This window comes from Molossus molossus, unplaced genomic scaffold, assembly GCF_014108415.1.
Source record: "Molossus molossus isolate mMolMol1 unplaced genomic scaffold, mMolMol1.p scaffold_m16_p_10, whole genome shotgun sequence".
NCBI classification, from domain to species: Eukaryota; Metazoa; Chordata; class Mammalia; order Chiroptera; family Molossidae; genus Molossus; species Molossus molossus.
Window position 1 is genome coordinate 7,693,505 of NW_023425345.1, and position 71,279 is coordinate 7,764,783.

The window sequence follows — 71,279 nt, forward strand, 5'->3', positions numbered from 1 at the left end:
GTGGCGGAGGTGAGGCTTAGGCGGCCTCCGGTCACAGAGGGCATGGAGGTGCTCCATAAACATCTGCGTGATAAAGGAGTGTGTCTGCAAAGCAAGAGGGTGGTCCTCGCTCTCCCAGGACAGCTGAGGATCTCGGGGGGCTCTCCACGAGGACCTCAGGAAATTCGAGCCTGCGGGAGCCCGGGATGCTCTGCTCGGTCCCCGGAGCTCACCCCTCCCCGCGGTGACAGTGCCTCTTCACAAGCCCTGCGGGTGCTTTCCAGCGGAGCTACGCCCCAGGCACAGGTTTTATTCCACAGCCATAAAGTGGGATCAGGGAAGAATTTACAATCAAGGCTGTAAAGTAATAACAGTGAAGAGGCTGTTTCGTTGGGTTCAGGTGGAGGTGAGCGAGGAGTTCAGAAGTTCAAGACCTCCAGGCATTTACTGGCAGCTGATAACCCTCCCTGGGTGCTGAAACCAACTGGTGTGTCAGGCATAGAGGCTCGTCAAGGTCTGAACAAGGGGAGCCATTGTCGATGGTTCTCTGACTGTACTGGTGAAAACCTGCGGGCTTGGGTGGTGCCCTCAGACTCACCTGTACGCTACCTGAGGACGATGGCTTTTGCCCTATTTGGAACATGTAGAGGGTGGGCAGAGTGTGGCCAGAGAAGCCAACCAGGTCAATCTAGGTTGTCCGACAAGCCTAGGTTCACGTCCTGATCCCCACTTACTGCCTGTGTGACCTTGGGCAAATCCCTCCACCTCTCCGGGCCCGATTCCTCATCTGTCCACAGGAGGACAATGCCTCCTGGAACAGAGATCACAGCCTGGCACAAAGCGAGCAATGAATGCCACTCCCTGGTCTTCCCTTTGCTGTCACGCTCTCCTCTCTTACGGGGCTCTCTGCCTTCCCGGGACTCAGAGAAGTCGGCCTGACAGGGGCCTTGGGGTCGTTCTGGGGAAGATGTGAGTGGCGGAGGCAGGCCCCTGGAGAACGAGGGTCTAGTTCTGGCCTGGACACTTCCTAGCTCTGTGATCTCAGGCAGGTTTCTTAAGTCCTCTGGTCCCAGATTCTACCTTCAGAGGAGGCAGATTCTGGTACCAGTGTTCTGAGGCTGTTCAGCTGGCCGCCCCGCTGGCCGCGGTCCCATCCGAGAGGCGGCCGTCAATAAGTACATTTACAAGTGGGACAGAGAGGCCCGGACAGCGGGGGGATTTCCCAGGGTCTGAAGAAGGCAGGTGCTTCTTGCATGTCCTCGTTGTGGCTACTCAAATTTTAAAAGGCAGGATCAGTGTCACTGACAGTACAGATTTGGTGGACTGGTTGGAAACAGTGACCAGCTGCAGAAACCTCAGTGTTCAAACCTTACTTTTCACCATAACAGCCCAGCAGTAATTTGGGACCCTTCAGGGAAGGGGGCAGGGAAAGATGTCCTTCTCGATTGATGGACTCCGGTCCAGATGGCAGCATAGGTGAACGCGGTCTCGCCTCCTCCCACAACCACATCAAAGTTACAACTAAACTACAGAACAAGCATCCTGTAGAACTGCTTGACATCGAGCTGAATGGAAGTCCTACAACTATGGAATTAAAGCAGCAGCCACATCGAGACTGGTAGGAGGGGCGGAGGCACGAATGGGCTGGTCCCACACCCACATGTGGTGGATAAAAATCAGGAGGACACCTCGGCTGGGAAGGTCCTCTCTGAGGACTGAGGGGTCCCCGTCCCACACCAGGTGCCCCGCTCAGGGTTCCAGTGCCAGGAAGAGAATCCCCATCACTTCTGGTTGGAAAAACCAGCAGGAACTGAGGCTGCCAGAGCCCCAGGCAGCTCCTTTTAAAGGGGCCGTGCCCGGACTTACTCGGACTCGCACCTTCCAGGCTCCAGACTGGGGGAGGCAGCTTGAAAGGCACCAGAGACATAAGGGGAAGAACTGAGCTATTTGGCATCATGGCGAGGACTGGAGAGGCAGCTTTCTCCTGGACAGACGTGCTGGTGGAGGCCATTGTTCCTTTGGTGAGCCCTTCCCCCACAGGGCCTCCGTATCCCTGGCTCATACTGTTGGCCCCACCCTGGTGATTCCCTGAGGCCCCGCCCCACCCAATTTTCGGGCCCACCCAAGCTGTTTCCAGTAGCTTCACCATAGAATTGGCCTGTTTTGGCTCCTGATTCAGATTTTCTAAAATCTCTCAAACAAGCAGCATCTGACTACAGCGAGCCCCATACCTCTCGTTAAGTGGCCCCAGGCCTGGCACGAGAAGCAGTCAGCCTTGGTTCACAGCTTGGCTTCGCTGGGCACCTCCAAGCCCAGCACAAGAAGCAGCCATCGGCAGATCTCTTTGTAGCTTATGCCTGGTGGCTCTGGGTATAACAGAGGCAGTGGCTGACCTGGCCCCAGAGCCAGCACACCCAGTGGACAGCTTCAGACCACATGGAAGCACCACCACCCAACCACCTTCACAAGTGACACACTCAAGGAGTGGACTCAGTGGGTACCAGAGCCCTGCTGAAGTAACTCTTGCTCTGTGTGGTGGGCCCCTGCACAGCTGATCATCCAAGGAGTCAGAGGTCGGTGGATAGTGGGTACAGCCAGTTCTTACAGCTGATCAGCCTGAGTAAAACCTTTCCATTGATGTGCCAACAGCAATCAAGACTCAATTACAACAGAAGGGTGTAAAGTCCACACGAGAGGTGTACCTTGAGGGCCCAGCTGGGTGATCAGGGAGGCTGTGCCACTGGACCCTACAGGACACCTACGACAATAGGCCACCCTACAAAGCCTAGGAGACATAGTAACTCTACCTAATATGTAGAAACACACAGGAAGGCAGCCAAAATGAGGAGACAAAGAAGCATGTCCCAAATGAAAGAACAAAACTCCAGGAAAAGAACTAAATGGAGATAAGCAATCTAACAGATGCAGAGTTCAAAACACTGCTTATAAGGACACATAATAAATTTAGTGAGGGCCTCAAGAGCATAAAAAAGGAGCAGTCAGAAATGAAGGATGCACTACCTGAAATAAAGAATAATTTATAGGGAATCAATAGTAGAGTAGGTGAAGCCAAGAAGGAAACCACCGATTTGGAATATAAGGAAGCACCTAATCAGAACAGTAAAAAGAAAAAAGAACCCCAAAAAATGAGGATAGTATAAGGAGCCCGTGGGAAAACTTTAAGCGTGCCAACATTCACATCATGGGAGTGCCAGAAGGAGAAGAGAGAGAGCAAGAAATTGAAAACCTATTTGAAAAATAATGACAGAAAACTTCCCTAACTTGATGAAGGAAACAGACATTCAAGTCCAGGTAGCACAGAGAGTCCCAAACAAGATGAACCCAAAGAAGTTCACACCAAGACACATCATCATCAAAATGCAAAAAATTAAAGACAAAGCGAGAATCTTAAAAGCAGCAAGAGAGAAGCAGTCAGTTACCTACAGTGGAGCTCCCATAAGGTTGTCAGCTGATTTTTCAAAAGAAATTTTTCAGGCCAGGAGGAAGTGGCAAGAACTATTTAAAGTGATGAAAAGCAAGGACCTACAACCAAGATTACTCTATCCTGCAAAGCTATCATTTAGAATCGATGGCCATATAAAGAGTTTCCCAGCCAAGGAAAAGCTAAAGGAGTTCATCACCACCATACTAGTATTATATGAAATGTTGACAGGTTTTCTTGAAGAAAATAAAAATATGAACAATAAAATGGCAATAAATACATATCTATCAACAATTGAATCTACAAACAAAGTGAGCAAGCAGAACAGAAAGAGACTCATAAATACAGAGAACTTTTTGTTGGTTGCCAGATGAGAGAGGAGTTGGGTGAAAAAGGTGAAGGGATTAAGAATTACAAATTGGTTGTTAGACTGATGAACCTCAAAGGGAAGGGGCGAGGAGGGGCAGGGAGAGAGAAACCAAAAAACCGATATGCATATGTGCATAACCAATAGACACAGACAATGGTGTGGGGAAAGCAAGAGGAGGGTGGGATTGGGGAGAAGGGGGTCAAGCAGGGAAAAGAGGGACATCTGTAATACATTCAACAATAAAGATAAGTTAAAAAAAGAAAGAAAGATGTCCTTCTCCCTTGTGTAAAGGCTCCCCAACTCTCTTGGCTTCCTTCCTCTGGCAGATAGCAAGAATCTCTGGGCCTGGGGATTGGCAGCGCTACACCCCTTAACAGCTGGAAGAAGCTACAGAAGATGAGACCTCCATCCATTTATCTTTGTAAGATTACAAGGGCTCAGAGTTCTTGAGGGAGGGAAGTTTGAGTAGGCAGTTAGATAATTAACAAAAGAGGAGGGAGTAAACGGAACAGGCACCTCCAGGGTGGGGGTGTAACTGGCATTGTTCTGGATTAATGGGGAGGAGAGAGAAAACAGTGAGGGGGAATTACTTTTACCGAGTGCATGCATGATAGAAGCAAAGATGGTGCAGGGGAATTTCTCTTTCCACCACATGATGACGCAGAACTAGGAGGCGTGCGAAGAAGGAACCACAATGGTGACCATAAAAGGGGGAGGGCAATGCCTGGGGAAATCTGGGAAAAAGATCAGATAGGGAAAATGCACAAGCCCTGGAGAATCCAGAAAAGAGACTGATAGTTTGAAAGAAAGCCTCCTCTTTCCTGAACCCAAGGAACTGTATGGAAGCCAGACAAAGAATTCAGCGCTCACCTCCTCGGAGCATGCCTGTGCCCCTCCTTCCTGCGGGCACGTGCTTCTTGCCTTCTTGTTTCCCTAAATTCTAAGGGTTCATGGGAGAAATCTGGCCCACTGCCTGTGTTTGTAAATAAAGTTTTATTGAAACACAGCCACGGCCATTCATTTTCATAATGTCTCTGGCTACTTTTGAGCTACAATGACAGAGTTAAGTAGCTGCTACAGGGACCATTAGGCCTGTAAAGGCTAAAATATTTGTTACCTGGCCCTTTATAGAAAATATTCACAACCCTGCCCTGGCAGCTGGGGGGATCTGAGGCTGGGATCTGTGCTGGAATCCACTGCCCACCCTTCATTTCACAGGCAAGGAAGCTGAGGGTCAGTGACTTGCCCACACCACACGGCCACAGGGGGCTCCGGGGGTCACACCAGAGAGGGGGGATGACTGCGGTGGTGGAATGGCTCCACCAGGCCCAACAGCTGCCCCACCATGTGTGAAACCCCCTGCAGATGGTGAAGCAGGTTCGGATCTCGTTTGTTTCCTCAGTCCTCACAGCAACTCCCGCAGGCAGATGCTCACGGCAATAACGCTGAGTGAACGAACGCAGAAGGGAATCACCCTGTCTATTCAGAGAGATCGCCGACGTTCCCAAGGCCAGCGCCGGCAGATTTGGAACTCAGATCCCGGCCTGCTGGCTGCCTCCTGGCTTCTCCATCAGGTCGGAGCCCTCAGTAACCCTCTGCACTGGAGACACAGGCCAGGACCCGCTGAGGATGATCTGGACCCCAGACTGTAACCGAACCCCTCACCCCAAGCTCTGTGCCTGAGATTCTGCCCTGTTTGTGTGGTAGGCCCACCAGCCCCACACTGGCGTCCTCCACTCATCATGTCCCGACACTCAGTTTTACAGAACTCTTTACAGACACCTCCTGGAGTGAGTCATTTGAGAGAGTGTTTTCCTGTCGTGAAAGAAGTTGTGCTGGCGGCATGTCCACGCGGGCTGCCGCATCTGGAGCACCAGCTGCTGAATTCTCTCACTCCTTCCTCCCACACCCACCAGACTCGGGGGGCTCGCCCGCAGGCCCTTGGAGACCTCCCAGATGCCCTGCGCAGAGCTGGCCCGAGGCCAGCACAGGGCTCCGAGACACACAGGACTGAGGGGCCATTTCTGTGGGGCTCACAGTGTGGGGTGCAAGAGAGGGCGAGTGCCGTTGAGCCAGATGGGCCCGGGCTTGAATTCTGAACTAGGCACTAGCTGCTTGCTTTGAGCCTGTTCTAAGACCTCTGGGGATCCCTTTCTTCATCTGTAAATAAGGACAAGGAGGAGTCTCCCATTGATCCAGCTCACGTGTACTGGAGTTTCCTCCAGGTGCCAGCAACTTCCATGTGGATTCGAGGCCCAGCAAGCCCCGACTTGACAGCTCTTTGTGTTCTTGTTTTTGTTCTTGTTCTCAGTCCTGGCTTGGTGACCTTTCCCTTCCCTGGGGCCATAGAAACGGCCTGGCTTTTTGCACAGAATCCCCGGATTGTCCCACAGGAGAATGGCAAGTAAACAGGAGTCTAGAGACCTTGCCCTGAGAGGAAACACAAGGGGACCAGGGGACCATTGAGCTGGGAAGGCAGAGGCTCATGGAGACACAGCCCTTCAGCCCGTGCAGGAGAGGTGTGGGAAGGGGCAGACACAGGGGCACGCTGAGTGGTGGCCAATGCAATGGGCTCTGAAACCAAATGGCTTGGGTTCTAACCTCCCGTCTGCTCCCTAGTATCCGTGCAGCGCTGGGCAGGTGATTGTTGTGTCTCACCTGTGCCCTGAGGGTAATCGCAGACCCTTCCTCACAGGCTGCTGTCAGGATTAGATGCAGGTGTACATCAGGATGGAGCCTGGCATGTGGAAAGGGCCCACAGATGTGGGGAATAGCACTGTGGGGGGCCCCGAGGGCCAAGCTTTGAGAGTAGCGCTGGGCAGAGCATGGTTGGATATGTTGCAATCCTTGGCCTTTGGGTCAGACCATCAGGGTTTGTCTTTGATCTGCTTCTTGCCAGCTGGGTGAACCCAGAAAAGTCATGCAATTTCTCCCAAACCATCTTCCTCAGCTGTAGACGAGGCACATGCTGACCTCATGGAGTGCTTGAGAGGGTTGGTTGAGCTCACATATAGACAACACTTAGCACAGAGGCTGGCACATTTATAGTTGGTGTTCAATAAATGGTAGCCATTATTATTACTCTTATCAATAGATGAATGGGTCAGGGAGATAAATTTCAGCTCAGTCTAAACAGAGGCTCTGGGTAGGATTCAACAGTGGGGATGGGTTACTCTCCAGGTAATGAGTGCCTTGTGAACAGAGGCAGTCAAGCAGGGGCTGAGGGATCACTTGTCAGGCATGAAGTGGAGGAAATCCATTAGTGAGGGAGGCTGTACCTTGAGAAAAAGCCTTTTTGTCAAGGCTCATTGGCTTGTCCAGCCAGAGAGGTTAACCCTGGGGTGGGGGCAGATGTTTTCCTAACTGTGTGGGGAATATATTAACGAGTCTCTAGAAAAGAAACATGCTTGTCACATAAGGCTGGGGACACTGCATCCCATGGCCCATCTTAGAAAGTTACATGTACATCAGCAAATTCAAGGCTCTGAGAATTCCTGCAAATAAAAAATATAACCAAAGAACGTTTGTTTTCAAATAGAGTCCCTGTTCAGACATTGCAGGGCAATGGTGTTCAACAGAACATGCTCTAAAACATGGATGTAGGAGAATTCCCACCTCTTGGGCAGGCCCCACATTTCTAAGCTGTGGTTAGATGACTTGCTCAAGTTGGTGGCCCCCCTCACACTGAAACCCAGACCCTCTCAGTAGCTCTTGGGCCAGTGAGTGCCCCTCTCCAACACCCAAGAGGTTCTGCATTTGTCACCTGTATAATACTCCCTGATGTGGCTTCTGTTGAAAGTTCCCATGGGAGATGGTGACTCAGGAATGTGGGAGTGTCCTACAGGCCTCTCCTTGCCCCTGAAGAAAGCATTCAGCAACTTGGGGATGGAGGTGAACTCCCTCTCTGACTTCACCCTGGTTTTGTCAGAAGCTGCCCCGAGCCCCAGGGCGGAGTGTGTCCTGCAGTCCATATTCACCTTGGTGCACACAGCTCAGAGACAATTACGGAATTAATAGAGCTGTAGAGGAAAGTTGTTTATTATCTATCCTCCAGAAAAGCAAGCTCTGAGAGCACAGTGGCCACGTCCCTGTCATTTGCTGCTGAACCCCTAGCACTAGTGTTGCTTCTGGCCTATAGTAGGTGCTCGGTGAGCACCCCCACTGCTGAATGAGTGTGTCATTCCTGGGGGCCATCTGAAATCTGAACCTGAACTTTGCTTTAGGGCCTTACATGCAGTTTCAGAGATCACATGCTGGATAAGAAAACAACTTTGTCCTGGGCTTGACTGCATTGTTAGGACATTTCCAAGGATGGACCCAAGCCCTGAGAATCAGAGTTCTTGGGATTTCACACCCTACTGCCGCCTGACTCTGTTCCATCAAGGTCAGCTGCTACTTTCCCACCAGCCTTTCCCTCCGTGCCTTGGGAAATTTTGTTCATGCTGTTCCCCTCCTGGAAAGCCAGACCTCCATTTTTCTCTCATTCTCTCTCTCTCTCTCTCCCTCGCTCCCTCCTCATCTCCCCCCTCTTTCCTCCTTCTTCTCTCCTCTTCTCTCCTTCTCCCTCTCCCCCTCCCCCCTCTCCTCCTCCTCCTCCACCTCCTCCTCCTTCTTCTTGCTCTCTCTCTCTCTCTCTCTCTCTCTCTCTCTCTGCAGTTAGGAATCTGCCTTACCTTTGTGAAAACTTTTCAGACCCCTTAAAGCATTCACTCAACTCTCATCCTTTGGCAGAATTAATTTTGCCACACTTTTAGGCCCTTACCTTGGAATTTAACTGTTTCATTGACTGTTTCCCCAGTGAGATGTCACATTTCCTGAAGGCCATGTGTCACGCCTTCTAAGCTGAGAGTGTGGCACAGTACTGGGCACACTGGAGCTGAGCATGATGGCTGTCAGGATCATTGACTGAACACTTCCCTCTGCCCAGGATATGCCACATTGTCTCTACATTGCTTTTTCAAGCCAACATTTTATAGATGAGAACATTGAGGCTTGTAGAAGCTTGCATAGCCAGGAAGTGGTGGTAGATCTAGGACACAAGGCCAAGACTTTGAGTCTGGGCACTTAACACATCACACTTGCTGTGTTCAAATGTACAGCAGCTGTCAGGATGAGACCTGTCCCCTACTTTCTTCATTTCTTGGACTAAGGCCACTTTCACGATGGGAAAACGTGTATATTGGAAAGAGCCAGGGCTTTGGAGACAGGTGGTCCTGGGCTCCAGACCTGGCTTCACTGTTTGCTGGTCTTTGGCCTCAAGCATGCTGTTTCTCCTCTGAGAACACGGCTCCTCCTCTGTGGAGTGAAGACAACAGTAGCAACTCCATAGGGCCATGGAGCGGACAGTGGGAGATGCTCTGTGCAAGGCGGTGCAGGCAGAGCTGGGCTCACTAGGAACTTCTGACATGTGTTGTTTTCTTCCCACCCCCTATTTCATGCTTTACACCTCTAAAATCTTACCTGATTTTGATTGTGATCTTGATAAAGTTTGGGATTTAAACAGATCTCCAACACTTAGCATATGGTCAGCATTCCATAGTGGTTTGTGAATTGACTCAAGTTATGTTTAGGAGAAGTGTCATGTGAAATTTCACCTGAACATGGGTGATGGAGGCAGAGACATTGACTCTGAGTCATAACTCAGGGAGCCTTGGCCCAGTACACGTGCAATGAAGATAATAGAATTCACCTCACCAGGTTATTTTTTCCTTTATTCCACCGCTCCCCCCCAGCTTTATAATTGATCTATAACATTGTGTAAGCTTAAGGTGTACACGTGATGATTTGACACGTGTCTATTTTGCAAAATGATTTCCACAATAGGGTTTGTTACCACCTTAATCACCTCACACGATTACTGTTTTTGTTTGTGTGAAAACACTTAAGATCTACTCTCTTAGCAACTTTCAAGTATAGAATATGTTATTAACTATAGTCATCATGCTGTACATTAGATCTCCATAACTTATTCAACTTTTAATTAGAAGTTTATGTTCTTTGACCAACATCTCCCCACTTCTACCAACTCCCAGCCAACCGCCATCCTACTTCCTGTTTCTCTGAGTTTGGCTTTGTAAATATTCCACATAAATATTGAGTAACTTGAAGAATTAAATGAGATAGTGAAGATAGAGCAATTTGCACAGTGCTCAGCATATATCAAGTGCTAAAAATCATTAGTTTTGATAATACTAGTTTTTCCCATTTTGATGCTACTTAGTCGACATGGAAGAAACTGATGTCAGTGATGAGATATATAGAGCAAACAATGAAACAGTTACACAGAGGCACACTAAAAAACACTATGGTAAAATAAAAATGGAATTCTAAAATGTGTTTAAGTAACCCGTATATGATAGGAAAAAGAAAGAGAAACAAAACGCCGAGAACAACAGAAAAAATTAAATGACAAACTCATGCCCTAATATATTAATAATTATATCAACTGTGATGCCCTAAACATACCAACTAAAAGACAAAGGTTGGTAGAGTAAATGAAAAAGACATTAGAAGAAAGTAAACTACAAATCAAGTTTTCTCATGAATGTAGATACAAAAATCCTTAATGAAATATGAGCAAATAGAATTCAGTGATATATAAAAAATTATACACCATGACTAAGTAGAATTTATTCTAGGGATGCAAAGCTGGCACTGACCAGTTTGGCTCAGCTGTTGCAAAAGTAGATTAATATTTGAAAATCAGTCAATGTAATCTGCTGTATTTAAAGCCTAAAAATGAAAAATCATATGATCATATTAATCATTGCAGAAAAACAAGCATTTAATAAAAACTCTCAGAAAACAGAGATGGGGAGAACTTCCTCAATATGGTGAAGAGCATCTATAAAATTTCTACAGGTAACCTTACACTTACTGGTGAAAGAATGAATGCTTTTACCCAAAGATCAGGAACAAGGCGAAATGTCCATTCTCACTGCTCTTATTCAATCTACTGCTAGAAAATCTACAAAAATCTACACAAAACTCCTAGAACCAATGAGTTCAGCAAATTCACAGGATACAAGGTGAACATACAAAAATCAACTGTTTTTCTATATACTAGCAATGAACATATGGATACCAAAATTATAAATACAATATAATTGAAACCTCTCAAAAAAAGAGAGAAATACTGGGGTATAGATCTGACAAAATTTGTAGGCTAAAAACTATACAATGTTGATGAAAGAACTCAAAGGAGATCTAAATAATTTGAGTCATATTGTGTTCATGGATTGGAAGACTCAACACAGTAAAATATCAACTCTTCCCAAATTCAGGTTTAACAGAATTCCAATAAAAATATCTGTAAGCTTTTTTTTTTTTTTTTTGGTAGCTATGGACAAAATTTTTAAATTTAAAATTTATATGGAAAGGAAAAGAAACTAGGAGAGATAAAGCAGTTTTAAAAAAGAAGAAAAGAGAGGAAGGAATCAGTCTACTCAACTTCAAGACTTGCGTTATAGCTTCAGTAATGAAGACTATGTAGAATTGGTGGAGAAATAGACACATGGATCAGTGGAATGAAATGTAGAGTCAAGCCCTGGCCAGTTTGGCTCAGCGGTTGAGTGTCGGCCTGCGGACCAGAGAGTCCGGCTCCGGAGCCGGACTGGGGCTACCTGTCTGGTGGAGCAGAGGCAGAAATGAGACCAGATTTGTTTGTGGGCAGTACCCTCCCAGGGAGTCGCTCACTGAGGGGTTTTGATCTCTCTTGAATCTAAGGCCTCAAGAGAGAGGTTACCCAATCTTTCCTTCCCATTCTATGGGTGGAAACACTGAGGCCCAGGGGTGTGGGAGCAGGCGAGGAAAGCTCCCAGCCTGAGTCCAGAATCTTCCACTGCTAGCCAGGACCCTCCTTTTCTGCCCTGGACTGCATCTTCCCAGAGAGCTTGGAAACACCCCGGAGAAGGAACTGCGGGACGTGACACGAGAGCAAACCGTTACCTGGTTGCCCCTCATACGACCTGAAACGTGGGACTCTCCAGCCCCCTGTGAGCCTCAAGGTCCTAAGGCATCACACCAGACTTCCCCGTGGACTTGAGGATCTGCGTCAGGTGATGCAGGAGGAAGGCTTCATTGCATGTGAATACCTTTGATTCTGGTTTCAAACTCCCCAGAGGTGTTCTTGGGCGGCATTTTCCGCTGCCACGGAAGAGACGCTGAACCTGTCTAAACAGTGCTGTCTGCATCTGCGGGGTTTGTGAGCTGTGCTCACTGCTGCCCAGGGGCTCTGCAGGTGTAGCCTGGGGCTCTGCAGGTGTAGCCTGATCGTCCCTTTGGGTGTAAAATTCCAACCTATCAGCACCTGAACCACAGAAAGCTTCTCTTCACCAGGGTAAAGGGGCAGAGCAAGTCTGATTGGGGAAAATTGGTTCCAGAGGGAAAAGCCTCAGGCACTATGCAAACAGAGCACTGGCAATTGCTTTGGGCATAAATGCTGCAAGCAGAGGGGCTGGGCAGAGGAGCGGGGAGATGCCTCCAGGTAGCCCCAAGGGTTAAAAAAGGACGGCTTCTGTGGTCTCCGGAGGTGGAAGCCCCTGGAAGAGGAGTACGGCACCTGTGGGGTGGGGCCCTGACCTTTTTCGAACCATGGAATCATCTGGCAGCATAGCATGGTGACACTATGGGTCCTGTTTCTGAATAATGCTTTTTATTTTCTTATTTTTTTGGTACGTGTCCCTAGCCACTAGGGCCCAGCGGGAACCGAACCTGGGACTCTCTGGTCTGCAAGCCGACGCTCCAACTGCTGAGCCAAACCGGCCATGGCTGAATAATGCTTTTTAAATTGATGAAATAAAATACAGAAGATTATAGCCCTGGCCAGTTTTGCTCAGTGGTTAGAGCGTCGACCTGTGGTCCAGAGAGACCCAGGTTTGGTTCCCGCTAAGGGCATGTACCTCGGTTGCAGTTTGTCCCTGGTCCTGGTTGGGTTGTGCGGGCGGCAGCCACTCGATGTGTCCCTTTCACGTCAATGTTTCTCTCTCTCTCTCTTCCTCTCTCTCCCTCCCGCTCTTTCTGAATAAAAAAATGGAAAAATGTTCTCTGGTGAAGATTAAAAAAAAAAAAGAAATAGAGAAGATTATAAAGGAAACCAATTATACTGAAATCCAGCTCCAAATAGTGAAACATTTGTGTTACTGCACAACATACCTGTGCTTCTTTATTAACACAGTCACTATTCCGAGACCTGTGCAGTAACCGCAGAGGAACAAAGGTGTCTGGGGATGAGTCGTAGGTGCGGTGAGTATGTGGCTGTGTAATTCGTTATCTGCAGTCTCAGCAGAAGTAAATGCTACTTCTTTGAGGTCTGAAAATACAGTTGCATGTGTTTTTGGGGTGTAAGCATATGATAAGGAAACTGTGAGCTTATTTTTATTTTTATTATTTTATTTTTTTAATCCTCACCTTAGGACATTTTCCCATATTTTGTTCAGATAGAGTAGGAGGGGGAGAGAGAGAGAGAGAGAGAGAGAGAGAGAGAGAGAGAGAGAGAGAGAGAGCAAAACATTGACTTGAAAGGGACACATCGAGTGGCTGCCACCCACACAACCCAACCAGAGCCGGGGGCAGACTGCAACCGAGGTACATGCCCTTAGTGGGAACTGAACCCGAGTCTCTCTGGACCGCAGGTCGACGCTCTAACCGCTGAGCCAAACCGGCCAGGGCGGAAACTGTGAGCTTAAAAGAGGTTAGGACTTGGAATAAATTGATAGCAGTTAAGGTTAACTATGAAGGTATTAAATAATATCCTTATTTGCTTTATGAGATAATTTTTCTGGATTAAAACAACTTTTTAACACGGTAACATGTGTTTTATGTATTTTGTTATAAAAATCACTTTTTTCAACATAGGAGGGAACGTATCCTGATTTCTCCCTCTGGTGAGCCACAGTTAAGGTGTAAGTGTACTCTGTGGTTCTCACGATCTGGACGTGTTATATCCCGGGTCAAGAACGCTCCCCCTAAGGCATGATCTCTTGAATGTTAGATGCTTCCCCAGCCTGAGCCCCGAGAGGGTCCGTGTGGTGCGGAGTCAGAGGAAAGCCCTTCGGAGTAGGAAGCTCTACTGCTAACCACGGGTGACCGCAGACTTTCACTTGAGCCTCATATTTTATAATCTCTACAGTACGGATTGTAATCTGAACCCCCCGAGATGTGATGAGGATGAGCTGGGTAGGGACTAAATAAATATGAGCTCCGTCAAGGTCCCATAGTGTGTGCACACCTGTGTAACTATATGCAATGCCCTCGGATCCTCTCCTTTGACCGAAAGACCCCCACCCAGTTTTATTGAGGTATAATTAACAAACAAAAATTGTATGTATGTATTTAAGGTGTGCAACATGATGGTTTGATCTATTTTGTGATTATCAGTCAAACTAATGAACTCATTTATCCCCTCATAGTTATATTACTATTATATCAATATAGTGAGAATATAGGATTTACCTCTTAGCAAATTTTAAGAGTATAATAGAGTATTATATGGTCACCATGCTGTATATCAGATCCCCAGAACTTATTAATTTTATAATTGAAATCATTATGATTGTATCTTTGGACCAACCTCTCCCCATTTCCATCCCTCCTCCACCCCAGCCTCTGGTAATCCCTATTCTACGAGGTCAATTTTCTAAGATTCCACATGTAAGTGAGATCAGACAGTATTTATTTTTCTCTGTCTGGCTAATTTCACTTATCACAATGTCCTCTAGGTTCATCCATGTTTTTGCAAGTGGCAGGATTTTCTTCCTTTTTTATGGCTGAATAATATTCCATTATATCTATCTATCTATCTATCTATCTATCTATCTATCTATCTCATATCTTCTTTATCCATTCTTCTATAAATGGACATTTAGGTTGTTTCCATTTCTTGGCTATTGTGAATAATGCTGTAATGAACATGGGGGTGCAGACATCTCTTTGAGATGCTGATTTTATTTCAGTTGAATATATACCCAGAAGTAGGATTGCTGGAGCACATGGTAGTTCTATTTTTAATTTTTTGAGGAAACTCCACAATGTTTTTCATAATGGTTATATCAGTTTACATTCCTACCACCCATGCATAAGGGTTCATTTTCTTCACACCCTCGCCAATACTTGTTATATGTTGTCATTGTGATAATAATTATTTTAAGGTGATAGCTCATTGTGGTTTTGATCAGCATTTCCCTGATTTTAGTGATGTTGAGCACTTTTTCATGTACCTGTTAGCCATTGGTATGTCCTCTTTGGAAAAAATGTCTATTGAGGTCCTTTGCTCATTTTAAAATTATTATTTTTTGTCATTGAGTTGTAAGAGTTCCTTATATAGTTTGGATATTAACCCTTTATTGGCTGTATCATTTGCAAATTTTTTTTCCTATTCTATAAGTTGCCTTTTTATTTTGTTGATGGTTAGCTTTGCTGTGCTGAAGCTTTTGAGCTTGATGAGTCCCACTTGTTTCTTTTTGTTCTGTTGCCCGTGCTTTAGGTGTTATATCCAGAGAATTATTGCCAAGACCAATGTTAAGAAACCTTCCCCCTGTGTTTTCTTCTAGGAGTTTTATAATTTCATGTCTTACATTTAAGTCTTTAATCCATTTTGAGTTGATTTTGGTGAGGGTGTAAGAGAAGGGTTCAGTTGCATTCTTTTACATTGGATATCTAATTTTCCCAACATCATGTACTGAAGAGGCTATCCTTCCCCCACTGTGTATTCTTGGAACCCTTGTCATAGATTAGTTGACCATATATGTGTGGTTTTATTTCAGGGCTCTCTATTTTGTTCCACTGGTCTACATGTCTCTCTCTCTTTTGTTTTTATTTATTTTTCCCTTTATTGATTTTAGAGAGAGAGGAAGTGAGAGAGAGAGAGAGAGAATAAATGAGAGAGAACATCGATTGGCCGCCTCCTGCATGCCCCACTGGGGATTTGGCCTACAACCTGGGCATGTGCCCTGGCCGGGAATTGAACCAGTAACCTCTTAGGGCATGGGTCGATGCTCAACCACTGAGCCATATTGGCTGGGCTACGTGTCTCTTTTTATGCCAGTGCCATACTGTTCTGATTACTATAGATTTGTGGTATAGCTTGAAATCACCCTCCAGGTTTGTTCTTTCTCAGGATTGCTTTGGCTATTTGGATTATTCTGTACACTTTTTTTTTTCTATTTCTGTGAAACATGTCATTGGAATTTTGATAGAGATGACTGCAAGACTTGATCATCCGCATGCTCTGGAGGTGGGCTGTCTTCATCAGCGCCACCTGGTTCAACTATTGAGAAGAGGCTCCTGATTTGGAGTTCTGAAAGTGGGGGTGAGGGGCCACAAAGACCACAGAGAATATTTTATTGACGTCTCCCAGGAACTTTTTAATCTAAGCATACAGTAGCTATGATGTACTTAGTATCTACTATGTATTAGACATGGTAGGAGACTCTCTGTGCCTGTTTCCCATTAATAAAATAAGAATATGAATAATGTCTACCTCCTGGGGCTGTTAGGAGGTTCACTGAGTGAATAGCACATAGTATTGCATCTGTGCTTACTAAATAGGAACGTAGTCATTTGTCCATGCAGCATCTTTGCAAACTAGGCACATGGCTTCCAGGCATCAGATGAGGAAACTGAGGACTGAGCCTAAGACCCTTGACATGATTTGTCATGGGGGTGGGGTGGGGAGGACTCTGCAACCTCATTCTGCTCGTGGAAGCTGCCATGGACTCCCAGAACTGCAAGGGTGCATGGGATGGATGCTAGAATAGGCTGTACCTCTCTGCCCTCATCCGCAGTGTTCTTCGCCTCCCGCCCACCGCGCTCCGCCCTCTGGCCTTCCTATCAGCTATTCCCGCTCCAGAGCACTTGCACTTGCTGAGCTGCATGCGTGGGGCACTGCCCTTAGATCTCAGGGCTGACTTCCTCCTATTGTTCAGGTCTTGGCTCAAGTATCTTGATCCCCTAGGGGCTTTTCTCGGCCACCCTAATTTAATTAGCCCCTTCCCATCTGATCACGTCACCCATTTGAGATCTGCACAGTTCTCTGAAATTATCATAATTATTTTTGTTTACTCTGCTCTTATGTGTTTCTCTTCCCTCCCCATCAGAATATAAACTCTAATACAGAAGGACAATTATCTACCTTGCTGGTCATTGTCTTTCTGTCTTCAAATGGTGCTACGAGCAATATAGATTTTCAAATATTTACTAATTGACCGGATACGACACTCCTAAGGAGCTGTTCGGCTTCGGCTCATACACAGGTGCCACCAGGAAGCCCATTCCTTCCCGAAGCCATCTGTTCTGCTCTCTGTGGCTTTGACTGTTAGAAAGTCCCTTCTCTAACTGGATCCCTTCTTCCCCTTAGGTACCTACGGAGTAAGTCTCTTCCTATCACCTTTGGAGGGGAGCTTTAGTTGGTGGCCCCATCTTTGGTTTGTCAAAAGATTGTTTGTCCTTCCTTCTCCCCCTTCACATGGTGAGACAGAAGAGTGGAGATTGCCCCCTCTGCGCCCCCCACCTTGTCTTTCAAAGGTATCCACAGATGGTTGAGCGCTCACTGTCAAGTACCATGGGACAGAAACCCAGTCTGTCTTTCAGCCCCAGAATGAGGAGGAAATGGATGAATAGAGCCATATTTCTAGAAGTTTGTGGTGCTATTAATAGGTTTCCTGTGGGGGTGAAAAGGCTCAGTGGTCAAAGCCTGAGACACACTGGGTTTCATTGAGTTAAACACCCTTGTAGGTCCTTCCGCTTTTCCTGTAGATCTTCCCGGAAACCTTGAGACTCAAGGGGCTTTGGTTCCTCAGCAGGGGGCTGCGGTGTACACATTTCCCAAACGGACGCACCCCGGGGATACTATCCATCCAAGGATACTGTCCATCCAACACCTGCGGACAGCTCATGAACCGCAGGTGTCCAGGGCTTCCGATCTGGGAAGTGCTTCACTAGATATTTCTTAGCCTTTCTAGCGCTAGGATCGCATCTTTCTGGAGAGGAACCTCCAAGGGGCAGAGTATTTTCCTCTTGCGAAGTCCACGAGGCAGGCCTGCCTTGTGCAGCCGATGTGGAGCCTGACCGGCTTCTCCCCATGGCCCGCAGCCTTCGTTCTTCCTTGTCTTGTCTCTTCATTCCCAGCCCCCGCCAGGCTCCCAGTTTATGACCCCCTTCAAATAACATCTCAGGATTCTTGGGGAGATAAGAATCACCAGGTAATTGTTTGGGAGCTGTAAATGACTTAAATAGGTTAGGAGTCTAATTACCACTAAATGACTTTATTGCCTCCTGGAGATAACAGGGCTGTAACCCTCCCCCCTGGGGAGCACTGTCTCCACCCCCAGGGGTCACACAGCGGTCAGGGCCCTGGCTGCGGGGGAAGAGGAGAGAGGCTGTCTCCTAAACCCCCACCCTGGGCCCTCAGTGGCTCCTCCTTGTTTCTGCCACTCCTCTTCCTGGGGACCTTGGCAAGTCCCCGAGTCTTTGTACTTATCTGCAAGGACTGTTTTTGCATCCTGTCTGCAATCCTGGAGCCTAGTCCTGTTTATTCATGCTAGTTGTTCAGAAGTTTACCGTGGTAGGGGTACTGGGGGGAAGCATATGCGTAACTAGTCATACTGCAGGATTTAGTCATTCATCTACCCACCCATTCTTAATATTTATTGAGCATTTACTATATGCTAGACAGATACAATTAATGTGGAAAGGAATACTTACCATACACCATTTATGCAATCATATTATAAATTTTATAGATAGGGGTTAAGAGCTTTGGCATCAGGGAAATCTATGTTCCATTTAGACCTTTACTGTGTGACACCTGGTAGTTTGATCCCCTCTGACTCTTATGATCCCTATGCTGTAGGATTGGTGTGAGAATTAAAGCATGTGACACCTAGTAGGCCCTCAATACATGGGGGCCACTATGATCATAATAAAGGCATACAGTGTTGTGGGAGTGAAAAGGAAGAATCATTATAAAAGATAATATATCTTTGAGATGTTATCTGTAAAGATAATATAAGCTCCTTTTAAACCACCAAGTCATGCATATAACAGCCACCAGCATATTCTAAGCACCTGAAAGATGTTATCATTTCTATGGGGCGGTGAAGGGCGAGGGGGTGGAGGCAGGGCAGCATCTGAGGTGGACCTTGAAGCATGAGTGGCATTTGAATAGCTGGGGAGACAGGAGGGCATCCTAGCCCAGGAAAGGGTAGGGCAAAAGGCATGAGACAGGAATACACCTAGTGTGTTCCAAGTAATCCAGTGTGGTGGGCGGCACGGCTCATGGAGGGCGATGGAAGAGGAGGCTGGAGAAGTGGGAGGAGGGGCCAACCTTACTGTCAGGGCTTCGTGTTGCCCTTAACCTTGTCTTCCTACACTTCCCACACTGGTCCCAGGGTTGCCCTCTGGAGCTCCAGAGAGCACATCTTCCCTCTTATTTAGATGAGCCCTTCAGACTTTGAACACAGGGTGAGATCTCCAGGAACCCCTCCTTTGCCCCCCAAACATCTCTGCTTCTTTTATGCCACCGTCAGGAGACCTGGTTTTGAGAACCTGTGCCTTCCAGACCATTTCTTCCTCTCCTGTTCTTTGCTCTTCTTCTTTAAATGAATGGCTGCTGGATTAAAATTTTTTGTTGTGGAAATTTTCTATCCTTCAGAACCAGAGAGGGGAGCTTATGACCCCCCACACGCCCATCCACAAGTCTCAACAACGTGTAACATTTTGCCAGTCCTGTTTCTCTGACCCCTCCTCCCTTCTTCTGTTTGTGCGCACGTTTGCTGGAGTGTTTTTAAAGCAAATCCCAAACGTGATATCCTTCCATCCAGAAGACGTTAGTAGGCCTCTCTAACAGAAAAGGGCATTAAAAAAGCAGACCATGTGATTTTGACAACGAACACAACCAACAGAAAGTTTCAACACCCTTGAGTGCTCAGTCCACATTGAGAGTTCCTTGATTGTATCAAGACTTTTTTATGGTTATTTCTTCAAAATCAGGTCCAAAAAGATTCATATATTGCATTTGCTGTTCTATCTCCCACGTCGCTTTTGTTCTGTAACAGTTGGCCCCCATTTTTTTTTTTTTTTAATGCTATCGATTTGTTGAAGACACAGAATCACTGGTCCTGTTAACCATCTCACGCTCTGAATATGGCTGATTGCTTCTTCACGGCAGTTCACGTGTTCTTCTGTTCTCTAGACTTCCTGTAAATGGGTGGTTAAGTCTAGAGCGTGACTAGAGTCAAGTTCATTTGTTTGGCAAGAACAGTTCACAAATGGTGCTGTGTGTCCCCCTGTCTCATGCCAGGATTCACACAATGGCAGGTTGTTTAACTCTGTTTGGCAAGAACAGTTCACAAATGGTGCTGTGTGTCCCCCTGTCTCATGCCAGGATTCACACAATGGCAGGTTGTTTAACTCTTAGAGATGAAGGCTGATGGGATTCAGGTGGTATCAGCCTGATTATTCCACAAGTCATCATTCTGGACAGGGTCCGGGTGGTCTACACTTGTCTCTTGAGAGGAAGCACCAAGAAGGGAATGCATCACTCCAGCTGGGTCTGGACTGGAGAGAAGGCGTATCCCGTCCCTCAGTCTACACCTAATGCTTCTGTGAATGCAACTGAAGGCTCCGTTAACTCACTTGAGGCCGGCAGCACACTAACTGCCACTGAGCTCACCTTTCAAGAAATCACCTAGGCCTTTTCTTGTGCACTATTGCTAAGCCACCTCTCTTTATGAACTTTCTTGATTTTCTGTTCCCAAGTGAACCTTATATTTATATTATCTTTATATATAAATATTTAATGTATAATACATAAAATTCATATGACATATTTTACATACTATATACAATATTTATATATTACATTATATTATTCAAAGTGAAATTTTACCTTATTTTTAACTCTTCAAGGTACATTTCCATTAAGGTTTTGTCATTATAGAAAGGCTGATGGAAAGGGACTTCCAAGAACATTAATTGAATTATTAATTAATTAATTATCTAATTAAGTTTTGATCCTCACCCAAGGATATTCTTCCATTGATTTTTAGAGAGAGTGAAAGGGAGGAAGGAGAGAGAGAGAGAGAAACATCAAATGAGGGCAACACATTGATTGGTTGTCTCCTGCACAACCCCAGCTGGGACCAGGGATTGAACCTGCAACCCGGGTACATGCCCCCAACTGGGAATCAAACCCGTGACCCTTTGGTCTGTGGGTTGACACTCTAACCACTGAGCCAAACTGGCCAGTGCAAGAACACTGATTTTAGTTCCTTCACTTGATAGATGATAAAAATAAAGTGCAGAGGAATTTTTTTGAAGTTGCTCAAGGTCATGAATGGGAGGGAGGGGCGTTACACTGGTGACCCCAGTGAACCACACTTCTGGGTCTTCACTTGCTCATGTGGTTCCCTCTCATATGGGCCCTGTGTGTGGCCATGTGACTTTCTTGGCCAATGAGACATTAACAAGCATTGTTAGTGGCGGCTTCATAAGCACTTAGATACTGGTGCTGTCTTCTTGAAAGCTCACTCTGGGAGGGCCCTTGTACCTTCCGCTTTGTGCTCTTGGAAACCTGTGACCATATATGTGGAAGCCTGGTGAGAGACACATGGCCCAGTTGTAACAGGGAACGAATACTCTGTACTTACATAAAGCTATTCATATTAATCTTAATAAATGTTAAACCCAGGTTGTTACTCTAACCTGACTTTTCCTCTCAAAACTAGAACTTACCTACTAAAAGTTTCTTTTCCAAGTATATTTTATTAGAATCAGCAGTTTTAGTTCCTGTGTGAACCTAAGAAGCAGACTGACCTCAAGGCCCCCAGACACAGGAATTCAACCAGATGGCCAACTCAAGGACGCTGGCCATGAAAATCCATACTGGGCCCAGCAGGGACATTGCCTGCAAGTCCCAGCCCCTTCCCCTGATTTTTGTTCTGCTTTCCCTCTCGCTCCTAATGGAAACCTCTGCTTGCTCTTAACAGATGGCTTTTTGAGGACAGAAGTCTCCCATCTTCTTGAGATGCCCACACTTGAATAAACTTCTTTCCTTTTCCACAAGCACCCATCTCACGAGTTTGGCTTTCATTGCATCAGGCAGCCAAACCTGGCTTCGCTTACACAGTCACCTGTCACCTCAGCTTACTGCTTGCCAAACCCAGACCTGTCTGTGAGTGAGGCTATCCTGGATCATAAGTGGCCATTGACCAGCCAGCTGACCGCACACACATGTGCAAGCCTTGCTGAGAGTAGCCAAGTCAGCCCGGACCCGATGAAGAACCCAGTCAAAGCAGAGTCATGAGCCAAAAACAAAAACCAAAAACAACCAAAAACCAAAAACATTGTTTTAAGTTTTGGAATGACTTGTTATGGAGCAAAAGCTAATGCATGCAGAAGCCATCAGTATATAGATGATGTTTTTACATGTAAGAATGTCTTTATTCTTTTCTTACTCAAATGAGAACATAACACTGTTATGGTGTTGCTTTATCCATTTAATGACATGTCTAATGACAACTTTCCATGAGGTACATTTCGATCTCTCTCATTATTTTAAACAGCTGGACAAATATACTAATGGACTCTACCAATGTCCTACTGAGGCGGTGTCCAGTTTTTGCTATCACAAAGCCTCGGTAGACATTCTTACAGGTAGTATTTCTATACATGTGTATTAAGCCAATAAGTTCCTGCAATTACGACTACTGGGTCAAAGAGATTTGCATTTAAAATATTAATAGTTGTCAAGTTATCTTCCAAAATGATTTACTAATTTACCCTTCCTTATTATGAGAGTGACTATTTCATCAAACCCTCACCAACACTTTTACATATTTGCCGATCTGAAAGGTTAAAAATATATATATTTCATATGGTTTTACTAACATCTTAAAATTATGAACGAGGTTGAGAATATTTTCATATGTTTAGTGTCCATTTGTATACTTTTCCTGTGAATCTCTTATTTCTGCTCTTTGTCCACTTTTTATGGCTTGTAGACTTCTTAAAAACTGAACTATGAACAAAAGTCAATGGATATTAAAGAAATATTACTGTATGCATAATTTCTAGGTATAAACCTTTAAATGAGTTCTAGAGGAGTTTGAAAGGCAGTAAATAATAATTTCCTAAATTCATAGTGTTGGACAAATACAAAACATTACCTCACAGCTAGCTGGTGAGGCAGGTCTTGTTATCCCCATTTAACGGATGAGAGCGAGATTCAGCGAGATTAGTAACCTCGGGGCAGGAAGCCTTGTGAAGGGCTGAGCTGGGACTGGAAGATTGCTGGGTGTCCCATGTAGCCCACTCTTCCAGGGTGTCTGCATCCCTCATTGTCCCGAGATGTTTTCAACCCTTTAAATTGTAGAATGGTCACAGTACCAATGATTCTTGGCCACCGGAGTGCACAGGAATTGTGTCGGAGGGAGACGCAGTTGTTTCGCTGTGGCCTGGACCCCTTTGCGTCTGTGGGTGATTCCTGTCAGCACCCCTCACTGCCTAGGCCTGCGCCTGCTCTCCCAGGCTCCCGGGAACGGTCATGGTGCCTTACTGGTGCCTTTGTTGATTAACTTTGGCACGTGTTCATTTTATGTTTGTACGATTTTATCTTTAAAAACAAATGATCTCAAGCTCTGGTCCACACAGCTGGAGTAGGAACCGTCTGGAGCTACCCAGGTGTGTTGGACAATGATCCTTATTATGATGATTTTAGCCCCAGAGCTCTTGGAGGAGCAGAGGAGAGCAGTGAACCTTTCCCGGGGAAAGCACCCCCCCCACACACACACCACACACACACCACACACAGCACACACACACCACACACAGCACATACACACCTCCCCCCACACACACCACACACAGCACATACACACCCCCTACACACACACCACACACACACCACACACAGCACATACACACCCCACACACACACACCACACACAGCACATACACACCCCCTACACACACACCACACACAGCACATACACACCCCCTACACACACACCACACACAGCACATACACACCCCCTACACACACACACTACATACACACAGCACATACACACCCCCTACACACACACACCACACAGCACATACACACCCCCTACAGACACACACCACACACACAGCACATACACACCCCCTACACACACACACCACATACACACCACACACACACACCACACACACACCACATACCCACACATACCTACATACACACATCCCCCCCACACACCACACACACACACACCACACACATACACACACACACACTACACACACACCCCCCCCACACACACCACACACTACTCTGCATACCCTTGGAGAGCTCCTTGTCTCCTGGAGACTGGTTTAGGACTCCTGGGGTGGAGCCCAGGATCAGATTAGCTGCTCAAGTTCCGAAGTAGAAAGAGGTGGCAGGAAGGGAGTTGGGAAAATGACTTCTCTTAACTCTTGCTGAGTGCTTACCACGCACCACAGTGGACTCACTCGTTGAACCGTCACAGAAACCCAAAGACACAAGAAACTGTTGCTATGCAGAGAACATGTGCACAGAGGGGACATGCCACTTGCCCAGGGCCACACAGCTGGCATGAGTTCTAAAGTGACTCCTTTGCCCCACAGATACAAGGTCGAGGGAGTAAAATAGTTCTTGGGGGGATAACACAGATCCCTCCCTAGAGAGGAAGAGGCGGCCCCCAAATCAACTGGTCCACCTGCTCTGAAGCAGCGGTAACATTCAGGTCACAGAATCCCTCATGCTTGGCCAGACCCTGTGTCCAGAGGACTCCGGGGGAGGGAGGGTATGGCCTAGGACCAAAGATGGGACTGTGATGGTTAATTTTACAAGTCAACTTGACTGGGCCCCCTGGTGCCCAGAAAACTGGTTAAATATCCACACAGATGTGTGTTCTGGGTGTTTCTGGACTGACACTTGAACTGGAGGCTGAGTGGAGCGGACTGCCCCCGGTGTGGGTGAACCTGAGGCCTGACCGGAGCAGAGGGCGGAGGGAGAATGCGTTCTCTCTGCCTGACTGTCTTAGAACCGGGGCATCGGTCTCTTGACTTTGGACTCAGACTGGAGCTTATGTTCTCCCGGGTCCCCAGCTTGATGACTGCAGGTCATGGGCCTTCTCAGCATCCGTAAATCGCGAGAGCCAATTTCTCGTAACAAATCTCTCTGTCTCTCTGTCTGCCTCCGTCTCTGCACCCAGACTAGTACAGGGGCCCTGAGCAGGTGGACCTGTGCCTCGCATGCCCCTGGGAAGTCTGCAGCTCGGCAGCCTCATCCGTGACCTAGCTACAACCAGGGAGTCAGAAATGGCTGCAAGAGGCCTGCTGCCTGGCCCAGGGCGTCCACGGCCCCGGGGCGTGGGTCAGCTGTTCACGACAGACCACCTGGAAGGCAGAGAGAGCATGTGGGGTCGGAGGGGCTTTACAGCTGGGGTGCAGGGCTGCAGTGAGCCCCCAATGGGGGACTGACTAATGTGGGCGGAGGGGTCACACCCAAGACCAAGGAGCTGGGACACACTCAGTGGACGCCAGCAGGGGCTGACAGAGACAGAGCCCGGGAGGTGGCGTCCCCTCCCTCAAGAACCACATTGGCATTTGTATAAACACATTCCCATCCCCACCCTCAACCTAGCAAAGACCCTGCAGGGAGGAGGGGAACAGAAGGGGACATCTCAAATGTGACTGAGTTTAAACCCGGGTGTTTGAGGAATCAGTAATATAGAAAATGAATCCAGTTATAGCAAAATGATGAAAATTAAATTTTGCACATTTGAGTTCAGGGTGGTGAAATGGGAACCTGGTACCCGTGTCAGTAAGTTAGGTTAACCGACTCTTCTGCTCCCTGAGCCCCTAGACTTCTCCTTCTGCCCAGAGTTTGCTGGAGGCGAGGGTCAATAATAACACTCAGGGCTCTGGGCCATCTGCGCGTCGAAGTGTGCAAAGCTCATCTACGTCGTGGGTGGGCCGTACCTTGTGGTTCTGGCCACTGCGCGCCTGACGCAGAGGAGGAAACCGAGGCCCAGAGAGATTAAGCAAATGGGGAGGTTACACAGCCAGTGGGAGAGCGTGCGGGACCCAAACGCAGGCTTCCAGTCCAGCTCCTGGCAGGTCAGGGGTCCGGGCAGATGGCAGAGGTTCTGGGACCTGAGGCCGACTCCTGGCATTTCTAGGATTGCCCATGGAGGTCAGCCCAGCCTGCCCGCACAGGGAGCAGGCCCTGTCCTCCCCTAGAGGGACGCGCCTCAGCAATGCTCACGCAGAAGGGACGGTCAGTGGACGGCCTCCCTGTGCGCAGGTGTGACTTACTCCAGGGCTGGATCCAAAGCAGCCTCTTCCCGGCGGAACCCGGGCCAACATCACTGCACCATGGGTCCTGCTCACACTTTGCAAAGCACTTCAGAGCGCTGTGCAGCAGGCCAGGCGGGCAGGCCATTTCACAGGTGTCAAAACTGAGGCCCAGGCAGGGCCGGGGCTTGCCCAAGGTCTCACTGCAAGGAGCGAGGCTTTTCAGAACAGGGTGAGGCTGGGCTCGCGGCTGGGCCCCTTGCACAGTCTCGGGAAATAAACTCTGCAAAAAGCTTGCTGTCTTACTCTTCATTCAGCCCAGAAATGACAACATCCCTCCCCGGTCCAACAGAATAACCAAAGACACTAATTTCTATTTTAAAGAAAAATTTTTTTTCTATATTTCTCTCTCTTTAAGACATTCTCACCAAAGCCATATCGAACGTGCTGGACATGAGCCAACCGCAACGTCACTGGTGAATGTCGTACCTGCAGGGGAAGGTCGGCACTACCCCTGCCCCAGCCTGGACTGAGCTCACAGGGCAGAGCCTCGGTGGTTCCCGGCAGCATCCCGTTCCATTGTGAGCGAGCGCTCAGTCGGTGCTCCATACATGTGTCGTCAATGACCGCGCAGACACGTCTCGTTGGCCTCCTCTAGGCCCTGTTCTCACCATGGTTCCCCTCACCAAAGCAGGGGCCAGACGACCCTCAGAAGCCATCTTGTCCAACTGCTTCCTGTGCCAGACGAGGTCCAGAGAGGGGAAGCGATTGGCTGGAGGTCACACAGCAAGCTAGAGGCAGCACGGGTGCAAGAGAAGGACTCCCTCGTTGCAGAGCTCACCCGGAGATCTGAAAGCCTCTGCCACCGAGCCCGCAGGGCCGCCTTGCTGCGGAGTCCCAGGCAGCCGCGCCCAGGGAAGCTTCCCGGCTGGGGCCATCGCTGCCTCAGGAGACGGACTCCCTGGACACCAGGGCACCTGCCTGCCAGTTGTCTTCACCTGGAGAGGAGAGTGGCTCCGCTGGTCGAAGTGGCATAGATGCTGCCCCATTTGGGGTGTGGAGGAGGAAGGACGCAGAGGGCAGGGACGCAGGTCTGCAGGATGACAGGGCCTGGGAGAGGCGGTGTCTCCCATGGGTGGCGTGGGAAGGGGGTGATCCGGGCGGGAAGCCAGGCAGAGGCCAGCTGACCTTGAGCCGGTGGATAACACCCCATGGGAGGAGCCAGTCTGGACAGTGCAGGGGGCGGCAGCACGAGGCCCTGTCACAAGGAGAGGTCAGGAGAGCAGTGAGTCCTCAGCTTCACCCTGGGCCGCCCTGCAGCCTCCCCACCTTCCCGCCATGCCTTGCGCAGCGCTGGGCAGGTAGGGGACCGACCTGGGGAGAAGTGCGTGCACCGGGGGCCAGAGAGCCTAGCTCTCATCCTGCCATTTACAGCAATTGTTTGCCGTGGAAAAGTGACTGTGCTTCTCAGAGCCCAGTCTCTGCATTTGCAAAATCAAAACAAAACAAAATAACAGATACATAGAAAAAGCCTGCCTGGTAGCGTCACGGTGGGCCCGCATGGACCTGCAGCCACAGGACGGTCTGTTCTGTGCAGCGCTGCCTCCCCGGGGTGGAGCATCGGGTACACACTCCGAATACGTATGGGCTCAATGGCGGCGAATACTTAGGGGGCACTTCCCGAGTGCCCAGCGGTCTTCACACCTCAGTCATTCCATCCTCATCAAAACTATGACTGTCCTTTGAGAGGGACTGTGACTCTTCCAGGCTGCTGCTAAGCGCAGAGCTGGGATTCGAACCAGGCAGTCTGACTCCAGTGTTCAACTTCCGTGTACCACCCTTGACTCCGCAACCCTGTTCTGTAAACCGTGACGTGGTACCCAAGTCATAACGAGGATTGTCACCTTTGGATGAGGGCATGGGATTTGTCCCAGGTCCCACAAAATTCCAGAACATCCTTGCCCAGGCTCTTTCTAAAAAAAATTCCCCTGAGGTGTTTCCTCCCATCTGGGTCTGGATGGACTGTTCCCAGACAGTGGGTCCCCCGGATCCCCATGGTGCCTCAGCCACTCACGGCCATGTCCAGATGTGTGGCCGGGGCCACGTCGGCCTCATCCAGCTGCTGCAGAGCCCCCAGGCTGCCTGTCTTCTGCTGCTTCCGCCGCTTGGCTCGCTGATTCTGGAACCAGATCTGATGGGGGCGGGGTGGGGGTGGGGGGTGGAGATAAGCAAAGGAGTTTATTCCGGCTGGTACCTCCCCCACATCCCCAGTAACAGCGCCTCCCAGGGGACTTGGCAGTTGAGGAAGGCTCTGGAGGTCAGCCTTTGGCAAGGGGACAGGGGCTCACAACCTTCAATGCCTGAGGGGCCGGAGGCTCATTTGGGAGGGAAGCAGCTGGGTGCCCCATAATCTCAGGGGTGGGGACTACGGTCAACAGAGCCTAAGGGGGCAGCCTCTCAGCTTCAGCCTCCAGCCACCATGTGACAAGTGAGCCCAGCCCTGCAGGCTCATCTAACTTCTAAGACCGAAATCTTGATTTTATATGAAAGCTCTGAGCTTTAAATACTGTGCTGATCAAATAAAACCCACCAGTGGGCTGTTTCCTCCTGGCGGGCCACTAGTTTGCAGCCCCTGGGGCCCCTTGGCATCTACGGGAACACTGGCGGTGTCCTGTGTTCACGAGCATCCCGATGGTCTCTGACACGCGGCCATTTGAACACGGTCGGTCTGCTGAGATGCCGCTGAATTCTGAGTCACTGCGCTGGTGACGGATCCCAAATGGCAAGAAAAGGGGAGAAGTCTGAGACCGGGGTGGGCCTCAGCCAGAACAGCAGGTCGGGATACAATAACGTGCAGAATGTTGACCTGAGCCCTCGCTCAGATTTTGAATTAGAAGGAGTCCATCCCATTTGTTAAAAACGAGTGACTTAAGAAAATCGTGTTAGAGGGCGTGGCCATGGTGCAACCATTGGATTTGGGTTTGCTGGAATGGTACTTGGAAAACTGGGGGTGTGCAAAGAGGGCAGGACATACCCCTGGTAAGTGACAAGGGGCTACTGTGTCTCCAACCTAGCGAAAAGCCTCAGAAGGAATTAGAGCAAGATCAGGCAATCGGTGCTTGAACGAGGTCTCAGACTATGGATCTGGGGTCCGTTCCCCTTCTCTGTGCTTCCTTCAGAGGGATAGCCATGTGGTCCAGATCAGGGTTTGGAAAAGTAAGGCCCGTCGGCTGACTCTGGCCCTCTACCTGTTTTTATATGGCCCATGAGCTAGGAATGGTTTTCACATTTTTTTAATGGCTTCAAAAAAACCCAAAGAAGAATAATATTTTGTGACACATGCAAATGATCCAAAATCCACATTTTAGTGTTCATCGATAAAGTTTTACTGGAACACCGCCACGCTCATTTGTTTATATATCGCCTGCGGCTGCTTTTATGCTACAAACAGTATATAGTTGGATAGTTACGACAGTGATCGAATGGCCCCAAAGCCTAACATAATTAGCACCTGGCCCTTTAAGGAAAACTTGGTTGGCTCTGATCTAGACTGTCAGGAGGCATTTTGTGAATGAGGCTGCATGGTGCATGATGTTCAGCAACTGTAACCAAGGGAGAGGAAGGGCTCGGGAGCACCTGTCAGTGGCCTTCAGCCACGCCCTCTCACTCCATTTCACCCTCCAAGGAGAGAAATCATCTTGTAACCACGATGACCGCATTTCCTGGAACGTAACATTTAGCAAACATGACTGTACTAGTGGGACAAAGTCGAAAGTTTCAGAAGGGACAGCCCCAGAGGGCCCAGGATCCATAGGGTCTCACCCATGGCCCCAGGTGCACGAGTGGGGGTGGTTGTACCTGCACCCGAGCTTCGGGGAGGTTGATCCTGGCTGCCAGCTGGTTGCGGACGTGGATGTCTGGGTAGTGGGTGAAGTGGAAGGTCTTCTCCAGCTCATGCAGCTGCTCTGTGGTGAAGGTGGTTCGGACCCTCCGCCTGCTCCTCCTGTCCTCTGCATGCAAGAGGGAGGGGCCGAGTTGTATTAGCGACCTTGCTGTTGGCTTTGTGTTGCCTTGTTTCACTCTTTCAATCTCTGTGGCCTTTGGCCCCTAGAATATTGGAGTTTTGCAATATATATTTATATATATATATTTCTAAAATCCCTGCCCCTAGGCTGACCCCCTCCCATCTCTCCTGGACAGTGAGGCCAAAGTAACCTTCTAGAGTGTCCTCAGATTGTTCCTTTGCTGCTCAGATGCGTTCAACGTCTACCCCTTGTTTACAACAAGGACAGCAAACTACAGCCTGTGAGCCAAGTCCAGCCCACTGTCTGTTTTTGTAAATAAAGTTTTATTGGAACACGGTCCTGCCCGCGCGTTTATGTACCGTCTATGGCTGCTTTTGTGTGCATGGCAGAGTTGAGTAGTTGCAGCAGAGACCATATGGCCTGCAAAACCTAAAATAATTACCATCTGGGCCTTCACAGAAAAAGTCTGCCAGCCTTGGTCTACTACAGGCTGACCTCCACGGCAGTCAGCGCTCCCGACCTGCCCCAGCCACGGTCCGCTGCTGGCCACTCAGGGTCGACGCCATCATTTGTGGGGCCTAGTGCAAAACGAAAACGTGGGGCCCCTAGTTCCAACAGCAGGAAGGAAGCTTCTTCCTTCCTTTCTCAGTCTCTCTCTTGACCTGTCAGGGTATTTTTTTATTTGCTATTTAAGGTCATGCTCCCCCAGGCACAGGGATACTGACAGGGACCCAAGGACCACCCTCCTCCCAGCAGCGCCCAGCCCATCCCCACCCTGGGATGGAGGAGGCAGCAGTCACTGGGTAGGGGCTGGAACGGGTGACTGAGCCCACACCTGGGGAGAGGCTCCGTGTTCCTGGGATGTGCTTCATGACCTCATTGCACTTCACTTACAAAACACAAATTTACACATAAAGTGATTAAGACTTTCAAGATGGTGATCATAGTATAAAACCCCATGAAACCTCTTCTGAGCTTGGGATCCTGTGCAGTCACACTGGTCACACACATGCCCGTGAAGCCAGGCCTCTGTGTGTATGCATGTTTGTGTGCATGTTTGTGTGCATGTGTGTGCACGCATGTGTGTGCGTGCACGTGTGTGTGTGTGTGTGTGATGGGGAGATCAGGTATGCAACTCAGACATGTTAAATTCGAGATGTCTAGCCACTATGTGGATGCATATATATTTGGAGTTCAAGGGGAGCCAGGACTGAGGTTCCAATCGGGGAATTGTCGCCATCTGTTTGCCCTGTCATGGGGGTGGGAGAGATCACGTAGGCAGGACATGTAGGTGAAGAAGAGCGGAGGGTCTAGGAGTAAGCCTGAGCCCCTCCACCACCGAGAGGTCCAGCAGCCAGGGAGGGAGCCCAAGGGAAGCCAACGAGGGGACCAGGAAGGGGTGCTCTTTGAGGTAGGAGGCAAGCGAGGACGGTGCTGTGACCCAGTGAAGAAACTGTTTCAAGGAAGAAGCCTCAGCTGTGTCCCTGGGGTGACTCGATCAATTACAACAAGAACACAAGAGTGGCCCTGAACCTGCCCCAACCGAGGACCCTAATGATGGCCGTTCCCACAGAGCAGAGACAGCGAGGGCCCCGTGGGCAGTGGGCAGAGGAGAGAGGGAGGTGAAGCAGAGGAGGTGGAACGGGAGGCACCTCTGCCGGGTTTGCTGGGGATGTGGAGGAGGAGGTGCAGCTGATAGCTGGAGAGAGATACAGGTCCAGGGGGTATCCCTTCATGGGTTTGAAAATGTGGAAGAAGGACGAAGTGGGTCCTCAGGTGCAGAATTCTGATTTCCCTGGGTGGTCGGCGCTACCATAGGAACCAAGAATCTGCACATCATCTCCGTGCAGGGGCTCGAGGGAGGACTGAGCAGATTCCCTGCTTCGGGGTGGGAGACAGTGATGGCCGCAGTCAGGAAGGCAACCGGAGCTCAGAAAGAAGGTACCTGCAGCGGTGCGCACTCCACAACCAAGCCACCCCGGAGGAAAGGCGGCCTGTTTCTTTCCTGTGAAGATGACCGGGGGTCGTGGTAGACCATAAGGGCGAGGCGAAAGCTTCTGCCGTCACAGGGCCAGTGGCAAAGGTGGCCCAGGATTGCATCCGGTGCTCACTGCACTGCATGATTCTCTGGTGTACTCGTACAGAAAAACCCATTAAAAATCATTCCCCTCCACGCAGCAAACTTTATAACAACATGCAAACGCCTCAAGGCTTTCTGCCTGCGCTGCAACGTCCTGTAACTGCCATGTATCTCCAGGACAGCGCTGTCTGTCCAAGAGCCCACCTGATGGCGCTGGGGGAGGGTGACTGGCGCGCCCCATCTCTCTGCTGGTGCCTGGGGAGGAGAAGGGTGTCCCGCGCAGAGGCTGGGCCCCGGGGCTCTGGGTGGTGACTCAGCAGAGTAGACCAGCCCGCTGGGCACAGGGCAGGGCGGGGTGAGGAAGAGCAGTGTCGGGGGTGGGCTCAGGAAGCAGGAAGGTCCACACACACACACACACACACACACACACACACACACCCGTTTTCAGGAGGAGGCTGCTCTAGGAAAGGGGTGGGGGAAGCTGCCAGGCTGACACCTGGGTTACAGACCGTAGTGGGTCTCAGAGAGGATGCAGGTGAGAGAAGGCGGAGGAGCATCAATGGAACATGGATCAGAGAAGGTAGAACACAGAACCCAGCCCGCATCATTTTGAACTTCGTGAAACGAGAAGCTAGAAAGATAAGCTCATGAATGGAGCGCCCCATGCACGAGACATGGTTCTTAACCATCAGGAGGGGCTCGGATCTCCTGGGCCTGGACTGAGAGGACGATGGGGGTGGTGAGCCCCATTTTCCGAGCTCTGGAAGGGGCACTGGATTGGGAGAGGGGAAATCCGTGAGTTCCTGTCCAGGCCCAGAATCTCCGGACCAGGCAGAGAAGCCCAGAAACTGGTGGCCACAGTGCAGGGCATGCACAGTGCTGGCCGAGGGCACCCGCGGGGGCACATGGGGTGGGGGGCGGTGGGGAAGGTGGCGGGCACTGCCCCCCTTGGTGGCTGCTCCTCTCCTGTTCTTAATTGTGCAAGCTGTGATCACACTTCAGTGGGTCTGCACAGAGAATGAGTCAGCAGAACTTAATTAAACCTGCGCCGTTTAGCACATCGATCATAAGAAATACACAATTTACACAGGTGATTAGGCCACCTAATTATAAACCGATGTTTCTCCACGCTCAGCTCCCTCCCCTGATTGCTCCTTCTCTGGAGTCTGCTAATGGGCCCTGGCTGCTCAGCTACAGGCCTCGGGGGCTTTGCCTCTGGGCGAATTCTCGGAAAATGGGCCTGTCTTGTCTTCCTGAGGCAGGGGGTTCAGCGTGGGGAAGATCCAAGGCCCCCGGGGAGCAGGGTGGGGCCACCTCCTGCACAGGACGGGTGGGTGCAGGGCGGAAGTCTCCCAGGGCTCTGGCCCGCGCTGGCCTCTTGTCTCCAGTCTGGTCATGGCTCCCTACAGTCCCTGTGCCCACAGCATCCACCGTGACCTCCTCTGGGAAGCCTTCCCTGGCCTCCTGATGGACCAGCCTCCCTTAGCAGAGGCCACTAGAGTACTGGGTCACCCTCTCCCCAGCACTTGTCACGACTGTCATGTGCTTCCGCTGCCGATCATTGGACGGCTCTTTGTCGCCCCTGCTAGACAAGGCAGGGCTGCTCTCTACACGGTCCCCACTCCCGGCTGATATCTGTGGTGGCTGCAAGATAGGACCCCTTGAGTTCTCGTCTCTTTTAAGGAGGACCCACCTTAGTGACTCCGTAACAAACGAGCCGTCAGAGGTTGAAGCTTCCATGTGGCTCCCTTCCTCTTGGGTTGCTCGCTCTGAGAGACGCCACTGCCATTTTGGGGGGACACTCAAGCGCATGGGAGGAGCCCCATGTGGGGAGAAACTGAGGCCTCCCCCAACAGCTGGCACCACTCACCAGCATGGGTGTGAGCCACCGTGGGAGCAGAGCCTTTACTCCAGCCCAGCCTTCAGGTGACTGCGAACACCACCCTGCCTGCAATCTCACAGGGACCCCGAGCCAGAGCACCCGCTAAGTCATCCCCGGATTCCTGATGCACAGAACATGAGTGAGATAATAAATGTTCCTGGTTACCTTAAGCCAGTAAGTTTGGGACAAGTTGTGTTTGTGTGCAGCAATAGGTACGCCTGCCACTCAAGCCCTCCGGCAGCTCCCGCTGCACGCCTGGGTGATGCACACGGCGAATACACTGAGTTTAAATTACAGCCAGTGCGAAAGCCTCCGCCGGCCACGCGGGTTCCTCCCAGCTCCGACTCTCGGGTCCTGTTACCATAGTAATGTCGTCAGTGCCCTGCTTGCGTCCCTGAGACCTTTCTGTGTCCGAGAGCCACTTCTGGCTGCCAGGGTTGTGCTTCCGCGCTGAGAAGCCCAGATAAGCCCAACGCTCCGTTTCTCTAAGGACGGAAGCGTCAGTGTGGCGTTGTGGTCACCGGCTCGGTCACACCCTCTGTTCACCGTTTCCCTTCTGTGCTGTCTCACTACTTGGCTACTGGAGGCAGTTAAAGAGCAGAAAGTGTTGCTTGGGGTGGTGAACACGCAAGATACAAATGACATCTATAGAATTGTACACCCGAAACCTATATAATTTTATTAACCATCGTCACCCCAATAAATTAAAAAGAGAAATTGTGCCTGGGGTGGAGGGTGGAAATGGGTGAAGGGAACGAAAGGTACTTCCAGTCATAGAATAACTGAGCCCTGCGGTGTCACGTACAGCACGGTGACTACAGCCGACAATACTGTATTGCATATTTGTAAGTTGCTGAGAGGAAATCTTTAAAGCCTTCATCACAAAAGAAAGAAAAAAATTGTAACTATGCATGGTGACAAATGTCTATTATTGCGGTGATCATTTCACAATGTACACACGCAGTGAATCATTATGTTGTACACCTGAAACTAAGATAATGTTTCATGTCAATTAGTCAATTATATCGCCATAATAATAAAAAAAATTCAGGAAGGATGGGAGAGAAGCTCCATCCATCTGCCTGGGGGTAGGGAGTGAGGGGCAGGGTGGGTGCGGTGGGAGCTGAACCTGGGGACCAGCAGGGCCAGTCTGTGAAGGACTCTGAATGTCACACCCACACGGTAGGACTTGATAAACTACAGGCCAGATCCGGTCCTCTGCTTGTCATTGCAAATCAAGTTTTATTGGAACATAAACACACCCTTTCACTTACACATTGTCTCCTTTTCAGCTATGACAGCAGAGTTGAGTGATTGCAACAGAGATCATGTAGCCTTTTAGCTTAAAGTTACTATGTGGCCCTTTGTAGAAAAACTTTGCTGACTACTGCTATAGGACATTCCTCAAGTCCCAAGAATCCCACCGTCCTGGTCACCTCCACCAGACAAGAGGGACAGAAGCCAGCACTGCGCCAGGTGGTGACCCCGGGCTCTGATTGCTGCTGACCCCACCCCACCCCATGTGGTGATCACCCTATCCGTTCTCTTCACCTTCACTTTCCCAGCCCAGCCTGGCCCCTGGCAAGCACTCAGCAACCATTTACTGAGTGACTGACGGCTCATGAAAGGACGAGGGCATATATCTGGGTCCCCTCTAGGCCAGAGACCACACTGGTTTACCCACTGGGTGGCCTCTTCCTCGCCCATCTACCTCCCCCTTACCCCATGGGAGTCACTCCCCTGGCAGAGGGTCATCAGCGGGACAGGTGCAGAGGTGGTGCCTCCCTTCCCGAGGTCTGAGCCTCTGGTACGAGGTGGCTCCTTCTGACTGAGTCTCCCTTGCCTTCGGAAGCCCCAAGCTTCAGGGAGCTTGCCCCTCTCAGAAGGAGAGAGCAGTTAGCGGGGCTCAGCATCCTCTTTAGTTGGGAGACCCTCTTGGAATTTTCCATTCGCTTGAGACGTGGGAGGGTCTAGGCCTCAGGTTATGTGGGTCCCTGTGAGATGGGAAGGATGTGGGGAGAGGAGACCTTGGGCTCTGCCCTGGGACATGGGGGAGGCAGAGCACTGGTCTGGGCCTGGATGACTGGTCTGGCCCCAGCTCTTGTAGGCACTGATTCTGCGGCTCAGAGCACGCCACGCTGCCTCCCCGGGCCCCAGCCTCCCCGAAGAGTGGACCACTCACATCCTTGGATCACTTTTGGGGGAGCTGGTTAGAATTCAGATTCCTGGGCTCTCCCCTCGACCTGGAGCCAGGGTCTTGGAGGCCAGGCCTGAAACGCTGCCATCACAAGCTCCCGAGAGGCAGTGTTTGCCAGCAACCTCCACGAGCATACCCCGAAGCCAAAGGGGGTGTACCCCTCCAGTGCTACACTGCGGTGACGGAAGGCATGGGACACACCATTTCCGGTCTGTAGGCCACGAGGGAAACAGGTGGGGTGGGGGGCTGCCCATCCCGGTCACCCGGGCCCTGCCTGCCTGGCTGGGAGACCCCCTCTGCTGGAGGGAGCTTCTGCCATGGCAAAGCACCACGAGCGAAACCACCAAGGCCTCTCGGCAACCGGTTCTGTGTGGAGCTGGTCATGTGTGTCAGAGCTGGGAGGGACCAGGAACGGTCCAGCCCTTGCTTTCACGTCCAGATGGGGAAACAGAGGCCCAAAGAGGGGCGCTCACTGGAGGGCGTCCTGTGAACTGACGCCCGCCCGGGGCTTCGAGGCAGGTTCCGGAACCCCGGCTGCCTGGCCCCTCCCCGCCTCGCAGACTCGCTCATCCGCAGATTCTGCCAGTTGCCGCTGTGGGAAACCACAGCCTGCCATCCCGTCTGTGCTACTGTTTGCTTAGCGTCTTCCCAAATAGCCGCTTTTGTTTACTTAAGTAAGTACACTTATTGGAAAAGGAAACCTCACACTGTGACCAAAACACGGGTAACTAATACCCCGGGTCCTAAACAGGAGCTCAGCGGAGACCTAATTAGAACGATTGACATGAGCCATCTCTGTCTGCGCGCCCCCGGGGGGCACCGCCAGCGGGACCCTCACGGGTCTTTCGGAAACACGGATTCCAGCAGAGCGGGCGGTGGGCCGCTAGGCCGGCAGGAAGAGTCTAGAGTGGAGGGGCTCAGGCCTCCAGGGTTCAATTCTCGTGCTAATGTAGTTTGCCAGCTGACTGGTCTTCTTGGTTTATCATCTACAGGGTGGGGGGCCCCCAAATGGGGCCGTTTGACAGAAGGGTGGTGCCGTGAGGGCCGGGGGCAGTCTAATGTCACCACGGCGGCTTTGGTGATCACTCCGGAGGTCTGCTCTGGCTTTAGCGGCGGAGCTGACGTGGAACATGCCAACGTCTTCAGGGGAGGCTCGGAATGAGTGGCCACGGCCTTTTGCCATCAGCATTGCCAGGCTAGGAGAGGGCAGCTCCTCTGGCAGGGCTGCCCCTCAGGAAGAGGAGACAGTCCTGGACTTTAGGTAGCTGCAGCAGGAGACACTGAGGTTAGACCTCTCTGGGGTCTCCCCTGCAGCTGAGTACAACCCCTCCTGGTGGCCTCGACTGTGAGGGGGGCTGGGCTGTGTGTATGGTAGGAGACGACACTCCAGGCTACCCGGAGCTCCTTCCAGCCTCTCCTGGATTAAAGAGGTGGAAAGGGGTGAGAACTGGGAACCTCTCGTGAGAACTCTGGCTCATCGCCTGTCGGATGCCATGGACGCTTGAGACATCGCCTTGGTTTCCCTTCCCCCACTCAACTGTTCCACCGAGGATCAAACTCAGGCCGGAGTTGGAAAGGGACCTTCCTGAGGTCACACCGGCCAGGGGAGAACTGAGATGACATCACGAGTTCCTTACTCTGAGCAGGGCGCCGGTGTCCACCCCAGTGACCTTCCTCGAGCCCGCTGTCAGGGAGGGGCCTGAGACCTGGTCACTGTTATTTTGGCTGGGCCGCTGACCCAGGGGTGTGGGTGACCAGGGTGGGCAGATCCGGGCAAAGCTTCAGCCACTGAGGCTGTGCAGGCCGGACTCAGCGTCCGCAGGACAATGTGCCGGGCTGAGCAGTGCCGGGGCAGCCAGAGCAGGGCCTGATCTTGGGTCTTCTGCTTACCAGCTGGGCAACTTGGGGGCACCCTCCACCTCTCCTTCACAGATGAGTCTCCACATCTGTCAGGTTTTGCTAATTAAGGCTTTCTGCTGACTTTGGAGAGGAGGCAGGCACAGCCTTAGGACAGAGCCGACCGCGCATGTAAACGCTGAGTACGTACACGGGGACTAGCATCTCAGCGGTGGCCTGGTTGCGGGAACAAGCCCTGTCCCTGCATTCCACAACTCACTGACCTTGGTGTCGCATCTGAGGGGCCGCAGTTCTGGGCCAGATAGAAAGAGATTTAAGGTCCAGCCCAGTGCCAGCAGCCTCTGAATCTTAGAGCCCTCTCTTCTGTTGATATGAAGTAGCTTGTTCTCTGCCTGAGCCCAGCTGGGGCTTGGAGACCCAGCAATGGACAAGAAATGACCAGAAGACACTTACCTTGGGGCTGGTCCTGTGGGGGCCTCTCTGGCCGGGAGCCCACCGTCGCTGCTTGCCTGGCGCCCGGTCCACCTGCTCCTTCTCGTCCGGCCCCGTGGCGCCCTTCTGCGGGCCTCTTTAAGATCTCCTCGATGGAGAAGGACAGGCCCAGCTTCCGTGGGCCCTCAGCACACCCCGAGTTCTTCCTCTCCACACCCTGGCAGAGAGCAGGGCCTGCCTCGGCACTCTCCATGGGCGGCTGTGAGGAGGGCAGAGCAGCTTCGCGTGTGCCCAGGGTGATGCTGGTGGAGGGTGGCTACTTCCTCCCCCAAACTCCTGGAATCAAGCGGGCAAGCAGAGGTGGAGAGTGGGGAGCCTCATGTCGGTTATCCAGGCACGATTCTGTCTCCCCTGGGCCTCTCATGGGCCACTCCTGGGATGAAGGATGCAGGTCACATGGGAAAGCTTGGCCGGCTGTACCCTGCACCCACAGGCTCAGAGCCCTCGCCGGCTCGATGTCAAGGGAATCGCCATTGCCCAATTGGCTTCAGTCTTACTGCGAAGGGTTTTGCAGCCGAGGCCCGGGACCCGGAGGTTGTGGCCGGTGGGCAAGGGCACAGAGCTGGGAGGAAGAGAAAGCCTGTCCCCAGAGGAGACCTGGGCAGTGCGTCTGCTTTTCTGACCTTTCTGTGGCTTGTGGCCTTTTCCCACTAGCTCCGGTCAGGCCCCTGGAGGGCCGCAGTGCCACCCTTGGGTCCCAGGTGTCCAGCTCCGTCCGGGGTCGCCCCGCAGCTGAAGGGTGTTCCCAGGAGCCCTCCTGGGCGTCTCTCAATTCCGCTGCTTCTAGACTCCAGAAAGCGCCCCCGGAGCACCGCTGCTCTGCTGTCCTGCAGGGAGGCTCAGGGAGGTCGCTGGGTCACTGCCGGCTCTGCGTGCAGTGGGGCCGGGCTGAGCGCCGGGCCTCCCAGGCCTCTTGGGTCTGGCCTGACTCCCTGGCGTTTGTTCTTCTCTCCCTGGCCTCACTTCACGAGTCTGTCCACAGGCTCCTGGACTGGGGGCCTCCTCTGCTTCTTCCTGCTTGCGCGCCCCCTACCTGCTCCCCAAGGCAGCACCGAAGGCCCCTCCTCTGCCCAGTAAACCGTCAGAGGGAGCGGACAGGCACCCAGCTGTCCTTGCCAGGAGTTTTGTTCCCAGTGACTGTGTAACCAGGGAGGAGGGGGCAGTAAAACAGCTGATAAGAGAAGAAACTCTCCACCTTCCTTAGGCCCCAGGCTGCAGGTGTCCGGGGAGAGGGGTAGGGGCAGAGGGGAGTGAAAGGGTGGGTTTGGGGGGCTTGGGGAGGGCTGTGCTGGGGACGGGCCAGGTCGGGGCAGGACAAGGGAAGTAGGGGGCAGGATGGCCAGGAATTGTCCCCAGGCCCCATGAAGTGTGTTTACTCAGCCAGGAGAGTTATGGGTCTGCTTCAGGCTGGGCTGGGCCAGCGCGGTGCTGGGTGTGGGCACGGCTGTCTCCCTCAGGCGTGCTTGCAAACCTGTGGGGACACTGAGGCCCGGACCAAGGAGCTGCAGGGGACGTCACGCCGGTCTGATCGAAGTACCCTCCTGGGGAGCTTCAGAACGCCACGCTGGACACAGGCGCGGATGTGCACGAGAGTGACCAAATCCCCGGGGGAGGCTGTGAACAGGAACCGGGACGTGAGAATGTAGACCTGTCAGAGGGTGGGGATGGAGGTGGGGGTGGGGGAGGCTGCTGCTCACACCTGGAGGAGGGTGAGTCGGCAAAGTTCGGGACTCCTCCTGAGACAGTTAAGATCACGTGGTCTGTTTTGGGCGCTGCTCCCGTGAATGTGTCAGGCTGTGGGATCCAGCGAGGGGACGTGGCCCTGCTGCAGGCACAAGTAAAACCTAAAACACTGGGAGCGTCATTGCTCACCCGTGTCCCAGACAATGGAGTTGGACATTCCTTCAGGGACGCAGGCTCCTTCTGGAGTGGGATGCTCCCATCCTCCGATCCTGGGCTCCGAGTTTTCCAGGGAGCCGGAGAGAGCAGAGGGGAAGTTTTCTAAGTCAGTGTGGAAGTGGTTTGTGTAACTTCTGCTCGTATTCTTGTCCCGGGGAGTCATGTGGCCCTGACTGACACGGGCTGGGCCGTGGCGGTCTCTGCCGGAGGACGACGACCCGGTGTGGACGCGTGGGCAGCGCCTGCAGTATAGCTCTATGGCCAGGAGCCAGTGGGAAGAAGCTGGCCCACCGCTGGCAGAGGACCCTGTGACGGGCAGTGGTGGCGGCTGCTCGGGAGCGAGGACAGGGGCTTCAGGGGCTGACGCAGCAGAGGCAGTGAAGAGGGGAGGAGAGGCCGTGGGGCCAGGGGTGGTGCACCCACCGCCTGTTAATCCACCAACAGCCCCACGGACTGGGTGCCATTCCCACCACTTTGAGTGAGGAGATGCACCCAGTGGGGTGGAGTGGCGGGGGCCAGGTTTCCCGGCCAGCCAGTCGGGGAAGCTGCTCAAACCCAGGGCATCCGCTCTGAAACTCACCTCTGCTCCCTTCTCCATCATCTCCAGAGCCCGTCGGTCCAGCCCTGTCGTTGGGGGAGGAGCTGAGTGAGACAGAGCAGTCAGTCGGGGTCGCCCCTGCGTATTTCTAGCACCTTGTCTGATTTCCTTTAGTTCGCGTCTCTCTGGGGTGAGTCTTGCCTCTGGGCAGGTTAAGAAAACACCCTCATGGTATGGACGGGGATACTCACTGTCCTTCCAAGCCACTGCCCCCCATGGTCAGCCTCGGCCCTGGCTTTCCCACGTGTGTTCATCCCACGAGCATTTCTCGAGGCCGTGCCAGCACGGACCCTGCCTGGAGGGACCCACGTGCTGGGTGGGAGTGGCAGGGAGGGGAGAAGATGGTCCCCTGAAGGGATCTGGTGGGACTTCATAGGGGGAAGAGATCGTGTGGTCCTTTGGATCAGAGCACGATTGAACATGGAGGCAGGAGGGAGAAAGGGGAGTTGTTACCCAAGTTCCCTTGTTCAATCTGTGCAGAGACACACCAGCACAGCAGGTCACCCGCACAGTGCATTGTTCTTGTCTCAGCGGTGGGAGAGGAATTTTATTTCTGAACACGTGTGTAGGAAAGACATGCTGGAGAGGTAGGTTGGAGCCATCTGTTCGTGGATGCCTCCATCACCTGTCCATGGACACCTCCATCACCTGTCAGTGTATACCTCCATCACCTGTCCATGGACGCCTCCATCACCTGTCCATGGACGCCTCCATCACCTGTCCATGGATGCCTCCATCACCTGTCAGTGTATACCTCCATCACCTGCCCATGGATGCCTCCATCACCTGTCCGTGGACACCTCCATCACCTGTCAGTGTACGCCTCCATCACCTGTCCATGGATGCCTTCATCACCTGTCAGTGTACGCCTCCATCACCTGTCCATGGATGCCTCCATCACCTGTCCATGGATGCCTTCATCACCTGTCAGTGTACGCCTCCATCACCTGTCCATGGATGCCTTCATCACCTGTCCATGGATGCCTTCATCACCTGTCATTGTACGCCTCCGTCACCTGTCCATGGATGCCTTCATCACCTGTCAGTGTACACCTCTGTCACCTGCCCATGGATGCCTCCATCACCTGTCCATGGACACCTCCACCACCTGTCTTTGTACGCCTCCATCACCTGTCCATGGATGCCTCCATCACCTGTCCATGGATGCCTCCACCACCTGTCTTTGTACGCCTCCATCACCTGTCCATGGATGCCTCCACCACCTGTCAGTGTACGCCTCCATCACCTGTCCATGGATGCCTCCATCACCTGTCCATGGATGCCTCCACCACCTGTCAGTGTACGCCTCCATCACCTGTCCATGGATGCCTCCATCACCTGTCCATGGATGTCTCCACCACCTGTCAGTGTACGCCTCCATCACCTGTCCATGGATGCCTCCATCACCTGTCCATGGATGCCTCCATCACCTGTCAGTGTACGCCTCTGTCACCTGTCAGTGTACGTCTCCATCACCTGTCCATGGATGCCTCCATCACCTGTCAGTGTACACCTCTGTCACCTGTCCATGGATGCCTCCATCACCTGTCCATGGATGCCTCCATCACCTGTCAGTGTACACCTCCGTCACCTGTCAGTGTACACCTCTGTCACCTGTCAGTGTACACCTCCGTCACCTGTCAGTGTACACCTCCATCACCTGTCCGTGGATGCCTCCATCACCTGTCCATGGATGCCTTCATCACCTGTCAGTGTATACCTCCATCACCTGTCTGTGGATGCCTCCGTCACCTGTCCATGGATGCCTTCATCAGCTGTCAGTGTACACCTCCATCACCTGTCCGTGGATGCCTCCATCACCTGTCCATGGATGCCTTCATCACCTGTCAGTGTACACCTCCATCACCTGTCAGTGTGCACCTCCATCACCTGTCAGTGTACACCTCTGTCACCTGTCCATGGATGCCTCCATCACCTGTCCGTGGATGCCTCCGTCACCTGTTTTGAGGCACCCACTCTGGGGTGCCAGACTGTGACTGCAGTGCTGGAAAGACAGTTGTGATTGAGGTAGACAAGCTCCCTCTTCTCATGGAGTTTTCTCAAAAAACAGACAGAAAATAGACATAATAAATAAATGCCCAATAGAATCGCCACTCGCGATTATGTTCTAGAGAAAATGGAGCAGGATGCTGGCTGGAGAGCAGCCAGTGAGGGAAGGTCCACTAGTGTCTCAGGTCTGAACTCTGTCCCGCAGGCAACACAGAGCCGTGGGGGTTTCTGAGGCATCACGTGGGTTTTGCTTCGGGATGTTGTGGCAGGAAAGGCATGTGTCCACGTGTGCGGGGCTGTGGCACGTCCTGAGTAAGCAGCACGTCGACTGACCCCTGTGACATGGGGAAAGAGGGGGGAGAGGCGGGAGCGCAGGAAGGACACGCCTCCTCCACCCCCCCCTCCTTTGGTCATCTGACCACACCTCACATTGCTCTCTGCTGGACCAATTCCAAAGCCCCCTCCAACACTGTGGCCTTTGGGGCTGGTGGCCTCCGCAGGAAGTGGGAGTCACTAGTGCTGGTGTACAGGTGGAGGGAGCGAAGCCTGCTGTGGGAAGTGACTCACTCAAGGTCTCTCTGTTAATTGCTAGAACCGGGCAGAGTCACAGCTTGGACTTGCGTTTGTATTACCCAATATCCGCCTCTTTCCACAATTCCACGCTGCCTCTTGGAGTTGTTTTAAAATTCTGAGTTTCAAGAAGGAACTCCCAAAGAAACGCCTGTGTAGGTGGGTGGATGAGAGATTGGAGGCCTGTGGGGCTTCTGCTTTTTCACTCCCTCCAGAGCAGTTTGGGTCTGGCCCTCTGTGCATTTGGGTTCTGTGGTGCTGGCTCCCCGGACAGTAGGGGGTCCTCATTCTGTGGGCTAGAGGATATGGGCTGAGGGACCAGGGGCAGCCATGGGGATGCCTGGTGAGAGGATCAGGGGTTCTCGGTGGGCCCCTGTCCCTGTACGATTGGCCCATGAGATGTGCTTTTGACTTGGCCTCCTGGGGGAGTTGAGATGCTCAGACTTGCCATTCTGAGCTCACGGTTCATTTTTTTCTGTTGAGAGACTTCACAGTCATCCCATAGTCTGCCAAGGTCTTATGCCCCCTTGTTTGGGGATGAGAATGTGATCTTCCAAGCAGGCTGGGTAGATCCTAGAGGCACCCTAAATGGACAGTGGCCATACCTAGCAGGCAGGACAGAACACAGAACTCTTTTTTTTTTTGGTAACCAGGCTAGACCTGGCTTAAAGTCCATTCGCATTTCTTCATCAGGTGTGTGCAGTTGGCTTGGACCTCGGGCTCTGTGTGACGGTTAAAACCCTCCATTTACATCACCGTTTACAGTCAGTCAGAATAGCCTCTGAAGACCAGAATATGAGGCTGATGTAGGCCTTGCAGGATCCTGTCTGAACTGCCCTGGGAACAGTGGACGAGCCTTTCACAGGTATAATACAATATAGGCTGCATAGATCGTACCTCCTCGTGGACAGCTGTATCAGGCCGAGAGGACACATCCCCGAATGGACTTACAGAGTCTAGCATTTCTGGGTGTGAGTGCGTGGCAAGGATCTGGGGAAACTCAATTCTTTATTCAAAAAACATTCATTTGGTGCCCACTATGTGTCAGACACGAGGCTAAATATTGAGTAAGATATACATGGCTCCTGCCCTGATGGGTCATAGATCAAGAGCAGACACAATAAACAAGTAGTCAGTAGTTAAAATAATTTCACACTATGGTAAGCAGTTTGAAGGACACAGAGCTGTGAATTGTATTACAGTGAGCCTGTCATTTATTACTATGTTCAGGAAGGTGGTTTTTAGGCAGGGACAAAGTGATAATAGCCCTCTGACCTTGACTATATGTATGGTCATGCCAGTGGCCATTAGAGCTCATAGTTGCATCTCAGGAATGGGGTTACTACAAAGTGAGGAAAGAAACGTTGAAATTGGTGCAAATTGCTTTTCTGAGATCTCCTGAAATGCCACCAGTTGCCTTGGGCTTACCTCCTTCCCCATTATCAAGGGTGTTGTTGGCCAATCAAAACGGGCTTTGTTGGCTCATTTTCACTTGGGTAAATGTGGATTTTGTGATGGTAGTTCTTGGTTTGATAAAGACTGTCAGAAAGCAAAATAAAATTATGTCACCCAGTTTCTGAGGCGCAGGAATCTGGGCGTGACTAAGCAGGGTGGTACTGACTCAGGGGGTCTCATGAAGTTGTAGTCAAGATGTTGGTTGGACTCCGGCTATCTGAAGGTTGGACCATGGCCAGAGGAACAGATCCAAGAAGGTCACCTAGTGGGTGTTAGCTGAGGCCTTAGTCCTCACTGTGTAGGCCTCTGTACAGGCTGCTGGTAAGCAAATTCCCGGGGAATAAGTGATCAGAGAGAGACAGAGACAGAGAGAGAGAGAGAGAGAGAGAGAGAGAGATTAAAAAGGGGACCAAGGCAGAAGCTATAGTGTCTTTTGTAACTTAACTTTGGAGTGACATACCATTACTTCTGACGTATTGCATTGGTCACACAGACCAACCTGACACAAATGGGAGGGAACTACACAAGGGAGTGAATCCCGGGATGGTGGGAAGTCACTGGGGGTCATCTTGGAGATGACTTCCATGGCGTGTGTGCAAGTCATTTAAAAACGTTCTAGTTGATTCTACATGTGTGGTCTTGTCTGGATAGATCACTCCATTTTGCACAGGCTCGTTCTCCATTTCCCCTGAATGATGCACCCGTCATTTTACTTGATAGCCCAGCAAAACCCTCTGTCAATTTTCTTCCTTTATAAATTGCAAGGCTGAGGGTCTCCGGCTGATCATTTTGTATGAAGAAGCCCTTGGGTTTTCAGCATATTTATTTTATACTCTTGACCTTTTTATGCCACTTGTGCAAAAATTTGTCAGGGACAATACAAGAATTGCAAGAGCAATGACTGATTTTGGCCTTTAACTCGGTAGAAGGAAACTAATTATGTGGAGAGAAACGAATTAAGGGCTAAACTGCAGGCGCTCAGTACTAACCGGTCTGCCACAGGCACGCGGACCTGGTCTCAGCACAGCACGGCAGGGAGGCAGAAGACGGTGTGTCCTGCTGGAGCCGGCTTCCAGCAGAGCGTTAGACCCACATGCTTTGGTCTCTGCTCCTTTTAATGGGCATTTTATGACTTGAAAGAGTTTTTGGATGCGTCGGCTGAGTTGGCCTTTGTTATGAGGAACAAAAAGTGAAGCCTTTTCTATGCAGATGACATGGTTTTATTATCACTGACCAGGAATGGCCTCATCACTGTCAGAAGCAAATGGCTCTGGATGAACTGCGTCTGCCCAACCTGTCCTTTCGGCAGAGGTCCTCCAACCTGGGGTTGGCTTGTATTCAACAACCTGTGGATTGCACTTGTTCTTAGAGTCACGTAGGGTGATGCTGTCTCACCGAGCCACTTGGGGGGCTCATCAGGAGGCCATATTTGCTTAACATCAATGTGGGTGCAGTGTTAGGATTTTCCTAAGGCCTTCTTAGGAGATTTGTAAAATGTGCTTTGCAGAAAAATTTACGCTAAAATTGTCAAGACTTAGCTTGATGGATTAGGACATTATTTCTTGGTGTGGGAGCAGATTCAGAACTGGTCTCTTAAAGGAAACAGCTTTTTACAGGGATTCCCACAGGTATTCCCATAGGTATTCTTAGATACACCCCCACAGGTATTCCCATAGGTATTCTTAGAGACACCCCCAAGGTATTCCCGTAGGTATGCTTCGAGACACCCCCACAGGTATTCCCATAGGTATTCTTAGAGACACCCCCACAGGTATTCCCATAGGTATTCTTAGAGACACCGCCAAAGGTATTCCCATGGGTATTCTTAGAGACACTCCCACAGGTATTCCTATGGGTATTCTTAGAGACACTCCCACAAGTATTCCTATGGGTATTCTTAGAGACACCCCCACAGGTATTCCCGTAGGTATGCTTAGAGACACCCCCACAGGTATTCCCATAGGTATTCTTAGAGACCCCCCCACAGGTATTCCTATAGGTATTCTTAGAGACACCCCCACAGGTATTCCCATAGGTATTCTTAGAGACACTCCCACAGGTATTCCTATAGGTATTCTTAGAGACACTCCCACAGGTATTCCTATAGGTATTCTTAGAGACACCCCCACAGGTATTCCTATTGGTATTCTTAGAGACACCCCCACAGGTATTCCTGCAGACATAGAGGCATTTCTATGGGCTTTCCCTCATGTATTCTTATAGACATTTCTACAAATATTCCCACAGGTGTTCTCAGAGCATCTCTTTATGTGAAGGTTGCTGCACTTGATTGATTGTTAGTACACAGAGGTCTTCCCTCAGCCGGCAACATAGAGTGTGCGTGTTACTGTAGGCTGGTTCTTACTAGAGACTGTAACTTCAAACTGTGTTCTGTCCATACGCCATCTCTGAGGAGACAGAGAGAAATGTATTCCCCAGAATCACCTGAGGGTGTTGGATCTTCCCGAGGCTCACGCACTGTTTCCCTTAGGAGAACTGCCAAGCCAGGAAAGGCGTGACTCTCTTGAGCTACTGGGAAGTTTCTAAGTTTTAAAATCACTGTCATTCTGACCACTTATAGTTGGTTGTGTTTCTGTTTTCTCCATGGCTCCTAGGAAGCTCAGTTAAAAAAGAAACAACAAAACTTCTTTGGCCTCTTGAATCTTGGCCTGTGCTGGGCTTCTTTTCCCTCACCTTGGTTTCTCCATCTGTTTGTTCCTTTAAAGTGTGTGCTGGGTTGTCTGTATTCAAATGAGCCCCCTCAAACCTTTTTTTGGGATGAGGCAGAGATGTGAGTAAACATAGTATAAAGAACGGGATGATCCACTGATCATCCTAAAACAGTGAGTGTTGTGACGGACGGGAGCCCAGGTCTCCTGTCTGCCCAGCTGGTGTTTCCCTTTCAGACCACGAAGTAGGCACACAGTCTAACAAGGAGAATCCAGATCTCATGGAGGCAACACACTCCTGCTCCGTCAGACAGAACTCCTGGATGAAAGGGAACCACAGATTTTTGGATGCAGTGGTGACCTTCATACGTGCTGAAGCCCGAGGGACCTCAGCAGAGGCAAAGCAGTTGCCCGTGGGCACGTCCACTGTGTAGGAGCACAAACATCAGCTGAAGGTGAGCTCTTCACAGAAATCTGCGAACCACGTGAGGAGACGGATGTTGTCAGAGACGGGGCAGGAGGGCTCCGCCCAGCCCAGCCCGAAAGAGAGGTGTACCTCCAGTCACACTCCCCGGGAAACGGGCCAAGGGGAGGGGCTGGAGAGTGTCCCAGGCAGAGGGAACAGCCTGGGCGAAGGCCTGAGGCAGGAGGGAGCCTGAAAGGCTTGGTGAAGGGCAAGAGGTTCAGGATGGCTGCAGCGGTGTGTGCTCATGCGTGTGCATGCGTACTCATGTGTGTGCACCTACATGTGTGTATGTGTGCGGTATACATGGGTGGGTATGCGCTCGGGTGTGGGTTCCAGGTCCAAACCTCTCAGCCTGACAATAAAGCTCTTCATCCTCTGTCCTCTGCCTCTGCTTCTATCTCTGCCCCAAATCTACCTGAGCGAGTCCTTGTTCTTGAACGTGCACCATGGCCTCTGGGTGGCTGTCCCTGCCCCCTGGCTGGGTCAGGTCCCCTCCTCTGTGGCTCTCAGCTCTCCAAACTTCCACTGTTAGAATAAAATAAAATAAAATAAAATAAAATAAAATAAAATAAAATAAAATAGAGACTACACTTGAAAATCCCTTGAGCAGACAAAAACCATTTAAGCCATGGAAGCAAAGCGAAATCTAACTTATCCCCTGAACATAAAGTTGACCTAGGTTATTTCTTGTAAATGCCTCTGATAGTCATGAATGATATTTGCCATTTCCCTAAGATGGTATAAGACAATCACTTTTGTCCTGGCTGGTTTGGCTCAGCGGTTAGAGCATTGGCCCACGGACCAGAGAGGCCTGGGTTCAGTTCCCACTAAGGGCATGTACCTCAGTTGCAGTTTGTCCCCGGCTTTGGTTGGGGTCGTGTGGGTGGCAGCCAGTCGATGTGTCTGTCTCACATCAATGTTTCTTTCTCTCTCTTCCTCCCTCTCTCCCTCCCGCTCTATTTGAAGATAAATGCAAAAATGTCCTTGGGTGAAGATAAAAAAAAAGAAAAAAGATCATCACTTTTAATAAATCCCCTGCCCCCATGGTAATAACTGGAGCGGCGAGTCCACGCCCCTCATTCACGGGAGAAGCTACTGTAACGCCCCGCCTCTCTGAGCTTCACGGCAGGTTCGGGTTTGAAGTCTCTGTTCACGAACAGGTTGTTTCTTGCTCAACAAAATGTTCACATCAAGTAAAGTCTCTGAACTTTCCCTGTGGCACCACTGTCCTGGTTTACCTGTGGAATCCCCTGGGCTCTGCGGCATCTGTCACGCCACACCCAGAGCAGCGGCATGCACACTAGGGAGGGTCTGCAGAACGAACATGTTAGCACACTAGTGAGCATTTTATTTGACTGCACGGCACAGCATGTGGAAATACATTTCTTACAAAATATAAGTGTATTCTTTCTGTCACCTGAATGGAGCCTCAGGATTTGTCAGGATAAAGCTGTGTTGGTCGACTCACTATCATCTACCTACCTTACTACAAGCTCCATCCTCAAGGTTGCCTCACAGTCCAAGCTGGCTGCTGGGGCTCCAGGCATCAGTTTGAATTCCAGGCGGAAGGGAAAAAAAAACAATCTCTCAGCTCAGCCCATTTCCCAAGAGCGTTTTTGGAGAGAACCTCACCTATGACCTCCTCTTTCGTCTCATTAAACCTCTGCTCTTAGCTGAAAGTGGGGCTGGAAAACAGTCTTGAACCTGGGAACCTTGTCACTCTCAGTAAACTGGTAACAGAAATGGAAATATGAATATAACAACTGGGAGCCTGCACTGTAGCTTGTAGTTGGGAGCCTTAAGGAACAAGTCCCGGGGACTCCGGTCAGGATGGCGGGTAGGTAAATGCGGTATCGCGTCCTCCCACAACCACATCCAAGTTACAACTAATCTACAGAACAACCATCATTCAAAGCCGCCTGAAATCAGGCTGAATGGCAGTCCTACGACTACCGAATTAAAGCAGCAGCCACATCGAGACTGGTAGGAAGGCAGAGGGGACGGGCAGGTCCCACACCCACGTGTGGCGGATAAAAATCAGGAGGACACCTCGGCTGGGAAGGTCCTCCCTGAGGACTGAGGGGTCCCTGTCCCACACCAGGCGCCCCGCTCAGGGTTCCAGTGCCAGGAAGAGAATCCCCATAACTTCTGGCTGGAAAAATCAGTGGGAACTGAGGCTCAGGGAGGCTGAGGCGGCTGGAGCCCCAGGCAGCTCCTTAAAGGGCCCGCGCATGGACTTATCGGACTCACTTCCTCTAGGCTTGGAGGGGAGGCAGCTTGAGGGGCACCAGAGACATACAGGGAAGAACTGAGCTGTTTGGCACTGGAGCGAGGGCTGGAGAGGGGGCTTTCTCTGGGACAGACGTGCTGTCAGAGGCCTTTGTTCCTTTGGTGAGCCCTTCCCTGGGGCGGCAGACAGCCACTGTATCTGGTTCTCCAACAACCTGGCTCACACTGTTTGCCCCGCCCTGGTGACTCCCTGAGGCCCTGCCCCACCCAACTTTCAGGCCCACCCAAGCTGTTGCCAGTTGGTTATCTATAGGATTGGCCTGTCTTGGATTCTACTTCAGGTTTTCCTAAATTCTTTCAAACAAGCAGCATCTGGTCTCAGCTAGCCCCATACCTCTCGTTAAGTAATACATAGAAACAAACACAGGGAGGCAGGCAGAATGAGGAGACAAAGAAACAGGTCCTAAATGAAAGAACAGAACAAAACCCCAGGAAAAGAACTAAGTGAAATGGAGATAAGCAACCTAACAGAGGCTGAGTTCAAAACACTGCTTATAAGGATGTTCAATGAACTTAGTGAGAACCTCAGTGAACTCAGTGAGGGCCTCAAGAGCATAAAAAAGGACCAGTCAGAAATGAAGGAGGCACTAACTGAAATAAAGAATAATTTACACAGATTCAATAGTAGAGTAGGTAAAGCCAAGAAGCAAACCATCGATTTGGAATATAAAGAAGCAAAAAACACCTAATCAGAACAGCAAAAAGAAGAAAGAATCCAAAAAAGTGAGGATAGTGTAAGGAGCCTCTGGGGCAACTTCAAGCATGCCAACATTCACATCTTGGGGGTGCCAGAAGGAGAAGAGAGAACAAGAAATCGAAAACCTATTTGAAATAATAATGGCAGAAAACTTCCCTAACTTGGTGAAGGAAACAGACATACACATCCAGGAAGCACAGAGAGTCCCAAACAAGATGAACTCCAAGAGGCCCACACCAAGACACATCATCATCAAAATGCAAAAGGTTGAAGACAAAGAAAGAATCTTAAAAGCAGCAAGAAAAGCAGTTAGTTACCTACAAGGGAGTTCCCATAAGGCTGTCAGCTGATTTCTCAAAAGAAACTTTTCAGGCCAGAGGGAGTGGCAAGAAATATTCAGAGTGATGAAAAGCAAGAACCTACAACCAAGATTACTCTATCCTGCAAAGCTGTCATTTAGAATCGATGGCCATATAAAGATTTTTCCCAGACAAGGAAAAGCTAAAGGAGTTTATCACCACCAAACCATTATTATATGAAATGTTGAAGGGTCTTCTTGAAGAAAAAGATAAAAAATATGAACAAACAAAATGGCAATGAATACATAGCTATCAACAATTGAATCTACAAACAAAATGAACAAGCGGAACAGAAACATTCTCATAGATACAGAGAACATTTTGTTGGTTGCCAGATGGGAGGGGGGATGGGGGAATGGGTGAAAAAGGTGAAGGGATTAAGAAGTACAAATGGGTTGCTAGAATGACAAACCTCAAAGGGAAGGGGATTTGGGGGGTGGGAAGAAATAAACCAAAGAACTTATATGCATAACCAATGGACACAGACAACAGTGTGGGGAAAGGCAGGAGGGGGGCAGGAGTGGGGAGGAGGGGGTCAATGGGGGAAAAATGAGGAACATCTGTAATACATTCAACAATAAAGATTAAAAAAGTTCCTAAAAACTTGGAGGAAGGAAGGGAGATGGCCTTTTTGGTTACAGACTTGCTAATGAATACATAACACACTGAAGCAGAGATGCGTGAAGACACTTAATGAGACCCAAAGCTTGTAACCTGCTAAGAATATGTCCGGGTGAAAGGGTTGGTCAGGGGCACAGAGACGACCCTCCCAGGCACACCTGTTGGGAATGGCTCTGACCATGGGGGCCAGGGAGTCGCCTCGGGGAGATTTTAACAAGTGGACTTTATTTGGTCCCACCGGGAAGACTACACCCCGGAGATGTGTGTACAACTGCATAGAAGCCCGCGTCAATGTCACTACGTTGGGGTACAAATCGCTATAAAATTAAACAGCTCAGACCCTGAACTCATGAAAGTGAGCATGCTGGGATTCAAACAAATAAACACGTCACGTGGCAGGCAGTAAGCGCTATGGAGGGAGAAAAGCAGAGTAAGGAGGTGAGAATGGGAGGGCAGGTACCAGAGAGTCAGGGAAGCAAATTCGAAAGAACAGAATAGACATCAGGATGCTGGAGTCTGACTTGCTTGTGTGTGGCCACATCCCTGGTCTCAGTGTCCACCTCCATGGAATGGGGCCAGAAGCGTGCCGTGATCAGGGGCATGGACCACTGAGCGGGTGCCCAGCTTGAATCCCAGCTTGACTGTTCACTGAGCAAGTGATTTATTCTCCTTGAACCTTGGTTGTCTCATCTGTAGAATGGGGATGGGGCAGCTGCCACACAGGCATGTCTTGAGTGGCTTGAGCCGGCGCAAAAGAGATGCGTGATTGACAGCGCTGTCTTCCTCCACAGCCCCGCCAGACCTGGGAACTCTGGTCCTTTCCTCATAACCCGCTTCCCACCGGCACTGCCGCGAACTCCAACTTCCCTCTTGCAGCGTCTCCCTGGTGACAGTTGCTATGATTGCCTCCAAAGTTCAGCGGCTACCACCCATTGTGAGGGAGTCCCTGTGTGCTGCTGTCTGGAGTCCCTCCAACCCACGATTTATTAGGTTTGTCGTCCCTGATGACTTCTCAAATGAGCCCATGAATTAGGAATATTAATAATGTGTCCCTGGGTCGTAAACTGGTAACTCGTGTTATGGGGTCCAATTATGCACCGATTATGATCAATTGACATTTCCGTCTGCATCTCCACCCATCAGGGCCCAGGGTTCTCGCCCTGGTGCTCTGAGGAATGCAGCAGCCATGCGCCGGGGTGGAGGGTTATGTAGCTCCCGTGATGTGGGTGCTTGTTTCTTCTGCACCCACAGGCTCTGTCCCTTCTCAGGGGTATCACTTAACTATGCTTCACCTCCTCTTGCTCACCTGCTGCATTCTCGAGCTTTCTCTGAGTGGTCCATTCGCTCATTCATTCACTTCCTCTTTCCTTTATTCTTGCCTACCTTCCCTCCATCCATCCTTTGTTGAATACATACTGAGTACCTCTTATTTCTTTGAGTAAGTCTGTAATTGTATCAGTAGTGATGATGATGGTGACGAGGATGAAAAAAAAATTCCAACCCTTTTCTGTTTTTGAGTACTAACACATGCCAGCTTTTCCAGAGAAGGAAATTGGGGCACATACACAGTAAAATAACTAATCGGAAGTCAGAGAGGTTAGTTGACTTGCCCAAAGCCACACAGCAAAGGAGAGGAGCCAGGGAACTTTGGGCAAGTTCTCCAGCACTCGGTCTTGAGTCTGTCCTTCTATAAACCGGGTTATTGTTGAACCGTGGCACAGGCTCTGTGAGAGCCGAACAGAAAGGCTGAAGGTCCTCAGGATGCCGGCCGAGGCTGTCACTCTCAGCACGGCACCTGAAACTGACCATCGAGTTGAGATCTCCCAGAAGCCTCACGAGGAAACGGAGACCCAGCGAGTGCCTTGCCCAAGGCCACCCAGTGAAGAAACAGCAGCAGTGGGATCTGAACCCAGGACCATCTTGCTCTAGAGGCTCCACACTTAGAAACCACTCTACCTTCCAGCGCTCCTCCTGAAGACCGAAGCTAAAGTGAGTCAGCAAACACAGGAAGAAAAACGGCTCGATCTCACGGATTTGTGGACTCGAAGGAAGCTGAAGACACAGAAGCAGGAAGAGGGACGGTGGTTAGCGGGGGCGGGGAGGTGGGGGAAGGGGCTGCTGGCCAAAGGATACAAAGTTGCAGTTATGTAGGATGAAGTCTAGCGCTCTAATGTGCAGCACGATGACTAGAACTAACCAGACCCTAAAGGATTCTAGGCAAGTGCTGAGCAGAGATTTCAGGTGCTCTCTCTCTCTCCTTTTCTCTCTCTGTCTCTCTCTCACACACAGATGATACATTAATTAGCTTGACTACTAATCATCTCATTACGTATGTACTGTATATCAAATCATCATATTGTATATCTTATATATATAATTTTTGTTAAATAACATTTAAAAGAAGATGAAACGGCCTATGTGATTTCAGTAGAAAGTTAGATTATTCACCCCTCCCTACCCTAGAAATCAGGGAGGACTTCTGGAGGAGGTGGCACGTGGGCAGAACTGGGAGGCCACTAGAGGTCATCTCTCTCACATGACAGATGGCTAGAAAGGGAAAATGACCTGCCTGACAAGGGGTGAGGGGCAGTGCCACCCAGGTTTACTACTTAATTCTGCTACTTATTAGCAGTGTGAGCTTTGTCCAGTGACATTTCTGGGCTGCAGTCTGTCATCTCTTCAGTGGGTCTGGTGATGTCTATGTCACAGGCTTGCTGTAAGTACTAAGTGAGACTACATGAGCCGAGCACAGTGCCTGGCCCCGGCCGGCCTCCACTCGATGTGTGCTGCTGTGGTTGTTTCCAGGGCCTCACGGGGCGGGGGGCCGTATCGTGCTGGACGCTGTGGCCGACTGTCCACCACGCATTTCAATTTGGAGAAGTGACCTCAGCTCCAAGCCTGGACCCAGATTGGCCCAAATCAAACACCTAGGAATTATGCACTTTATTTCCCTCACAGCCCACTTGTAAACCATCAGCATCCTGCGGGTTAGACCTCTCAGCTGTGTTTGGAATCCCACCACTTCCCGCCCACTGTCCCCTGGGGTGAGTCAGCGTGGCCCCGCCGGGACAGCTGCAGGAGTGTCCTGCTCCTCCCCTTTCCGCCAGGCCATGCCCCATGCAGCTGCCCTGCCGGGCCTCCCTGCTCAAGCTCCTGCCCAGACCCCCATGAATCCAGAGGAGAACCAAGAGCCTGCGTCGCCCTGCGGAATCTGACCCCTCGGCCTCTCTGTGCTCCAGCCTCACAGGCTCCGGAAGTTCCTTTGAGTGCACCAGATGCGCTTGCAGCTTTGCAGCTGCTGTTCCTTCGGCCTGGCATGCTTTTCCCTACACGGTCTCTCGGCCCACTCTTCACGCCTAGCCTGCTCGAACACGGCTCTCTCAAGCCGCCTTCCCCGCTACCTCTCTCTGACGCCGCGGCCCTCCTCTCATTTTCCTAGAGCACTTGGCCCTTCTTACACGCAATGTAATTTACTTATTTAATACGCCGACAGCTGAGTGGGTCGTCGCTCCCTCCTGCCATTGGATCGAACGCCTGTGAGAGTCGGGCTTCGTTGTCCATGGTTCATGGCTGTATCCCAACCACCCAGAACAGTACCCGGCACAACTGCTTCTTAATCAAAAGAGAGAAAGAAAGCCTCCTCCTTCCGGTGTCTCCTGGCCCGGGTCCCCTCTCCAGCCGCACAACTATTTATGTCTGTGCCCGGGCAAGCTCTGAACCACCCATTAGGACATCTGTTCCCTCCCTGCCCCCCGTCAGCCTCACACGTCATCCCCTTGGGTGACACCAACCTGTCACGGAAACATGAAGGTAACTCTAATGAAGGCTAGTAAATTGTATCTTAGGCTGATGCTATTTTACTATAATTAAAACAATGCACTACTTTTTCAAAGGAACAAAGAATGCATCCCTTTTTCCTCTTCTGGGTGGAATTTTCCTGCCATGACGAGATAATGGTATTTTAGGACCACCTTCAGTTCTTATCAGATTTTCATGGCATAACTGTAAAGAGGGTCATGTTTGGAAAAATGCTTGAGGGTTTCATAAGTTTTCCTAAGGGCCTCTCTTAGTACTTTGATATTTAAATTTTTCTCTTTTGAGGTACTTATTCATTATCCTCATTGATTTCCTCTTTGTTAATTATTAACAGGTCTAACCCTTTACATAGTGCTAATAACCAGCGATTCTGGAGGGCGTAACATGTGCCAGGCTCGTGGATGTGAACAGATTAATCTTACCGCAGCTCTAGGGGGGCGCACTACGCATGCGTTGCACGGGGCCGCGGCGGAGAGGCGCGGTGACCGGCTCCTGTGCCGCTAGTTAGCGGACGAGTGGGGACTTAACTCTTCCTGGGTCAAAGGCCCTGGGTGAGATTTGAGCCGTGCTCTGATAGCACTTCCATCGATCTCATGAAAGCCTGGCTCATCTGGGAGATTTGCATTTTCATATCAAATTAGTTTGCATTTCACCTGCACAGCATCATGGGATCCGAATGCCCCACAGTCCACGGGGTTGCCTGACACGATGGTGTGACGAGCCGCGACAGACCCTGGTGTGCCCCGGGTGGGGCGGTGGGCGCCATTATTCGGGGTCCAGCTCGTTGGTGATTTTTATGCTTGGCCATGGGAGGAAATGCATGAGAAGGGCTTTGGGGACAAGTGAACACGCAGCTGTGTGTGTGGAGAGCCCAGGCCCCGGTCAGGCTGCTTCCTGAATTCTCCCTTCGACAAAATGAAAGGCTGGTCCTGAGGGTCTGATCCGTCTGACGGGTGGGGCCAGGCTGGAGCAGGAGATGAAGGGAGGGTGCTGGACACCAACTCAGTGCCAGACCTTCTGAGAGATTTAGTTAGTCTTTACCACAAGCCAGAGAGAGAGGTATGACATGCTCATTTGACAGTTGAAGAAACTGGGGCACGGGGAGGTAAAGTCACCTGGCTTAGGTACTCAGATCTAGATTCAAATTTGGGTTCATCTGTCTCCCAAACCCTGATTTCTGCCATTGTAACTCCTTGCTAGTACAGAAAGATGGGCTGGGGGGACCCGGGGTTCTGCTGGCAGGGTGGGGTAGGAGGCGGCCGGGGTGGTGGCGGCGGCAGGAAGTGGGATAGCCCTGGACAGCTGTGGCTGGACCGGCTTGCCAGCGTCTGCTCCCACTGGCTGCCTCGGGCCTCTCCAGTTCCTTACGCAGCATTGGAAACGGGCTCCTTCTCTAGGAACGGAACGGAAAGGCAGGATGGCCCTCCGATGATTTGATCGCTGCCACTGACAAAGCCTGAGAATACGTCCCTTCCTAATTTCGGGGCTGCAGCAAGGATCTGCTCCGCCAGCTCCAGACGTGTCAGGTTGACCCGCTGGAGCAGCGCCCGCGCCAGGCAGGGGCGCAGGGAGTCCCGCGGAACATAAAGGGAGTGTGTCTCTTGATTCATGTAGCAATTACACACAGTGTACTACATTACAGGGCTAATAGGAGATAAACCAGAGGAGCAGCTGTCCGCGCTGAGCCCACGCAGGCCTCCGACGGCTCCGCGGGGCGGGCCACCTCCGCGGGCCGGGCCACCTCCGCGGGGCGGGTCACCTCCGCAGGCCCCCGGAGGCTGCTGGAGCGGAACATCCAGGGATCATCCGAAAGATGGCCTCTCACATTTCCCAGCCAGTCTCTCCCTCAGTTTCCCTAGATGGCAGGGAGGTATGGGAGTGGGGGTTCAATGTTATCTTTTTGGGCCAGATCCCTTGTGTCGGGCCTCTGGCTGAAGACCGGAAAGATCCCCCCACTCTTCCTGCCTCTGTGGTGTCGGAGCTGAGCCTGGGGCCAGTCTGAGGGAGGCTTTCCTGGGTGGTGGGGGGGCCCGGAGCCTGGTAGCAGAGAGCTGGGTGACGGGCGTCTCCCTGTGGGCACAGCCTGCACAGCGACAGGCCCGGTGCTGGCGGGGGAGGGGCAGAAGGACCCCTCTGCAGGAACACACGCGGTCAGGCCCCCAGGCAGGCACTGGACTTAGGACTTCCCTCTGCCTCCACCCCGTCCCTCACCCCTGCTGTGACTCCCTCTGTTCCCCTCCCAGCTCCCCCAGGACCCCCCTCTGTGCTCAGAGGACTCCATTAGGACTTCGGGATATAGTCTTGGGGTGCAAATGGATCCTGGGGGAAATGCCAATGATTTATTAACATTAAAAATTATTAAATGAGTCTTCGCATAAGGAGAAGGCTCCATCCCGTCAGTAACCCAGGACGTGGGCCCTTGAACGACAAGAGGAGACCTGGCAGTCCTTGGCGCGCGGAGGGATGGTGAGCACGGTTCTGAGGCCGCCGTTCACCTGGGCTCATTCCGAAATTCCTATTTAGCACAGAGCTGTCTGGATACGTCTCAAGATGTGAATAATTCAAATTTTTCAAAATCCTGGAATACTGTAATACTGAGCACGGGCCTTTCGATCACTGGGGGACGGTCCCCAAGCACCTGCTTGGGGCGGGGCTGCTCAGGACACACCCGGGGATGAGTGTGACTGGGGTGGCAACGAGCAGAGCCCCGCAGGCCAGCACACCTGGGCAGAATCCAGACAGAGGCCCTCCCAGCGGTGCGACCTTCACTGGGACCAGGTGGGCACGGAGCTCTGCCCAGGCCCACAGCCCTGAAATGGGAGCAGCAGAGCCCCGGGGGAGGGGCAGCAGGGAGGGCCTTGAACTGCAGCTTTGCTCTTTACTTGTGAGTGGCCTGGGGCCCTTTACCTTACTCCTCAGCACCTCAGTTTTCTTGCCTGTGAAATGGGGGCTGTTCGTACTTCCTCAACAGGTCACCATAAAGATGACTGACGCAGTGTGCGAAGTGGGTTCAGTGTGGCGGCTGGGACACAGGGTCTTTTAACTGCCGTTAGGCATGGTGGGGTCGGCGAGGAGGAGGCGCAAGGTATTCAGGCAGTGGGCGTAGCTGGAGCAGAGGGGGGCCCTGAGCCTCGTCTTGTGGAATCCTGCCTGACACATGCCGTGTGAGGAGGAGGGTGGCAAGAGGTGGGACAGAAGATGGACAAGAGGCTGCCCTGCAGGAGTCTGACGATCGCGCTGCGGAATGGTCTGGTTCCTCCGCTCGGGGTGTGCCTCTCCGCTCCAACCCTCCCTTCTTGGCCTGCTTGTGAGGGCTGAGCAGGACCTGGGAAATTTCTCCCTGCCGGCAGCAGGTGCGTCGTTGGGCCCAGTCAGGGGAGGCCCCGGCTGCCCTCCCTGGGCCTGGGCTTTCTACGAAAGGACTGGTTCGGACGAGCTGAGCCCAGCGGCCCCTCCACGCTCTGCTCGGCTGGCAGGTCCTTCATGTCTTTTTTAAAATCCTCACCCGAGGGCATTTTTGCGTGTATCTTCAGATAGAGCGGGAGGGAGAGAGGGGGGAAGAGAGAGAAACATCGACTGGCTGCCACCCACACGACCCCAACCAGGGCCGGGGACAAACTGCAACCGAGGTACGTGCCCTTAGCGGTAAACTAACCTGGGTCTCTCTGGTCCACAGGCCGACGCTCTAACTGCTGAGCCAAACCGGCCAGGGTGGTCCTTCACCTCTCTGGTGGCATAAATGGGGGCCCATTCATCATCTGTGAAATGTGGGACTTCCGGCTTCCTCACAGACGGGGAGCAGCGGACCCAGAGAGAATGAAAAGACTCTATCAATTGATCGCCGCTCAGACGTGAAGCGTTTATGTCAAAGAACATGAAAGAGGCGACCTGGCGCAGAGAAGGGAGTTAGCATGCACGGCCTGGAAGGGACCCTCCTGGCTCTGTCTCCCTGTGGTCGTGTGACCTTGTCCCCGGGCCCTCAATGTCTGGGTGTTCCCCGGAACACCGTGGTTCGCCGACGCATCGCTTCAGTCTCTGCCTCACGCGGCCTTTCCCCTGCGTGTCTGTCTCTGTGTCTCCTGTTCTTATAAGGTCACTCATGTCGAAGGAGAACCTGCCCAGTGACCTCATCTTAACTTGGTGACACCTGCAAAGACCGATTTCCAAATCCGGCCGCAGTCACAGGGTAGGCTGCAGCATGTTGTCTTTGTGGGGATGCGGTTGGGCCCTGACAGTGAGTCAAGCCCTCAGCTGGGCTCCGGTGCCTCCTGCGCGGTCAGCGATGTCAGCCGTCCTTAGGACTTCCGAGGCTCATGGGAGACAAAGCACACTGACTTCGCAAATGGTAGCACACCGGGCAGGGTGACTCCTGGTGTTGTCCTTACTCGGATTAACCAGAGGTGCCTGCAGACAGAGGCAGATGCTTCAGAAGTCCGCCGGGAAGAGCTAGGTGGGGAAAATGGCTAAGGCGGTGTGCCCACGTGGGCGACAGAAGGCAGGGAGGGAGGAAAGGTGGCGAAGGAAACACGCACCAGGGCCGGAGGTGTCCATGTGCAGTTGGTGGCCGGCTGGGGTCTTTCCCCCTGCTCCCCAAGCACTACCTCCCTGTTTCTTTCATTTCCTCCAACACACTAAGCCAGGTCCTGCCTCAGGACCTTTGCACTTGCTGTCTGTTCCCTCTGTGTGGAAAGTCTTCTCAGGTCTTGCTTCGGCTTCTTCCCTCTCATCAGCCAAGCCTATCTCTCTCCAAACAGCTCCCCTGACGACTCCATTGAAAGGAACCCCCGCCCCAGTTCCCACCCCCTCCGCCCTCCCACTTTGGCACTTTTTCATTTTCTTTCTAATACTTACCTGGATCTGAAACAATTTGTATTTATGTACTTCCTTGTGTGTCGGTCTCTGCTGCTCGAGCAGGCACAGAGAGCTGAGAAATTATGCACGTGTTTCTTCTGTCTCTGCAGGGCGTGGCGCCCAGGGAGATTTGCTGCATGGATGGAGACATGGGCCGGGACTGTGTGGGAGGCGGCATCGGGCAGCACTTCCCGCCACTCATCCCTTGGTCCGCAGCGTTGGGCAGTGAACCTCTGCCTTGTTCCGGAAACCCGGCCCCTACTCCCTCTCATCCATTCCGCAGTCACTGAGCTCCTGCGACGTGCCATGGGCTGTAACAGTGATGATTTCAAAAGCTCAATAGGGACGAGCACAGAGAAGACCTCTACCCAGACCTGGAGTGGGGGGAAAGCGGGGAGGACTTCCTGGAGGGGATGGTGCCTACGCCTGCATCTTGGAGGAGATGTGTAAGTCGGACAGGCAGGAATGGCGGTGAAGGCTGTGGGAAGGCGGTAGCCGAGGGAAGCAGCATAACAATCATAGAGGACACTTATTTTAACACTGTCTTGCGCTGTGCTGAGCAAGAATGATCTCATCTGTCCACCTGGCAACCCTAGAGGCAGGTGCGTTCCGCCCCATGCGGCAGAGGGGAGCGACGCAGAGGTTCGGGCTGTGAGGGACCACACCAGTACGGGTGGAGGTCAGGCTCCAGGGGGCCCCGTGGCAGCTGGAAGTGGCCCGATGCCATGTCCTGAGTCCTCGCTCTACGTCCGGTTCTCCCACACCGGCCCCGCCCACTTTACCAGACACCCCAGCTCAGGGTTGTGAGTGGTCAGGGTCTGGCTGCCAGGCCGCTCTGATGCTGGGCTCTCCATGCTGGGCTTCCCCAGCTGGGCTGCTGGGCTCCGGACCTCGTGCTGGGCCACCCTCTCTGTGGCTCGTCACGATGCTTTGGCGCAAGCGAGGGCAGCCCCACCCCCCTGCCTTACACAGGAGTTGTCTATCTGCAGGCACGGGTGTAGACACCTGGTCCACTTGCCTCTCGAGGGAACCGGCCTGTCCCCAACCTCCTTCGAGAGGGAGCTGCCACTGGCGTCCTCTGCTCAAGGACATGGCCATCGGAGGGAGTCAGGAGGCCACGGGGACTCGGGCACCCGGGAAACACCCCAGGAGGAACCCAACACACTCACAGCGCTGTGCACCGGAGACACCACGAGAAGCTGGGCCCCGGCTCGTCACCGTGAAAGCCAGCGCGAGGCCACCCAGGGACCACAGCAGACTCCGGCGCAGCGGCCTTGGCGGAGCCTCCGTCCTCCCCCTGGAAGCGGTGGCCCCTCCGGCCCGTCACAGGCCTCTCAGGGCCTGCGCCTGCCCTTCTGCACAACGGGCCGTCACAGAGCTCAGCTGCGGGTGCTGTGAGGACGCACGAGTCGGCCTGTGTGAAGGCCTCGGAACAGGGCGGCGCACGAGGGGTTAGCTGTCCCGGCCCCACCCCCGGCCTCACCCCTGCTGTTCCCAGTGCTCCCCTGAGAACTCGAGGCCGCACACCTCCACCTCCCCAAACCCGAGGCACACCCGAGGGAGTCGGAAGCAGCAGTCTGCCCTGTTTGAACAAGACAGGCAGCAGAGAATTTATTTTTTATTTATTAATTTTTTTTATCCTCACCCAAGGACATTTTCCCATTTATCTTCAGATAGAGCAGGAGGGAGAGAGGGTGGAAGAGAGAAACATCGACGTGAAAGGGACACATCGAGTGGTCACCACCCACACGACCCCAACTGGGGCCAGGGACAAACTGCAACCGAGGCACGTGCCCCTCAGCGGGAACCGAACCCGGGTCTCTCAGGTCCCTGGGCCGATGCTCTAACCACTGAGCCAAACCGGCCAGGGCAAGGCTTCAGAGAATTTAAAAACCAGAATAAAACCAATAAATGTCAGCCTGCTTTTTGTTATGCCACGCACTCACAATTCCAGGCAGTGTCAGCGACAACATTCTCCTGTGCTGCACCATCCTCCTGCCCGGGGGACGGGGGACCCCGCCACCCTCACCCTTCAGCTGTGTCCACAGGGCGCAGCAGAGCCATCAGCGGGTGCCCCGCGCCGGCCCTTCGCCCTCTTGCTCTCTGGGTCACCCGAGCTCCCCTGAGCACGCGGACCAGCAGCCTTTCAAGGAGACTTTTTCCTTTTCCTGCACTCCTCGAACCCGGGGACGCCGTGCCCCTCCCAGCTGTCCAGGGTGAACCACAGACTGCGGGGTTCGACCCTGCCACCCCTTCCTCCCTGCAGTCCTCGCTGCACCCTGAGTTTGTGTCTCGAGGACTGAAGCTCTTCACCCCTGGTTACCTGCCATGCCTCCAACATGGACCTGGGGCCCCAATCTGGAGGACTTGTGTCTGCAGGGAGGATCCTCCAGTAACTCAGCCTCCTCGTTCCTTAGCTTCCTCTCCTCGCATGAACTAATTCTCACCACTCCTGGGCAGTCATCCGTGGTCATGCCCAGACCTTGTTTCTTCCAACACCGGCAGCTGCCTGTCCCCCCCGCCCGCCTAGTTCCATGCTCTAGCCAGCACCCCCTGACTTTGCCCGGGGCTCCCTGTCCACGGTTTTGCACCTCACCCAGACCTCCCTCCTATGACTGCCTTTCGCCCATCTGCCCTCAACTCCCTCCGTAGAGCCCACGGCCGTTGGCTGTCACCGGGCGGTTCCCGCCGGGGCACATGCGGCTTCCTCACCCCGCAGCCGCGCCCACGTCCTCCCAGACCACCACCTCCAGCCCAGCCCCGCGTGTCTGCACGTCAGCCGTGTTTCCCCAGACCAGTGTTCGTCAAACCACAGGCTGAGATTCACTTCTGGGTCCAGGAACCTGTTTAGTGGGTCCCAGAGGCATTAAGAAACGAGATAAAATGGAATAGAAAAGTTCGGAGCCGCCACACGCCATCAGGTTACACCCGTTCTGTGCAAGGCGTTGGGTGCTGGCCTTCATGCGGAGTGCAGTGCTCACTGTGGGTGGGCACAAGGGGTGGGGTACAGGCCTGGGCTCAGCCCCCCACTCTTCCCAAAGGACCGTTTCATGCCTGCTTCCCTCTCTTCAACCTCAGAAAAGTCCCCCTTCCCCCCGGTCTCCCAGGGCACTGAGCAGGCAGCGCAGTGACAGGGATTTCCACGTGGCCGTGCCCTCAGAGGCCTTTCTTCCTGACCCGTCAATGAACCGTCCTCCCGAGAAGGTCAGCCCCCCAAGCTCGCCCCGCTTGCTGCTCAAGGACACATTTCCCGGGAGCCCTCCCCTGTCTTTCCCACCTTCTCCACGGCCCTGGTTTCATCCGGTGACAGTAATAAAAACGGGACCGCCTTGATTTCACAGTGGCTTCCCGAAATTGCTCCGTATTTCTGCTCCTCTTTATTGCAACCCCCTCCAACGTTGTCTACCTGTCAACTCTGAGTCCTCTGTCTCTTTCTGCTTGAACCCACGCCGTCAGGCCCTTGTCCCCACCTTGCCGCATGCGCTGTCTGTCCGCCTCACTTCCTTGATCGACTTCGCCTCTCTCTTCTCCTTGAAGGACTGCTTTTCCTTTGTCTCTGGGGCTCCACAGATCCCCGGTGTCCTATTTCACGCCGGGGCCAGCTTCACGGATGTGTCACTGGGCACCTGCTTCGTTTAAGGCTCTACGCTTCCATCTGGAAAGTCTTTATACTTTTGAGTGAGGGTCCTGCATTTTCACTCTGTGCTGGGACCAGGAATGGTGCAGCTGTCTGTTCGCTGGTGGCTTCTCCTGTCTTTCTTAAAAAATCCTTATCCGAGGACATGTTTTATTGATTTTAGAGACAGAGAGGAAGGGAGGGGGAAAAGAGAGGGAGAGCCATCCCTCAGTGGCCTCTGATAGACACTCTCTTTTGTTGTACGGATGATGCTCCAGCCCGCGGAACCACACGGCCTGGGCGGCTCCTGCTGCCTGTTTGCTGGTTTCCTCCTGCGCCTTTGAGCTCCTCATGTTGGAGGGCCCCAGGGCTTAGCGCTCGGAGGAACAGAAACCCCCCCCTCTGACCTCATCCAGGCCCAGGGCTCTGTCACCATCTAGGCCCTCAGGCCCCAGGGTCTCTCCTGGGCTTCTTTCCTTTGAGACGGAGAGCTGTCCCTCTGGCTGCCTCCTTGGTCTCCACTGGGCCTTCTCATAGCAAGTTCCCAAAGCAGCTCCCGATCTTGCCCGTCCTCTGCAGTCACCCCATATCAGAAAACGGGGCTCTGTTCCTCCAGTTCCTCCGGCTAGCCGTTGGGTCAATCCTCGGAGTTCCTTCCCTCAGACCTCGTGTCCAGTCACCGCAGCCCTGCTGCCTGTGCTTTCAAAATACATCCAAACTGTGACCACTTCTCGCCAGGGGACAGTTGTTACGACGTTGAGAAGTTTATCGTTCATATCAGTCTCCCTGCACCCTTCCCCCCAAATATTCCAACGTCCCTGAAATTGGGGTGGTTCCGAGAATCCCCCCTGTCCCAGCAGCTGGCCCAGTGTAGCCGTCACAGTCTGTGTGTTCTAACCCGAACTTCCATCGGGCAGCAGCAGGAAGACACCCCAAGACCGCGGCGAAGCTTTCTTTTAAGAGACGCTGCAATCCTCACACGGAGGCTCCGAACACGCCTTCGTGGGCACCGGCACGAGTGATTTTGAGTCCAAAAGTGATTCAGAAGAGCTAGCCTCTGAGTATGAAGATGTTTTAGGAGTACCTTAGCCAATTTATTTTGCATAGAATTTTCTTCTTATGTATTCACAAGGATGATACAAAGCTATGTTTAAATAGTCGAAAGTAACTTTCAATAAAACGAAATCTATGTAATACAAAAGCCTTGTAGCGTAGTTTGATTTGGCAGCATTTTCCCTCGTTAGTGGTGCATAAAAATCACGCATCTTACAAATGATAGTGTGTGAAGTCAGATGTTGGCAAACATTCGATGTAAGCGGTCCGGTAGTACTGTTTTGGGTGTCATGCCCACAGACAGTCCTTGAAATGAACGAGCGTGGCGGTGTTCCAATCAAACTTGCTTTATGGAATTTAGATTTCATATAATTTTCACGTGTCATGAAGTATTATTCTTCTGATAATTTCAGCCGTATAAAAACGGAACAAAACCCTCTTGGCTCATGGGCTGTGGAAAGATCACCCGGCGGTGCAGTTTGTCAGTACGGAGGACAGTCGGAAAGGCGCTCGAACCCGCTGCGGACGGGGCAGCCAGGCCCAGAGCATCACTGAAACGTCTTGCTCAGGGACAAAGACTCGTAGATCAGAGCTTTAGGCACTGTCTTCCTGAATTCCTAGGCCCTTCTCGTTCTGCAGATGGGGAAGCCATATCCAGGCGCGTCAGACAGGGCTAATGTGCACGGTGAGCCGTGGGCATTGCTGGCTCAGGAGGCTTGGTGTTGTGTTTTTCAGACACAGTAATGGGTATAAAAGTGCTGAACACAGTGCAAGGCACGGATTCAATTTTTACCAAGCGTGACACCCTCTTCCTGCTAGCTCTCCCCTTTCGCTAACCTCCCATTCTTTTTGTAGGGGAGGAGGTACCCCTACCCCAAGGCTGTGCACCCCCTCAACCCCGCCAGCCCTGGGCCGCCTCCTGCCCCCACCCATCGCGCCGGGGGCTGAGCAGACGCGTCAGGAGTGGGGGGAAGCTCAACGGTTTGCGCCTCCAGCCCCCTCCCCATGCCCCCTTCTCAGCTATGAGTGCTTCTCTAAGCCAGCACCTCAGCGCTGCCTTCCTCCTTGCTCACTCCGCGCGCTCTCCTTCCACTTAGTGGTTCATTTACTGCTCAATCTGTGATTAATTAAAACAATTTAAATAACTGTGCTGATGCTAAATTCATTTACAACCACCTCCGCCGCGCATGGCTGCGTGAGCACAGAGGAGCAGCGGCGCGGACTCTGATCTACCGCCAGGGGGCGCTGTGGTCTCAGGTTTGACTGAGACAGGGGCCTTGCTTAGGGCTGACTCCCACGCAAGGCACAAGGGAACCCCATAGGATGGGCACACATTCCCCTGCACCCACCCTGCCTTCTTCCACGTGGCCGCCCACGGTGCCCTGACAGTCCCCAGAGAACCCCTGGGCTAATCCAGAATAAGAAATGCCAGGGAATCGAATTCCTGTCTCCTGCTCGAGGTCAGCCCTAGGACATTACCAGGAAGGTCTTGTTTGCAGGAGGGGGAACAGAGGCTGTGTGAGCCAGAGACCTGCCGCTGACCTTTCTCGCTGGAGGGAGCAGCAGAGGTGCAGGACAAAGGCCCCGCCTAGGCTCCTCCACCATGAAATGGGTAATGGGTTCAGTAGTGTCCCCCAAATTCCCATCTACGGAAACTTAGGGATAGAACCTTCTTGGTGAATAGGGTATTTGCAGATGCAGTTTGTCAAGGATCTCAGGATGAAATCGTCCGGAATTTAGGGTGGGCCTGAAATCCAATGGCCAGCGTCCTTGGAGGAGGGGACACAGACCCACACACAGGGAAGAAAGCTGCGTGAAGACGGCGAAGACTGAGTGACGCAGCCACAACCCGAGGAAGCCAGGGACGGCTGGAGACTGGAAGCGGCAGGAAAGCGGCTTCCTGCTGTTTTAAGCCGAGCAGGTTCGTGGTGCTGTTACCGCAGCCACGGGAAACATGGATACAAGTATTAAGACAGAAACCAGCAGAGACGAGCCTATTGTGTGCCAGGCGCTTTGCTGGATGTGTTCACAAATGGTTTCCCAGTGAAGCCTCCGCATAGCCAGACGGGGAAGGTTAATGATGGCAGCGTCCCCACTCTGCAGGGCCACGCAGCTAGGACGTGGCAAAGCCCAGTCCCAGGCGGGGCGGCCCGAACCCACAGCAGGTGGACTAGCAGTTTACCTGTCTGTGTGCCTCACCGCCCTGCAGTCTCCTGGGATCTCACCTGAGGGCAGCGGGACCCAGGACTTAGAAGTTTGCTGCTGGCCAGGGTCAAGGACTCAGGATACTCTCAGGAGGAGCAGGCCTGGTGGAGGGACCAGGGGTGGCGGGAGGACTTGCTCTGGTGGCGGGTGCACAGCTCGGTGGGGCTGGTCCCACATGCAGAACTCCAGGGCTCTGCCTGCTTATGGATTACTGTGGGATGACATTAGTATAGTGTGAGGCAAAGGGACCGTGGGCAAGTGACTTCACTCCTCTGTGCCTCAGTTTTAACCAGGGGCGATTTTGCCCCCAGGGGACATTTGGCAATGTCTGGGGACATTTTTGTTGTCACAACTGGGTGAGAGGGGGCTGCTGGCATCTAGTGGGCAGAGGCCAGGGATGCTGCTAGCCATCCTACAGAGCATGGCACAGCCCCACAACAGAGAATGACCCCGCCCCAAAGGCCAGCGGGCCGCGACCTCTAGTGCCCGTCTCCTCCGCTCCTCCCGCATTCCAGGTACCCGTCTTGGCTTTTTGGTCCAGCGGATGTCTGTCTGACCCACTCACCCCACAGCTTGCATATCTTTGCTCCAACGCTATCTTCTGAGTGAGGCTTATTTTGACCATCTTATTTAAAACCACAGCCCTGCCCCTCCTCCATGGGCCTCCTGACTCCTCCTAGCGTCCCTTTAGAAATAAACCCACAGCACATACAACCTTCCAGCATCCTAAGTATGTTGTTTATTTCCTTTGTTTCTCGTTTATTGTCTGTTTCCAACAAGGAATTCTTTTTTATTTCTCTTATTGGCTGGTACATTTTTTTAGTCCTCACCCAATGATATGTTTTTATTGATTTAGAGAGAGAGGAAGGGAGAGAGAGAGAAATATTGGTTGATTGCCTCTTGTATGCACCCTGACCGGGATCAAACCTGTCACCTAGGTATGTGCCCTACCGGGATCAAACCGCAACCTTTTTGTGTATGGGACGATGCGCCAACCAACTGAGCCATCTGGCTAGGGCTTGGCTGGTGTATTCCTAGTGCCTAAATACTATTTGGCACATAATAGATGCTCAATAAACATTTACTGAATCAAATGATGCCCCCTAAGTAGATTTCTTATGCACTTGAGCGAAGAAGGCCAAGAGGAAAGACACTGGTTCATTTGAGATCTAGGGTTGGGGAGAGGTCTGTGGGTACCCCAGACCGCCAGCAGGATGAACAAGTGGGTCCTGACACATTGCTGGGGGCAACATGGCAAAACTGGAGCTGCCCTCCTTCAGGCACATGGTGAGAAGGCGGGTTCTTAGGAAACACAGCGATGCTGGGAAACAGGAGGCAGCAGGAAGAGAGGAAGAGCAGCCCTGGGATGGGTTGACTCCGTAAAAGAAGCCTTAGGCACGAGTCCACAGGGGCTGAGCAGGGCTGTTGAGGACAGGACATGGTGGACGTCACGCATTCACGGAGTGGTCAGGTGTCGGAGCTGACCCGGTGGCATGTCACACACACACACACACACACACACACACACACACACACACACCACCCTGTGCCGCTTTGTCTCACCCAGGGTTTCTCAATCTTCTCTCCATGGAACCCCCCCCCCCCATCGACAATGCTCATCCTGCAGAACTGACTCTCACAGTCGCGGTTCTGTTCCAGCCCGCTCCCGGGGCTGTCTGAGGGCGGGGATTCTGATCAGAAGGGTCGGGGAGCCTTGGGATGAAGTGTGGGGGCAGAACTGCCACCAGGAGAGCTCGGTGGGGACTGAGCGCCAGGCCTGGCGCAGGCAGGCTCGGAGCCGGGCGCCAGCAGCGGGAGGCGAGGCTCAGCTGGGCACGGCCTCCCTCGCACCTGGGTAAACACTGCATTTTACGAGGCCTGGAAAGGACACGGCCGCCTGTGCCCGGGGGCATATTTGGGGAGCTGGGAAAACACACGTCGGCCTAATTTGCCTGACCTAACAGAGCGCTGGCGGCCGTCCTGTGGAAAACCAGGCATGTGTTTAGGAGACGCTACCGGCCCGCGTGTCTCTTCTGAGGCCGTGTGTGCTGGGAAGTGGGTCCTGGGGAACCCGGACCCACTTGATTGAAGGGGTGCTGGCCCTCCCTCCTTCACCGGTCGGTGGGGCCGAGAGGGCCAGGCGCCTGAAGTCCCCACCCAGGCCAGGAGGGGGCGCTCAGAGCGAAGAGAACAATCATGGAGTGGGCAGGCGGACTGTGACCTTAAAGGGCCCGAGCTGGGACCAATGAGGGGAACTTTGCTGGAGGGGCGGGTTTCCACCCAAGATAAGACCCTTCCAGTTCCAGTGCACTTCCTGGAGGACACAATGGAAAAAGCCCCTGTTGGGCTCTAATGTCCTGGCTACCCAGTTGCCTTCTGACCCAGGTCTCCCAAGAGATGCACCCTGGCCTGGGTGTCTGAGCTCTGACCTCTGAAGCCCTGGGCCCCTGAGTGTACGTGCTGCTGGCCTGCACCCTGGAGTCTGCCCTGCCGAACCCCAGGGCCCCATTCCTGCTGCCCAGAGGCGTTCTGTGCAGAGGGCAGAGGATGCCCTCACTGGGAGGGGGACCAGGGGATGGGCTCCATGCTACCTTCTGGCTCACGGCACTACGGCTGGACCCATGGATGTGTCAGACACCACTGCGCCTGTCTGCCTGGGACAGCGTCAGCCCCAGCACACAGGGCCTTAGAATTCAGTCGAGCTGCCATCCAACCTTGGGGTCCAACCCTCCATCCACCCAACAAATACTAATTGAGCATCTGATCAAGCAGGGCACTGATTTAAGCACTCGGGACAGAGAAATAAAACAAAGTTCCCAGCCTCTGGCAGACTGGTGACTGTTCACCAAACTCCGCTCCTCTTCCTGGAGGATTATACCTCCCCACCCCAGTGCATTCAGGCTCGGCCGGCGAAATCTGATCGGAAATATGTGTACCAGCTGGTCCATGCTTTGCCACATTCTCTTTTCCATCTGGAAAGTCACCTGCAGCCTTCTAGATGGTGGCTCTCCATTGGCCGAGGTCTTTTTTTTTTTATCCTCACTCAAGGACATTTTTCCAGTTTTTGTTCAGATAGGGAGGGATAGAGAGGAAGAAAGAGAGAGAGAGAGAGAGAGAGAGAGAGAGAGATAGAGAGAGGTGAAAGGGACACATTGGGTGGCTGCCTCCTGCATGACCCAACCAGGACCGGGGACAAACTGCAACTGTGGTACATGCCCTTAGCAGGAACTGAACCTGGGTCTCTCTGGACCACAGGCCAATGCTCTAACCGCTGAGCCAAACTGGCTAGGGCCATTGGCCGAGGTCTTAAAGATGATGGTAACATGGGAGCAGAGCCCGCAGCTGACCCATGTGGGACAGGGTGTGAGAAATCACTTCTGAGCCACTGAATGTTTGGAGTTGTTTGTTACTGCAGCAGAACCTCGCTTAGCCTGACTGACACACTGTTCTTATGAAGATTCTATTCTAGTGGAGAAGAGAGA

The 71,279-nt window shown here is 52.0% G+C and overlaps 1 protein-coding gene across 1 annotated transcript; it reads right to left on the minus strand.

Annotated features, from left to right (window-relative positions):
* Positions 1-27,084: 27,084 nt before the first annotated feature.
* Positions 27,085-38,816, minus strand: ISX (intestine specific homeobox). Its single transcript, XM_036250794.1, has 4 exons — positions 38,585-38,816; positions 29,949-30,100; positions 28,165-28,281; positions 27,085-27,348 (listed from the first exon to the last, which is right to left on the minus strand). Exons 1-4 carry the CDS (start codon positions 38,814-38,816, stop codon positions 27,085-27,087), a joined length of 765 nt encoding a protein of 254 aa, XP_036106687.1.
* Positions 38,817-71,279: the final 32,463 nt, after the last annotated feature.

Excerpts from the sequence above, each read along its gene's own strand:
- ISX (XM_036250794.1), bottom strand. The coding sequence starts at position 38,816 with ATGGAGAGTGCCGAGGCAGGCCCTGCTCTCTGCCAGGGTGTGGAGAGG. Across the intron at positions 30,101-38,584 it reads CCCACAGGACCAGCCCCAAG|AGGACAGGAGGAGCAGGCGG; the intron begins GTAAGTGTCTTC and ends TCTTGCATGCAG. Across the intron at positions 27,349-28,164 it reads CCACACATCTGGACATGGCC|GGCCTCGTGCTGCCGCCCCC; the intron begins GTGAGTGGCTGA and ends TCCTTGTGACAG.